Here is a 72,089-nt window from a genome sequence, read left to right on the forward strand (position 1 = left end):
CAACCATCACCGCCCGCCAGCCGGGCGCAACCAGGGTCGCCCGCCAGCCGGGCGCAGCCATCGCCGCCCGCCAGCCGGGCGCAGTCAGGGTCGCCCACCAGACCTTCGGCGCGGCCAGGTACGCCACCTAAGAGGGCGACGCCAAGGGTGGAGCAGAGGCCACGTCCCGCACCTGAGCCGCCACCGTAAGAAGGCCCACCCGGACCCTCCCCTTCAGAGTCAGGTTTTGCGGTCGGAGTCCGCACCTTTGGGGGGGTACTGTAACGCCCTGGCCATAGAGAGGGGTTTTTTGTTCTTTATTTTGGTTAGGCCAGGGTGTTACATTGGGTAGGCGTTCTATGTTCCTATTTCTATGTTTTTGTATTTCTTTGTTTTGGGCCATGTGTGGCTCCCAATCAGGCACAGCTGAAGCTCGTTGTTGCTGATTGGGAGTCACACATAAGGAGCATGTTTTTCCTTTGGGTTTTGTGGGTAATTGTTTCTGTTTAGTGTTTGCACCTGACAGGACTGTTTGGCTGTCGGTTTCTTGTTTTTGTCTAACGTGTTCTTTCTTTAATAAATTCCTGAAGATGAACACATCCTCCGCTGCACCTTGGTCTCATTTGAACGACGGCCGTTACACTGTGGTTTGTCATGTCAAAGGGGGGTGGATCTTTGCTATAAAAGATCTCAGTAGCCATTGTGTTGACACTCTCAACGGTTCATTAGAAATTGTGAATTGTTGAAAGTCAAGTGCTAATGCAAAACTCTTATTATTAAAGATGTAGTTTAAGTATAACTCTGACTGGTGTGTGAAGTTTGTCTCTCCTCATTTGGTAATACAGAAATTAGCAACCACAACTCACAAGTTTTATACCCTCGGGTCAGAAAGGGCCATTTCTTTCTTCATGGCAAGTTCTCTGGGGTGTATCTAGTTACGAGGCAAGGTATCACAATGTACTTTGATCTCAATAGACAACAAAATTTCACAGTTCACTTTTACAAAAACATTCTCTTTGATCTGGACATTTTCCACACAATGCACAGTATGCAAACGTCATGTATATATTATGAAAACTCTTCAAGTTACAATGTTTTCGTTATAACGTTGTCATTTAACATTTAATAACATAACAAAAATGACAAAAATGTTCATATTACATCTATCGTTATTACCACCATTTTGGCTAATGAAATATATTGTCCCAAAGTACATTTAGTGCATGTTACTGTTCTGAGGTAGATTCTCCATAGGCCCACACAAACATTCCAATCCTCCACACTGAGAGGACAAAGGATTTGTCTGCTGCCTTAAGATTTACACTGGGTGTGACCCCCCCCCCCACTACAATTTACAACTGCACATGGGGACAAAGAGTTGTGTGGTCAGTAGTTATGTGGTTGTGGTCTAGTTGTGTTATGGTTAGTAGCTGTGGTCAGTAGTTGTGTGCCATGGTCAGAAGTTGTGTAGTTGTGGTCAGAAGTTGTGTGGCTGAGGTCAGTAGTTGTGTGGTTTTGGTCAGTAGTCGTGTGGTTTTTGTCTGTAGTTGTGTGGTTGTGGTCAGTAGTCAACAGTGAAGAGGCGACGCCGTGATGCTGGCCTTCTAGGCAGAGTTCCTCTGTTCAGTGTCTGTGTTCTTTTGCCCATCTTAATATTTTATTTTTATTGGCCAGCATCCCGGAGTCGCCTCTTCACGGTTGACGTTGAGACTGGTGTTTTGCGGGTACTATTTAATGAAGCTGCCAGTTGAGGAATTGTGAGGCGTCCGTTTCTCAAACTAGACACTCTAATGTACTTGTCCTCTTGCTCAGTTGTGCACCGGGGCCTCCCACTCCTCTTTCTATTCTGGTTAAAGCCAGTTTGCGCTGTTCTGTGAAGGGAGTAGTACACAGCGTTGTACAATATCTTCAGTTTCTTGGAAATTTATCAGAACAAGAATAGACTGATGAGTTTCAGAAGAAAGTTCTTTGTTTCTGGCCATTTTGAACCTGTAATCGAACCCACAAATGCTGATGCTCCAGATACTCAACTAGTCTAAAGAAGGCCAGTTTTATTGCTTCTTTAATCAGAACAACAGTTTGTAGCTGTGCTAACATAATTGCAAAAGGGTTTTCTAATGATCAATTAGCCTTTTAAATTGATAAACTTGGATTAGCTAACACAACATGCCATTGGAACACAGGAGTGATGGTTGCTGATAATGGGCCTCCGTACGCATATGTAGATATTCCATTAAACAGCTAGAATAGTCATTTACAACATTAACAATGTCTACACTGTATTTCTGATCAATTACAATTTATTTGAAGGGACAAAAAACTTGCTTTTCTTTCAAAAACAAGGACATTTCTAAGTGACCCCAAACTTTTGAACGGTAGTGTAGTTGTGTGGTTGTGGTCAGTAGTTGTGGTCAGTAGTTGTGTGGTCACTAGTTGTGTCGTCAGAAGTTGTGTGGTTGTGGTCAGTAGTTGTGTTCAGTAGTTGTGTGGTCAGAAGTTGTGGTTGTGGTCAGTAATTGTGGTCAGTAGTTGTGTGGACAGAAGTTGTGTGGTTGTGTTCAGTAGTTGTGGTCAGTAGTTGTGTGGACAGAAGTTGTGTGGTTGTGTTCAGTCGTTGTGTGGTCAGAAGTTGTGTGGTTGTGGTCAGTAGTTGTGTTCAGTAGTTGTGTGGTCAGAAGTTGTGTGGTTGTGGTCAGTAGTTGTGTGGTCAGAAGTTGCGTGGTTGTGGTCAGTAGTTGTGTTCAGTAGTTGTGTGGTCAGAAGTTGTGTGGTTGTGGTCAGTAGTTGTGTGGTCAGAAGTTGTGTGGTTGTGGTCAGTAGTTGTGTGGTCAGTAGTTGTGTGGTCAGTAGTTGTGTGGTCAGAAGTTGTGTGGTTGTGGTCAGTAGTTGTGTGGTCAGAAGTTGTGTGGTTGTGGTCAGTAGTTGTGTGGTCAGAAGTTGTGTGGTTGTGGTCAGTAGTTGTCTTCAGAAGTTGTGTGGTCAGAAGTTGTGTGGTTGTGGTCAGTAGTTGTGTGGTCAGTAGTTGTGTGGTCAGAAGTTGTGTGGTTGTGGTCAGTAGTTATGGTGTCAGTAGTTTTTTTTATTATACGTAGTTCTGTCCTTTAGCTGTTCTTGTCTATTAATGTTCTGTATTATGTCATGTTTCATGTTTTGTGTGGACTACAGGAAGAGTAGCTGCTGCTTTTGCAACAGCTTACAGGGATCCAAATAAAATAAAATAAAAAATACCAAACAAAATCTAAAACAAGCGTGGCAGCTGAAACTGTACTATTTCCAGGTCTAAAACTGTATTGGTGCACATTAGGAACAGAGTGAGAAGTTAAACAGTTTTTAGCTGACAGTTGGCCAGGGATTCTAAAACTGGTTCCATTGTAACAGAAGGCTTTATTTTCTGCCCTGAGTGGGGATCAAACTAGCAACTTTCTACACAACACAAAGTCAATCGTCTTAGTCAACAGAGATAGAGTCTGTCACTGTGATTGTCACCAATCTACTCAGGGGTGGAAAAAATGAGACGTTCCCAAGTACAATCCTTGAATTCAGCACATTTGTACATGTCTCTAACAATTCCAATAATTCAAAAAACAACATGTAAGGGGAATGGGATTTCAATATACTGTAGATTGGTAGAGGTCACATCTTTTTCTTGAGGTGTGACAATTTAAAACTAGAGAGAAAACAATGGGAAACAACTGCTTACAGTTCACAGTTAACGTCTAACAATATGTTAGGTTACATCTATTTGTGGAAGTATTTTCAAGCGAACAATTTTGCATGACAAACTTCAGCCAAAGGTGTTTTTCCATCAGACTAGACTGTAAATGATGGTATATTTTGGTTGTAATCTTTTCATAATCTGATCTGGTTGCAAGCATAGCGATGCCTGTAGCACATTAACTACAGCCATCGTTTTTTTTCTCAATCCCCAGTATTCCACAAGGGAATGCAGGGAATTTCTTGCTTGAACTTTATCTTGCTTGCACAACAGTTGGCAGGACTAGCCCAGACATGAGTAATGTGGGGGCGAAGTGAAATTGCTCTGACCTTTTTGGAATCTTGAGGAAAGACTGTGGGATGTTTCTGATGAAAGAGTTTGAGTGAGAGGGATCCTCTCCAAGGTATGACACATGGTTCTGAAAAAGAAACCCATTGGTTTTGAGTGACGCAAAGAGAGGACACCTGACAGAAAAAAACAAGTTTCAACAGTATCAGCCAGTGATTTATGTTCATGATGAAAGAGTTTGAGTGACAGGGATTCTCTCCAGGGTATGACACGTGGTTCTGAAATAGAAATCCATTGGTTTTGAGTGACGCAAAGAGAGGAAACCTGACAGAAAAAAACTAGTTTTAACAGCATTCCTGCTGATATGTGGGTGTTGTTATGAGGGCTGATTATATTACATGAATATTAAAAAAATCTGACTGATACTTTACATGCTGGCAGTGGAGTGCAGATAAAAATGGAGTGATGTACTCGTGCCTTTTAGAGTTGGTTAAAATGTGGGCTGCAGTTGTAGGTTTTTAATAGTGGAGTATGTCTGTGCTTACGGATTACAGAACCAAGGCCAGGGTAGCATGTATAAGGAAAATAAAAGGGGTTCTACCACAGCACCGTGAGGAATGCCAAATTCAACCTTGGAACGTTCCGATGATTTGTTACCCAGCTGAACTAATTAATAGTGCTCATAGAGGTATGATTTAAACCAGTTAAGAACCTGTCTTCGCAGAACAACTAAGCCTTCTGGTCCCTTAATAAGAATAGTATGATCAATAGTGTAAAAGGGAGAACTTAGTTCTAAAAGAACGAGAATAGAGACATGACCACGGTCTTAGGACAGCAGTAGGCCATTTAATACCTTGACAAGTGCAGTGTCAGTGCTGTGACACGGTCTAAAACCATACTGGAATGTTTCAGAGATATTGTTTGAATTTTAAAATAATGGTATCTACTGGGCTACATTCTTCTCTAGTATGTTGGAAAGGGGATTGAGGTTAGGTTTCTTTAAACATGGTTTAATTACAGACAATTTAAAGAACTCAGGAACAACAGTTGAAGTTGGATGTTTACATACACCTTGGCCGAATGCACTTAAACTCAGTTTTTCACAATTCCTGACATGTAATCCCAGTAAAAATTCCCTGTCTTAGATCAGTTAGGATCACCACTTCATTTTAAGAATGTGAAATGTCAGAATAATAGTAGAGAGAATGATTTATTTCTGCTTTTATTTCTTTCATCACATTCCCAGTGGGTCAGAAGATTACTTACACTCAATTAGTATTTGGTAGCATTGCTTTTAAATTGTTTAACTTGGGTCAAACGTTTTGGGTAGCCTTCCACAAGCTTCCCACAATAGGTTGGGTGAAATTTGGCCCATTCCTCCTGACAGATCTGTTGTAACTGAGTCAGGTTTGTAGGCCTACTTGCTCATACACGCTTTTTCAGTTCTGCCCAAAAATGTTCTATAGGGTTGAAGTCAGGGTTTTGTGATGGCCAGTCCAATACCTTGACTTTGTTGTCCTTAAGCCATTTTGCCACAACTTTGGAAGTATGCTTGGGGTCATTGTCCATTTGGAATACCCATTTGCGATCAAGCTTTAACTTCCTGACTGATGTCTTGAGATGTTGCCTCAATATATCCACTATTTTCCTTACTCATGAGACCATCTTTTTTGTGAAGTTCACCAGTCCTTCCTGCAGCAAAGCACCCCCACAACATGATGCTGCCACCCCCGTGCTTCACGGCTGGGATGGTGTTCTTCAGCTTACAAGCGTCCCCCTTTTTCCTCTAAACATAACGATGGTCATTATGGCCAAGTTTTGTCAGACCATTGGTTAAGTAATAGTCGCATTGTATCACATGGTCTGAATCTTAGACTAACAGGACAGGTACTTGATATAATTATGCAAAACAGGCCTGTCACTTTAACAGAATGACAAGGTCCTGACTGGGGAGGACTTTGAACTTACTGTACTAAAAAGAGATAAGAACCACACACACAAGCTCAGACTCAGTTTACACATTAGGATTCATTCAAGTTCAATCAAACGGATTTCTTTTCAAACATTGGCGGACTTGTCTGTGAGTAAATCTGAAGTTTTCTTCTATGGACTGAAGTGTTTCTGTGACATTTAATGCCCGGTGACCCTCTATCCAAAATGATCAATATTCAACCACAATCCTATAGACCACTTCAGTCCCGGGATTCAATGCGATCAGTGGTAGATCAGCTTTATATGATATTTAAAGCTAATTTCAGATTGAGACAATATATACAGCATTTACCGTGAATACAGTCTCCACAAATGTGATTACATTGCCTTTAAAAAGGTGCATATCAGACAAAACGCGATCAGATTGAATCCGGGCCTAGGTCTTATCGTAAGGCCAAATAAGGGAAGCTTTTAATTATGTTGTCTTAAAGCAACAATCCACATTTGGTGAAATAGCACCACTGTTTTCCCCAGCTCCTTTGTTATTATTTTTAATGATGAAACAGAGGAGAAGCATCCGGCAGCGTGGTAAAACAAAATTGCAGTACATATTCTGCTGTTCTATCGGGCGTGCAATGATGTCCGAGGGGAAAAGAACAGTGATCCTAGTTTCAAGTAACTTCTTTGTTGTTGTAATATCCCAAACAATCATGTCGGTTTCACCAAATATGAAATAAACATTTGATAATGTTTTCCTTCTCCTTCAGAAGGATGGCGTACCATCTTTGGAGCATATTCTCATGTCTTCTTGTGACATGCTTCATGGTGTCTTTGCCAGCTTGCCACAGTGGGAAGGTGCTGGTATTTCCTCTGGAAGGAAGCCATTGGCTTCACATGGACATTCTGATCAAGGCCCTTCACGCTCAAGGACACTCCGTGACCGTGGTACGAACAAACAAAAGCTGGTACATTAAAGAAGAGTCTTCGTATTACAGCTCTATTACAGTACACGTCACTGATGGAGTAGACGAGGGCTTTGTGAAGCCAATTCTCAACAAAGTCCTCGATATAGAAAGAGGTAAAAGTTCAGCTTTAAATTTCTTCAGTTTGCAGGTGGAGGCCTTGTCATTCATGTCTAAAGTTCCTAAGATGATGGCTGAAATGGTGACCAATATAATTGAAGACAAGGAGTTAATGAAGGACATAAAGGAAACCCAGTATGACCTTGTCTTGACTGACCCGGCCTGGGGAGCAGGTGTTCTGATGGCCCACTATCTTCAGCTACCTCTCGTCTACAATGTCCGCTGGGTCACCTTTGGAGAGGGACATCAGGTCATCGCACCATCCCCCGTGTCTTACATTCCAATGACTGGATCTGGGCTGACGGACAAAATGACCTTCACAGAGAGAGTGAAGAATATGCTTATTAAATTGCTTGGACAAGTTCAGGACAGGTTCTTAGTGCGACCCTATTACCAAGCAGTTTGTGATGAGTATTTCCAACCGGGTGTGGACTTTAATGAGTTAATACAGGGGGCTGACTTATGGCTCATGAGAGTCGACTTTGTGTTTGAGTTCCCTCGTCCCACCATGCCTAATGTTATCTACATGGGAGGGTTTCAGTGCAAACCGGCCAAGCCCCTTCCCCAAGACCTGGAGGACTTTATTTAGAGTTCAGGAGAACACGGTGTCATTATCATGTCTTTGGGGACTTTTGTCAAGGAACTCCCGAGTGACATAACAGACGAGATAGCGACTGCTTTTGCCCAATTGCCTCAGAAGATCATCTGGAGGCACATTGGGGACAGGCCAGCGACTCTGGGCAACAACACTTTACTAGTTGACTGGATGCCGCAGAATGACCTACTAGGACATCCTAAGATGAGGCTGTTTGTAGCTCATGGAGGAACCAATGGAGTTCAAGAGGCCATCTACCATGGAGTCCCCGTTGTGGGCCTACCTCTGTTTTTCGACCAATATGACAACCTCCTTCGTCTGCAAGCAAGAGGAGGAGCAAAGATTGTGACCATAGCCACGTTAGACAATGACTTCCTCAAGGCCTTACAGGAAGTTCTTCAGGAGCCGTCCTAAAGGGGGAACATGCAGAGGCTCTCCAAGCTGCACAGGGATCAGCCAATGAACCCCCTGGACCTCGCCATGTTCTGGATCGAGTATGTCATGAGACACAAAGGTACTGCTCACCTGCGTACAGAGTCCTACAGAATACCCTGGTACTCCTACCACTCTCTGGATGTCATGACGTTCCTTCTAGCTTCTGTGCTACTGATTCTGCTGACTACTGTTGCTTTCATCAGGTGTTTATGCTTCAGAATGTGCTGTAGACGGAAAATGAAACACGAGTAACTGAAAATAGGTTTTGTGGAGAGGGGGGTGGGGGGGGGGGGTTAGAGCAGTGGGCTAGTACCCAAAGGTTTCTGGTTTGTATTTATCCAATGGATTAAAGTGAGCAAATAAGAAATTCATCACTTTTGTTGTGGGCTTCAAATCCTTACAGCCTCGAATTAGTAATTTGAAGTTTTTATTGTTAAACCCTTTTGTTTAATGAAATAAAACTGTTACACATGTAGGATGGAGTAACCAGCCAGCACGGCCCTGTTTCTCTAGCGGTATCAGGTCCCATTTTTAGAGTCTTTGGTACGACTCGACCGGGAATCTGACCCCCAACGTGCCAATCTCAGGGCAGACACTGTCTATCCCTATGTATTACCCTGTCTGTGTGTAACTCTGAGGCTGCATTAATTCCTCAATCCGGGTAAGGTTCCAGTGAGTCACAGATCATCCCACTCTGTCTTTTAAAAACATGTGACCTAGGTTGGTCTAGCAGTCTAAGCCCCTGCCTCCGCTGAAACATGGGTTTGAATCTGGTCCACTTCTATTTCAGTATACTCTTTCCTACATCTATCCAATAAACACAAAATATCAGAGGAGTGGGTCTGCCTCATCACAAAAAAAACTATGTTGAAATGTAACATTTTATTCAGTTGTACGATGTTATAAATAAAAAGATGTTTTGTTTTAATGAGTCAGATTATCCAGTGCTTATTTTTTTATCAGTTTAAACAAGCTGTCGTTTATTTTCTTCAAGTTCCATTCATACAATAATCATACAACAGCATATTGGTCACACTGACAGGAGGAAATGTTGAGGGGTTCAGGGAGAGATGGCGACCCACACAGGGGTAAAGGGAGATCAGGGAGGAAAGGAAACCACAGGTCTGAACTTATTACATACACCTACACCCATTTCAAAACATCTACAAATCCAAAAAGACAAACATTAAGACCTGATAGCTAGTAAAACACACCCGAAACTCGACAAACATCCTGGAGAAAAATACACATTTTTCAGCAACCAGAGTGGATAAACAAAAACAAAAATGACATGCAAACATCAACAACAGACCAACCCACTGAGAGAGCAACTCAATTCTTTGATTTGCATAAACCTTTGTTAGTTTAATAAAGTTACCATGGTTTTGTCCTTTTCCTCACAAATAGGGCAAAAGATGGGGGAAACACTCGCAAAAAAGTAAAACAGTGATACCTAAGAAATAAAAGCCACAGTATGTACATAAACAGAATGCAACCAGTCAGAAAACATAAGAACTGAAATTCAACTATTCCTCTAGTCTTTCATCACCCGTTTATGGCTCAGTCAATATGAGTCACCTTCTGTTAGCATACTGTACAGCGGTCTCTTTCTTTCAAGATTCATTTTTTATGTTGTGATAGCCAATGGCTAATAACACCTTGGAGAGATAAATATTTGAGTCAACCTGGATTATGTTTGCATTACAGGCCTACAGCTGGGGGATTTTATAGGCTGTTCAACTTCTTATTTTTATGGCTTTGAAATGTCAAAGTAATGGTGACTAACTATGACTAAATTAGCTTGGTTGAAAAACTAAATAAAACAAGAAGAACCTTTCCTCTATATATTGAGAGTCCAAACCCGGTCTATTATATACACTATATTCCCAGATATGCCACCTTATTCGAGCAGCTCCTGTCATTTCTCAATGAGAAAGATAGAGCATGCAAGGTGGATGGATTCCAAATAGCTAGTGGAAAAGAGCAACTATAGAGCTAGAATATAGACTATTCACTGTATTTTTACGACTGTTCCCCTTCTGATGCGCTATAGATCCATACTCATTTAGCTTTTGAATCCTTTTGCATATGCGTTTGAATTGGCCAGAGACCAAATAAGTGTGTTGCGCACCATGAGACAGCAGAGGCTGCTGAGGGGAAGACGGCTCATAATAATGGTTGGAATGGACTAAATGGAATGGCATCTTTCCATGTTTGATACCATTCTACTTACTCCACTCCAGCCATTACCACAAGCCCATCCTCCTCAGTTAAGGTGCCACCAACCTCCTGTGCCATGAGACCATAGAGTAGAGGCATGTGTGCGTGTGTGTGTGTGTGTGCGTGCGCGTTTGAGGACGTGTGTGTACATGTGTGTGTCCCTACATGGGTCCATCTAGCTCAGCAACTCCAGGTAGGTGACGGGCACCTTGCCCTTCTGGTTGCCCCGCTCTCCCACGAGCCAGTCTGGGTCCATGCCTGGCACTGTGTAGACAGTGATGAGCTGAAACAGAGCAGGCATCACATCAGAGGGGTAATACTACAAAGTAGGATCAAGTAGTTAGCCAGCTAACTTGCCTAAATATTCTGAAATAACTTTTTTATTACTTAGAAAGATACGCTTGAAAATGGCAAGGTCTAATGACTCAAACCAAAAACACCAGTTTAGACCTTTATTTTAATTTGATTATTTTATTATTTACTTTTTACCCCTTTTTTCTCCCCAATTTCATACCATTACCAATTGGCATTTTGTAGACAAAAGATTGCAATGTTTGTATTTTGTGGCACGGAATTGATATTTTTTACATAATACAGCATGTTCCAAATGGTTCCCCATAGCAGATGTGGTGAACCATGGCTGCTCCTACCTCATCGGCCAGTAGGGAGAGCTCACTAGTGTCGTGGGCGTCGTAGTCATACAGGACCTTGGCCTTGCGGTGGCCTGTGGAAGGCTGCTGCACATCCTGGATTTTCAGCTGGCCAGAAGGCTCCTGAGCAATGCCAGGGGTGGAGGAGGAGGCCAGGCATGGGGGTGAGACCCCTGGCAGGGTGGCAGAGGAGACGGGGGAGGGGCATGTGGCAGAGGTAGAGGGCTTGGCATTCGAGGCAAAAGAGTTTGGGTACCTGTGGTCGGGTTACAGGAGAGGGGAAGAAGAGGGGGTCATAAATGATAAATTAGGGTGCTAAGGTGATAAAATAATATTATTTCCCAAGCAAGTACATATTTAGAATGTACAATACCTCCAGAAAGTATTCATACCCCTTCACTTATTCCACAATTTGTTGTCTTACAGCCTGAATTCAAATTGGATTAAGGATGTTTTGTTTTACCCATCTATACACAATAGCCCATAATTGCAAAGTTATATTTTTTGTTGTTGAAATCTTAGCAAATGTTTTGAAAATGAAATACAGAAATATCTAATTTACCTAAGTATTCAACCCCCTGTGTAAATACTTTTTAGAAGCACCTTTGGCAGCGATTACAGCTGTGAGTCTTTCTGGGTAAGTCTCTAAGAGCTTTCCAAACCTGGATTGTGCAACATTTGCCATTATTCTTAAACAAATTATTCAAGCTTTGTCAAATTGGTTGTTGATTGTTGCTAGACAACCATTTTCAGGTATTGCCATAGATTTTCAAGTAGATTTAAGTCAAAACTGTAACTCAGCCACTCAGGAACATTCACTATCTTCTTAGTAAGAAACTCAAGTGTAGATTTGTCCTTGTGTTTTAGAATATTGTCCTACTGAAAGGTCAATTCATCTCCCAGTGTCTGGTGGAAAGCAGACTGATCCAGACTGACTTTTCCTCTAGGATTTTGCCTGTGCTTAGCTCTTAACTCCATTCAATTTATTTTTTATCCTGAAAAACTCCCCAGTCCTTAACGATTACAAGCATACCCATTACATGATGCAGCCACCACTATGCTTGAAAATAAGGAGAGTGGTACTCAGGAGTGGAGGTTCCTCCTCAGTGAATTTCAGAAAATTTAAAATAGTGAAACATAAAACAAAATTTGACAATTTTTCGGGCCTTCCTCTGACACCGCCTGGTGTAGAGGTCCTGGATGGCAGGCAGCTTAGCCCCAGTGATGTACTGGGCTGTACTCACTACCCTCTGTAGTGCCTTGCAGTCGGAGGCCAAGCAGTTGCCATTCCAGGCGGTGATGCAACCAGTCAGGATGCTCTCGATGTTGCAGCTGTAGAACCTTTTGAGGATCTAGAGGACCCATGCCAAATCTTTTTAGTTTCCTGAGGGGGAATAGGCTTTGTCGGGCCCTCTTCACGACTGTCTTGGACCATTCTAGTTTGTTGGTGATGTGGACATCAACCTGCTCCACTGCAGTCCCATCGATGAGAATGGGGGCGTGCTTGGTCCTCCTTTTCCTGTAGTCCACAATCATCTCCTTTGTCTTGATTACGTTGAGGGATAGGTTGTTATTCTGGCCCCACCCAGCCAGGTCTCGGACCTCCCTACATGCTGTCTCGTCTGCAAACTTAATGATGGTGTTGGAGTCGTGCCAGGCCATGCAGTCATGGGTGATCAGGGAGTACAGGAGGGGACTGAGCACGCACCCCTGAGGGGCTCCAGTGTTGACGATCTCCGTGGTGGATGTGTTGCTACCTACCCTTACCACCTGGGGGCGGTCCGTCAGGAAGTCCAGGATCCAGTTGCAGAGGGAGGTGTTTACTCCCAGGGTCCTTAGCTTAGTGATGAACTTTGATGGTACTATGGTGTTGAACGCTGAGCTGTAGTCATTGAATAGCATTCTCACGTAGGTGTTCTTTTTGTCCAGGTGGGAAAGGGCAGTGTGGAGTTCAATAGAGATTCCATCATCTGTGGATCTGTTTGGGCGGTATGCAAATTGGAGTGGCACTTCATGGCTACAAACGTGAGTGCCCCGGGTCGGTAGTCATTTAGACAGGTTACCTTAGTGTTCTTGTGCACAGGGACTATGGTGGTCTGCTTGAAACATGTTGGTATTACAGACTCAATCAGGGAACATGTTGAAAATGTCAGTGAAGACACCTGCCAGTTGGTCAGCACATGCCCGGAGCACACGTCCTGGTGATCCGTCTGGCCCTGCGGCCTTGTGATTGTTGACCAGTTTAAAGGTCTTACTCACATCAGCTACGGAGAGTGTGATCACACAGTCGTCCGGAACAGCTGATGCTCTCATGCATGTTTCAGTGTTACTTGCATCGAAGTGAGCATAAAAGTGATTTACCTCCTGTGGTAGGCTCGTGTCACTGGGCAGCTCACGGCTGTGCTTCCTTTTGTAGTCTGTAATAGTTTGCAAGCCCTGCCACATAAGACGAGCGTCGGAGCCGATGTAGTATGATTCAATCATAGCCCGGTATTGTCGCTTTGCCTGTTTGATGGTTTGTTGGAGGGCATAGCAGGATTTCTTATTAGCTTCCGGGTTAGAGTCCCGCACCTTGAAAGCAGCAGCTCTACCCTTTAGCTCAGTGCGAATGTTGCCTGTAATCCATGGTTTCTGGTTGGGGTATGTACGTACAGTCACTGTGGGAACGACGTCCTCGATGCACTTATTGATAAAGCCAGTGACTGATGTGGTGTACTTCTCAATGCCATGGGAAGAATCCCAGAACATGTTCCAGTCTGTGCTAGCAAAACAGTCCTGTAGTTTAGCATCTGCTTCATCTGACCACTTTCTTTTATAGACTGAGTCACTGGTGCTTCCTGCTTTCATTTTTGCTTGTAAGCAGGAATCAGGAGGATAGAATTGTGGTCAGATTTGCCAAATGGAGGGCGAGGGAGAGCTTTGTATGCGTCCCTGTGTGTGGATTACTGGTGATCTAGAATTTTTTCCCCTCTGGTTGCGCATTTAACATGTTGATAGAAGGTTAGGTAAAGCTGATTGAAGTTTCCCTGCAATAAAGTCCCCGGCCACTAGGAGCGCCGCCTCTGGGTAAGTGGTTTCCGGTTTGCTTATTTCCTTATACAGCTGAGTGAGGTCTTAGTGCCAGCATCCGTCTGTGGTGGTAAATAAACAGCCACAAAAAGTATAGATGAAAACTCTTGGCAAATAGTGTGGTCTACAACTTATCATAAATACTCTCTAGAGACTTCCTTAGATTTCATGCACCAGCTGTTGTTCATAAATATGCACAGACTGCCCCCCTCCTCTTGATGGAGTGTGCTGTTCCATCTTGCCGGTGCAGCATATATCCCACTAGCTGAATATCCATATCATAATTCAGTCACGATTCCATGAAACATGTTACAGTTTCTGATGTCCCATTGATAGGATATTCGTGATCGTACCTCGTCTAACTTATTGTCCAAGTAATACTGACGGTAATGGCAGCTTTCCCACTAGCCGTCTGCGGATCCTTACGAGGCACCCCACTCTGTGTCCTCTGTATCTGCATCTCTATCTCTTGCCAATGACAGGGATGTTGGACTTATCGGTTGTTTGAAGTACATCCTGTGTGTCCTGCTTGTTGAAGAAAAAAAATCTTTGTCTAATCCGAGGGAGTGATCGCTGTCCTGATATCCATTAGCTCTTTTCTGTCGTGAGATACGGTGGCAGAAACATTTTGTACAAAATAAGTTACAAATAACGCAAAAAAATACACATAATAGCACAATTGGTTAGGTGCCCGTAAAACTGCTGCCATTTCTTCCCGGCACCATTTTATACAGGTAGTAGCCTAAACCTATAGATGTTACATTGATCTGGGTGAATGGAATATGAATGACCATAATCCAATATGCTGTAATAGAAATAAGGCCATGCTCATTAAAAAAATGATTGTCCTCCCTCATCTTAAACGGCACCGACCGCCGCTGGTACTTAGTAAAGTGTTGTATTGGATTTGCCCGAAACATAACATTTTGTATTCAGGACAAAAAGTTAATTGATTTGCCAGATTTTTTGCATTATTACTTTAGTGCCTTGTTGCAAACAGGATGCATGTTTTGGAATATTTTTATTCTGAATAGGCTTCCTTCTTTTCCCTCTGTTAATTAGGTTAGTATTGTGGAGTAACTACAATGGTGTTGAGCCATCCTCAGTTTTCTCCTATCACAGCCATTGAACACTAACTGTTTTAAAGTCACCATGGCCTCATGGGGAATTCCTGAGCAGTTTCCTTCTTCTCAGGCAACGGAGATAGGAAAGACGCCTGTATCTTTGTAGTGACTGGGTGTGTTAATACACCAGCCAAAGTGTAATTAATAACTTACTTCACCATGCTCAAAGGGATATTCAATGACTCTTTTTTTTTTGTATTTTTTCCCCATCTACCAAAAAGTGCCCTTCATTGCGAGGCTTTGGAAAACCTCCCTGATCTTTGTGGCTAAATCTGTGTTTGAAATTCACTGCTTGACTTGGGGACCTTACAGACAATTGTATATGTGGTGTACAGACATGAGGTAGTCAAAATCATATTAAACACTATTATTGCACACAGAGTATGTCCATGCAATTTATTATGTGACATTTTTACTCCTGAACTTATTTACGCTTGCTATAACAAAGTGGTTGAATACTTAGACTAAAGACATTTCAGCTTTTCATTTTTAATTAATTTGTAAAAATGTTGAAAAATATAATTCCACTTTGACATTATGGGGGTATTGTATGTAGGCTAGTGACACATAAAAAAATACAAAAATGTAATCATTTTAAATTCAGGCTGTAACACAACAAATTTGTAGAAAAAAATCAAGGGGTGTGAATACTTTCTGAAGGCTCTGTATACACAAATACGCACAAATCACTCTTAAAACACAAACTCAACACTACAAACAACACTATCATCAACACTAGTTACTTACGTATCGCTGTTAGCACTGCCAGCAGAGAGAAAAAAGAGAAATGTTGAAGAATTTTCCCATGTATGTAAACAAAGCCACTTCAACACACTCATAAGGGTGACGATTCATCCAACTATACCTCCGTAGTAAAGTGCTCACCTGCTCAGTTCTTTCTGCAGCTCCTGCATGTACTGGTGGCACTGGGCATAGTATGTAGCCTGGGCCTCCACAAACTCATGCAGGCAGCGCAGGTGGTTGACCTACCAGGGAAAGGGGGGACAGGGTGAAAGACAAGAAACAAGTTGTACCTCCAAAAGCCTGGTTTCACACATTCAATGGTTTTCACAATGATTGTTACTAAACCGCAACGTTACAGTTTATATTTGTTGGAGCAAAATTGGCTGAATACTTCTCCCATCTGTTTAGGCTCTAAAGATCTAATCACTCACCCATCTTAGACACATAGGTTGTGAGAACTGGTTAGAACATGCTTTTTTGTTTGTTTGACTGCTTTAATGGAGTAGAGCTACCCCTGATCTCTACCCCTGATCCAGCATCCTCCCCAGACCTACTGCTGTTTCCCTAGGTCTGGGCTTTCCGTGGCTAGTGTGTGTGTGATGTCTCTGGACTCACGTGTGTACTGCTGATGCCCTCCAGTAGCAGTCGGGTGACCTCGGCCTGTCTGTCAAACTCTGTCTGAGCCACACGCAGCTCCTGCTCCGCCTATAAGAGAAGGGGGGAGAGACCACATGAACACCCACATACACTGAGTGTACAAAACATGAAACCTCTTTGGGCTAGGGGGCAGTATTTTCACATCCGGATGAAAAGTGTGCCCAAAGTAAACTGCCTGCTACTCAGGCCCAGAAGCTAGGATATCCATATTATTAGTAGATTTTGAAAGAGATAACACTGAAGTTTCTAAAATTGTTTGAATAATGTCTGTGAGTATAACAGAACTGATTTGGAAGGTGAAACCCCGAGCACAATCCATCCAGGGAAAATGTATTTTGAGCTCAATCTGTTTTCCATTAGTTTTCTATGGCAATCCCTTTTCAATAGAAATACGCTTGCATTTCCTATGGCTTCCACTAGATGTCAACAGTCTTTAGAAATTGGTTGATGTTTTTCCTTTGAGAAATGAAGAAGTAGCCCTGTTATTTTCATGTGTCACTCTAATGTTTTGGTGCTCGCGACCTGGAACGTGCTTCACTTTGTTTTCGTCCGGTATTGAGCACAGTATTTCCTGTCTTAAATTGTATCGATTATTTACGTTTTAGGATACATAAAATTGAACGTTGTTTGAAATGTTTGGACAAAGTTTACAGGTAACTTATTAGATACTTTGTAGGCATGTTGGGCGAGTTAGAACCGGTGTTTTTCTGAATCAAACGTGCCAAATAAATTGACATTTTGGGGATATAAAGAAGCAAATTATTGAACAAAAGGTCATTGATGTCAAATTCAATTGAGATATTGCACGAAGGTTAGTTGAGTAATCTCTCGTGGACAGATTAAACTGGAAGTGACAACTTTTTACAATCATTTTACTTCTGAGTAACCAAGATTAGTTGAAGAGACTTGTCTGCACGTCTCAAATCAGATATGGGACGGTAATGATTTAGGCAAGGTAAACTGGGGTAGGAGGGCTAATTGTGTTTAGTGCCCATCTGTGCAGAGGAGGGGGGACCCAAATGGCACCCTATTTCCTACGATGTGCACTACTTTTTACCGGAGTCCTACAGTAGACAGTGTACAAAACATTAGCAACACCTTCCTAATATTGTGTTGCACCCCCTTTTGACCTCAGAACAGCCTCAATTCGTCAGGGCGTGGACTCTACAAGGTGTCGAAAGTGTTCCACAGGGATGCTGGCCCATGTTAGCTCCAATGCATCCCACAGTTGTGTCAAGTTGGCTGGATTCTTGATACACACAGGAAACTACTGGCCCATGTTGACTCCACAGGGATGCTGGCCCATGTTGACTCCAATGCTTCCCACAGTTGTGTCAAGTTGGCTTGATGTTCATTGGGTGCTGGACCATTCTTGATACACATGGGAAACTGAGCGTGAAAAGCCCAGCAGCGTTGCAGTTCTTGACACAAACCGGTGCACCTGGCACCTACTGCACCAGGCAGCAGGCTGTTAACCAGCCTGCCAGCTTAGTGGAGTCTGCCACTAGCACAGTCAGTGTAGTCAGCTCAGCTATCCCCATTGAGACCGTGTCTGTGCCTCGACCTAGGTTTGGCAAAACTAAACATGGCGGTGTTCGCCTTAGTAATCTCACTGGAATAAAGACCTCCTCCATTCCTGCCATTATTGAAAGAGATTGTGATACCTCACATCTCAAAATAGGGCTACTTAATGTTAGATCCCTCACTTCCAAGGCAGTTATAGTCAATGAACTAATCACTGATCATATTCTTGATGTGATTGGCCTGACTGAAACATGGCTTAAGCCTGATGAATTTACTGTGTTAAATGAGGCCTCACCTCCTGGTTACACTAGTGATCATATCTCCCGCGCATCCCGCAAAGGCGGAGGTGTTGATAACAAATTTCAATTTACCAACAAAAAAAAAGACGTTTTCATCTTTTGAGCTTCTAGTCATGAAATCTATGCAGCCTACTCAATCACTTTTTATAGCTACTGTTTACAGGCCTCCTGGGCCATATACAGCGTTCCTCACTGAGTTCCTATCGGACCTTGTAGTCATGGCAGACAATATTCAAATTTTTGGTGACTTTAATATTCACATGGAAAAGTCCACAGACCCACTCCAAAAGGCTTTCGGAGCTATCATTGACTCAGTGGGTTTTGTCCAACATGTCTCCGGACCTACTCACTGCCACAGTCATACTCTGGACCTAGTTTTGTCCTGTGGAATAAATGTTGTGGATCTTAATGTTTTTCCTCATAATCCTGGACTATCGGACCACCATTTTATTACATTTGCAATCACAACAAATAATCTGCTCAGACCCCAACCAAGAATCATCAAAAGCCATGCTATAAATTCTCTGACAACCCAAAGATTCCTAGATGCCCTTCCAGACACCCTCCGCCTACCCAAGGACGTCAGAGTACAAAAATCAGTTAACCACCTAACTGAGGAAATCAATTTAACCTTGCGCAATACCCTAGATGCAGTCGCACCCCTAAAAACAAAAACATTTGTCATGAGAAACTAGCTCCCTGGTATACAGAAAATACCCGACCTCTGAAGCAAGCTTCCAGAAAATTGGAACGGCAATGGCGCCACACCAAACTGGAAATATTCTGACTAGCATGGAAAGACAATACCGTGCAGTATCAAAGAGCCCTCACTGCTGCTCGATCACCCTATTTTTCCAACTTAATTGAGGAAATTAAGAACAATCCAAAATTTATTTTTGATACTGTTGTAAAGCTAACTAAAAAGCAGCATTCCCCAAGAAAGGATGGCTTTCACTTCAGCAGTGATAAATTCATGAACTTCTTTGAGGAAAAGATCATGATCATTAGAAAGCAAATTACGGACTCCTCTTTAAATCTGCATATTCCTCCAAAGCTCAGTTGTCCTGAGTCTGCACAACTCTGCCAGGACCTAGGATCAAGGGAGACACTCAGGTGTTTTAGTACTATATCTCTTGACACAATGATGAAAATAATCATGGCCTTTAAACCTTCAAGCTGCATTCTGGACCCTATTCCAACTAAACTACCTGAAGAGCTGCTTCCTGTGCTTGGCCCTCCTATGTTGAACATAATAAACGGCTCTCTATCCACCGGATGTGTACCAAACTCACTAAAAGTGGAAGTAATAAAACCTCTCTTGAAAAAGCCAAACCTTGACCCAGAAAAGATCAAAAATACTATCAGCCTATATCGAATCTCCCATTCTTCTACAAAAATGTTAGAAAAAGCTGTTGCGCAGCAACTCACTGCCTTCCTGGAGACAAACAATGTATACGAAACGCTTCAGTCTGGTTTTAGACCCCATCATAGCACTGAGACTGCTCTTGTGAAGGTGGTAAATTACCTTTTGATGGCGTCAGACTGAGGCTCTGCATCTGTCCTCGTGCTCCTAGACCTTTGTGCTGCTTTTGATACCATCGATGACCACATTCTTTTGGAGAGATTGGAAACCCAAATTGGTCTATACGGACAAGTTCTGGCCTGGTTTAGATCTTATCTGTTGGAAAGATATCAGTTTGTCTCTGTGGATGGTTTGTCCTCTGACAAATCAACTGTACATTTCGGTGTTCCTCAAGGTTCCGTTTTAGGACCACTATTGTTTTCACTATATATTTTACCTCTTGGTGATGTCATTTGGGAACATAATGTTAACTTTCACTGCTATGCGGATGACACACAGCTGTACATTTCGATGAAACATAGTGAAGCCCCAAAATTGCCTTCCCTGTAAGTGTTTCAGACATAAGGAAGTGGATGGCTGCAAATGTTCTACTTTTAAACTCGGACAAAACAGAGATGCTTGTTCTAGGTCCCAAGAAACAAAGAGATCTTCTGTGCTTTGGCAAAGTGGGTGGGGTTATATCCTTCCTGTTTGGCCCTGTCCGGGGGTATCGTCGGACGGGGCCACAGTGTCTCCCGACCCCTCCTGGCTCAACCTCCAGTATTTATGCTGCAATAGTTTGTGCCGGAGGGCTAGGGTCAGTCTGTTATATCTGGAGTATTTCTCCTGTCTTATCCGATGTCCTGTGTGAATTTAACTATTTTCTCTACCTCTCGACCTCTACCTCTACCTCTCGACCTCTACCTCTCGACCTCTACCTCTCGACCTCTCTCTCGACCTCTCTCTCGACCTCTCTCTCGACCTCTCTCTCGACCTCTCTCTCGACCTCTCTCTCGACCTCTCTCTCGACCCCTTTCTCTCTCTCTCGACCCCTTTCTCTCTCTCTCGACCCCTTTCTCTCTCTCTCGACCCCTTTCTCTCTCTCTCGACCCCTCTCTCTCTCTCTCGACCCCTCTCTCTCTCTCGACCCCTCTCGACCTCTACCTCTCTCTCGACCTCTACCTCTCTCTCGACCTCTACCTCTCTCTCGACCTCTACCTCTCTCTCGACCTCTACCTCTCTCTCTCGACCTCTACCTCTCTCTCTCGACCTCTACCTCTCTCGACCTCTACCTCTCGACCTCTACCTCTCTCGACCTCTACCTCTCTCTCGACCTCTACCTCTCTCTCGACCTCTACCTCTCTCTCTCGACCTCTACCTCTCTCTCTCGACCTCTACCTCTCTCTCTCTCTCTCGACCTCTACCTCTCTCTCTCTCTCGACCTCTACCTCTCTCTCTCGACCTCTACCTCTCTCTCGACCTCTACCTCTCTCTCGACCTCTATCTCTCTCTCGACCTCTACCTCTACCTCTCTCTCTCTCTCGACCTCTACCTCTCTCTCTCTCTCGACCTCTCTACCTCTCTCTCTCTACCTCTCTCTCTCGACCTCTCTCTCTCGACCTCTCTCCCTCGACCTCTCTCCCTCGACCTCTCTCCCTCGACCTCTCTCTCTCGACCTCTCTCTCTCGACCTCTCTCCCTCGACCTCTCTCCCTCGACCTCTCTCCCTCGACCTCTCTCTCTCGACCTCTCTCTCGACCTCTCTCTCGACCTCTCTACCTCTCTCTCGACCTCTCTACCTCTCTACCTCTCTCTCGACCTCTCTACCTCTCTCGACCTCTCTACCTCTCTCTCGACCTCTCTACCTCTCTCTCGACCTCTCTACCTCTCTCTCGACCTCTCTACCTCTCTCTCTACCTCTCTCTCTCTACCTCTCTCTCGACCTCTCTCTCTCGACCTCTCTAACTCTCTCTCTCGACATCTCTACCTCTCTCTCTCGACCTCTCTCTCTCGACCTCTCTCTCTCGACCTCTCTCTCTCGACCTCTCTCTCTCGACCTCTCTCTCTCGACCTCTCTCTCTCGACCTCTCTACCTCGACCTCTCTACCTCGACCTCTCTACCTCTCTCTCGACCTCTCTCTCGACCTCTCTCTCGACCTCTCTCTCTACCTCTCGACCTCTCTCTCTACCTCTCTACCTCTCTCTCGACCTCTCTACCTCTCTCTCTACCTCTCTACCTCTCTCTCGACCTCTCTACCTCTCTCTCGACCTCTCTACCTCTCTCTCGACCTCTCTACCTCTCTCTCGACCTCTCTACCTCTCTCTCGACCTCTCTACCTCTCTCTCGACCTCTCGACCTCTCTCTCTCGACATCTCGACCTCTCTCTCTCGACCTCTCTCTCTCGACCTCTCTCTCTCGACCTCTCTCTCTCTACCTCTCTCTCGACCTCTCTACCTCTCTCTCGACCTCTCTACCTCTCTCTCGACCTCTCTACCTCTCTCTCGACCTCTCTACCTCTCTCTCGACCTCTCTCTCGACCTCTACCTCTCGACCTCTACCTCTCGACCTCTACCTCTCGACCTCTACCTCTCGACCTCTACCTCTCGACCTCTACCTCTCGACCTCTCGACCTCTACCTCTCGACCTCTACCTCTCGACCTCTACCTCTCGACCTCTACCTCCCTCTCGACCTCTCTACCTCCCTCTCGACCTCTCTACCTCCCTCTCGACCTCTCTACCTCCCTCTCGACCTCTCTCTCGACCTCCCTCTCGACCTCTCTCTCGACCTCTCTCTCGACCTCTCTCTCGACCTCTACCTCTCTCTCTCGACCTCTCTCTCGACCTCAACCTCTCTCTCTCTCTCTCGACCTCTCTCTCTCTCTCGACCCCTCTCTCTCTCGACCCCTCCCTCTCTCGACCCCTCCCTCTCTCTCTCGACCCCTCTCTCTCTCTCGACCCTCTCTCTCTCTCGACCCCTCTCTCTCGACCCCTCTCTCTCTCTCTCTCTCGACCCCCTCTCTCTCTCTCTCTCGACCCCTCTCTCTCTCTCTCGACCCCTCTCTCTCTCTCTCTCGACCCCTCTCTCTCTCTCGACCCCTCTCTCTCTCTCGACCCCTCTCTCTCTCTCGACCCCCTCTCTCTCTCTCGACCCCCTCTCTCTCTCTCTCGACCCCTCTCTCTCTCTCGACCCCTCTCTCTCTCGACCCCTCTCGACCTCCCTCGACCTGAGCCCTAGGACCATGCCTCAGGACTACCTGGCCTGATGACTCCTTGCTGTCCCCAGTCCACCTGGCCGTGCTGCTGCTCCAGTTTCAACTGTTCTGCCTGCGGCTATGGAACACTGACCTGTTCACCGGACGTGCTACCTGTCCCAGACCTGCTGTTTTCAACTCTCTAGAGACAGCAAGAGCGGTAGAGATACTCTGAATGATCAGCTATGAAAAGCCAACTGACATTTACTCCTGAGGTGCTGACCTGTTGCACCCTCGACAACTACTGTGATTATTATTATTTGACCTTGCTGGTCACCTGTGAACATTTGAACATCTTGGCCATTATCTGTTATAATCTCCACCCGGCACAGCCAGAAGAGGATTGGCCACCCCTCATAGCCTGGTTCCTCTCTAAGTTTCTTCCTAGGTTCTCGGCCTTTCTAGGGAGTTTTTCCTAGCCACCGTGCTTCTACACCTGCATTGCTTGCTGTTTGGGGTTTTAGGCTGGGTTTCTGTACAGCACTTTGTGACATCAGCTGATGTAAGAAGGGCTTTATAAATACATTTGATTGATTGAAATAAATTTGACCTACTATCATTACCCGTTCAAAGGAACCTACATATTTTGTCTTGCCCATTCACCCTCTGAATGGCACACATACACAATCCATATATCAATTGTCTCAAGGCTTAAAAATCCTTCTTTAACCTGCCTCCTCCTCTTCATCTACTGATTGAAGTGGATTTAACAAGATACTTCAATAAGGGACCATAGCTTTCACCTGGATTCACCTTGTCAGTCTACGACATGAAAAGGGCAGGTGTTCTTAATGTTTTGTACACTCAGTGTATATGCACACACATGCATGTACAGTGAGCTCCAAAAGTATTGGAACAATTACATTTATTTAGTTTTTGGGTCTGTACTCCAGCTTTAATTTGAGGGTATTTTCATCCATATCAGGTGAACCGTTTAGAAATTACAGCACTTTTTGTACATAGTCCCCCCATTTTAGGGGACCAAAAGCATTGGGACAAATTCACTAATGTGTATTAAAGTAGTAAAAAGTTATGTATTTGGTCCCATATTCCTAGCACGCAATGACTACATTAAGCTTGTGACTACACATTTGTTGGATGCATTTGCTGTTTGTTTTGGTTGCGTTTCAGATTTTGTGCCCAATATTAATTAATGGTAGATAATGCATTGGAGTCACTTTTATTGTAAATAAAAATAGAATATGTTTCTAAACACTCTATTCTGATTTACAATAAAAGTCACTCCAAAATGACCCAATACATTATTTAACATTCATTTAAACCTATATGGATGATAATACCCTCAAATGAAAGCTGACAGTCTGTACTTTAACCTCAGTCATTGTATTATTTCAAATCCAAAGTGTTTTAGTTGACAGAGCCAAAACAAACCAAAAAATGTTTCACTGTCCAAATACTTTGAGTTCACTGGACGGACACGGACACAGACACGGACACGGACACACACACACCTAAAGCAGTCTATGACATTTTTATGCTGTGTTATTAAACACCAATCTTACTAAGTGATACTTACTTTGTCTACTTCCTCACTCCACAGCTAGAATAAGCAGCATGACAACAAGGGAGATAAGAGCAATTCTCAGAACAACAATGACAGCACACAACAGACCTTGTGGGGTTCTACATCCACATCATCATTTCTCCCCAGAGCAGTCTCATGAGTCTGTCTCAGGGCCAATGGCCCCATTCCCTTTCTGACTCATTAATATGATGAAACACTAGCCATGTAGTAAGATGGGAGGAATCCCCCTATAACAATAAAAGTCTAGTCATGTCTGGAAGAGGCCAATGACTTAAAAACATGAGTAAGTAATCAGATTATTTTGTTGAAACCACTGTTAGGTAGGTGATGTGAGTCAAGAGTCACTTTTAAATGTAGCGCAGCAGTTCACACTGGACACAGGCATTAGTAACTAGCTATTCCCTAACTGCATGTACTTAACTGTAATAGTCCTGTTACAGGGTATTTATTACACATGTTATTAGACTGCTCCTTACTCTACGATAAGTATAGCCAAATGACATTTCTGTGGGACTGGCAGAATTAAAATGATAGGAGGACACATAGTCTGTGTGAACAGTACACAGACGGCATGACAAAGCCCTGGGAAGTGCTTGAGGGTTCAGCCAAACTGACGGGAAACATCATAGGAATATAATTCATTAGATTATATTTCTATGGGAAACATTCCCCTGGAATTCTAAGCAGCTAAGGAATTGATTCTCGAAGGAGAAATACAAACCTCAATAAGGGCAAACGTGGGAGGATGTGAACACACAGTGTTTAGGTCACGAAGAGAATTCACATTTTTTGCTTTTTCAACAACAACGGCCTACTATACACAACCATCTGTTTGACAATTACAACAACAGAATCTCTCATTATAGACAAAGACACACAACTGTGACACAACAACTGACAAAACAAATAATATAGTCCAACGTGTTGGACTGAAAAGAGCATGGCCAGGCATGTCTCGTCGCTTGCATTCAGCCTAAACACGACTACCACGAACAAACCCTTCTCCTCCAATACAGACTGATGAATGTGACAGAGTTACCTAACCAGTAGCGATAACAAAGACAGTGACAACGTCAGGAGCAAAACAGATCTATGAAAGTGGAACAAGGGACCATTTTTGTTTGGCTAACTGCATGGTGGCAAAAATGAGGTAGATAAGAGATCCTAACACCTGCCATCTTCTGGTCAGTTGTCCACCAAAGGGCTACTTGCTATCCCAATATCTGGCTCCGGGGGGCATCCCTCGGAGACGAGGCCATCCCCCAATTCTAATTAAATAAAACTTTGTATTTGCATTCAGTCTATTGTTCATTCAGTTAGGCCTCTCCATGATTGAACTAATTAATCAAGTCTCAAATCAGGTGCTGAAGTTTGGCTGGATTCCATCATAGCGTTGAGGTGATGGGGGGGGGGGGTCTGTCACATTGGGAGGGTGGGGGGGGGGGGCTCCAATACATACACACCCTGTAAGGGCCTCGAGAACAGGCGATGGGGCAAGTAACACCCTACTATACCACAGTACCATTGAGCTAGTACCTACACTGCTGAAAATAAAAGGTGCTTCCTTGAGTTTTATATAGCCATATATAATAATATAAGCCATTTAGCAGACGCTTTTATCCAAAGCGACTTACAGTCATGCGTGCATACATTTTATGTATGGGTGGCTCCAGCAGGGATTAAACCCAATACCCTTGGTGTTGCAAGTGCCAAGCTCTACCGACTGAACCACACTGATCTGTATGAAGCAAGCCATGAACGCTTTTTGGTTCTGTATAGCACCATTTCTTCTAGCAGTGTAGGGCGGGGGTTGTATCCCATCTAGTATTGTTGATATAGGCTATGAACAGTGTAAACCTATTTATATATACCTTCTTCTGATCCATCACATTGGCCGACTCTTTGGAATCTTCCAGATCCCAACTATCCCAGCCACCACTGCTTTGCTGTTTTTAAGTTAAATTTTAGGGTTTCATTTATTTGCACCAAAGAAAATAAGTGATAGACAACAATACAGATAAAACCAAATAAATAAAAAACGGTGTGCAGGTTGGAAGACCAAGGGCTTATATAAAAACAATACCACAACAAAAATATATACAAGTATAACAAATATTTTAAAAAGTTTGTTAAAACAGATAACAAAACCTAACCATAAAAGTACAAATTAACTGATCAGAAATCACAAAAAATAATAAACAGAATATGTTTTGTTTAAACATGTGTCTGGATGTGAGTGTGAGAGAGATGGGCTATATTTAAAAAAAAATATATATATACTGCTCAAAAAAATAAAGGGAACACTTAAACAACACAATGTAACTCCAAGTCAATCACACTTCTGTGAAATCAAACTGTCCACTTGGGAAGCAACACTGATTGACAATAAATGTCACATGCTGTTGTGCAAATGGAATAGACAACAGGTGGAAATTATAGGCAATTAGAAAGACACCCCCAATAAAGGAGTGGTTCGGCAGGTGGTGACCACAGACCACTTCTCAGTTCTTATGCTTCCTGGCTGATGTTTTGGTCACTTTTGAATGCTGGCGGTGCTTTCACTCTAGTGGTAGCATGAGACGGAGTCTACAACCCACACACGTGGCTCAGGTAGTGCAGCTCATCCAGGATGGCACATCAATGCGAGCTGTGGCAAGAAGATTTGCTGTGTCTGTCAGCGTAGTGTCCAGAGCATGGAGGCGCTACCAGGAGACAGGCCAGTACATCAGGAGATGTGGAGGAGGCCGTAGGAAGGCAACAACCCAGCAGCAGGACCGCTACCTCCGCCTTTGTGCAAGGAGGAGCAGGAGGAGCACTGCCAGAGCCCTGCAAAATGACCTCCAGCAGGCCACAAATGTGCATGTGTCTGCTTAAACGGTCAGAAACAGACTCCATGAGGGTGGTATGAGGGCCCGACGTCCACAGGTGGGGGTTGTGCTTACAGCCCAACACCGTGCAGGACGTTTGGCATTTGCCAGAGAACACCAAGATTGGCAAATTCGCCACTGGCGCCCTGTGCTCTTCACAGATGAAGCAGGTTCACACTGAGCACATGTGACAGACGTGACAGAGTCTGGAGATGCCGTGGAGAACGTTCTGCTGCCTGCAACGTCCTCCAGCATGACCGGTTTGGCGGTGGGTCAGTCATGGTGTGGGGTGGCATTTCTTTGGGGGGCCGCACAGCCCTCCTTGTGCTCGCCAGAGGTAGCCTGACTGACATTAGGTACCGAGATGAGATCCTCAGACCCCTTGTGAGACCATATGCTGGTGCGGTTGGCCCTGGGTTCCTCCTAATGCAAGACAATGCTAGACCTCATGTGGCTGGAGTGTGTCAGCAGTTCCTGCAAGAGGAAGGCATTGATGCTATGGACTGGCCCGCCCGTTCCCCAGACCTGAATCCAATTGAGTACATCTGGGACATCATGTCTCGCTCCATCCACCAACGCCACGTTGCACCACAGACTGTCCAGGAGTTGGCGGATGCTTTAGTCCAGGTCTGGGAGGAGATCCCTCAGGAGACCATCCGCCACCTCATCAGGAGTATGCCCAGGCGTTGTAGGGAGGTCATACAGGCACGTGGAGGCCACACACACTACTGAGCCTCATTTTGACTTGTTTTAAGGACATTACATCAAAGTTGGATCAGCCTGTAGTGTGGTTTTCCACTTTAATTTTGAGTGTGACTCCAAATCCAGACCTCCATGGGTTGATAAATTGGATTTCCATTGATTATTTTTGTGTGATTTTGTTGTCAGCACATTCAACAATGTAAAGAAAAAAGTATTTAATAAGATTATTTCTTTCATTCAGATCTTGGATGTGTTGTTTAAGTGTTCCCTTTATTTTTTTGAGCAGTGTATATATAACCATTATTTAACTATATGGAGGAGATTACTGAATAGTTTGGTTCATCAGGCTGACCCCCAGTCTTCGCTTGAAGTTATTGAGGGACGATGGAGTTTTGGCAATGTGAAGATAAGAATTCCAGAGTATGGTACCTCTGTATCTGATAGAGAATTAGTTTGAGGATACCTTCTACAAGTCTGTCTCTTCCTAACAGTCTCACCCAAGTTATTATCCACAAAGACTAGATATATTCAGAAAAGCTAACCTGTGACGTAGGCCATGAAGTGCACTAAACTTGTGTTGAAAGACTCAACTAAACCAGAATTTGTACATCTAATGCTGTGTGTTTTTGTGCGCGCGCCATTGTACATATTCTATGGAGTGTAGCCTGTGTGTTTTTGTGTGTATGCATCTCTCAACATGAGTCTCCTTCGTCTGTGGGCGTCTTACCGCAGATGCGCTCGCAGACAGAACATAATTTCGAGGCCTAGTCTCCTGAAAATCGGGCTCGGCCTACAGGCAGAGGAGGGGGTAACAAAGTCATACAGTCATGCATCGCATTAACACAAGCAGCTCCAACAAACAGCACACTGAGGAAGAAGAAGAATGAAAGGGAGAAGAAATGAGAAGAAGAAGCAAACGGTCAGTTCCCACAGGAGTCTGGGATGGAGAAGCAAAGCTGCAGTTCATGGAATATGGGGGGCTCCAATGTGTCCTCTATACAGACAGAAGCTGCCTTAGCATGCTAAGCTAATTATGGCTACATACAGCTGCTCCCAGAGTTCTACAGACCTGGCTCTGACAGTAGCATCCACTTGAGGGCATGAGCGTTCTCCCATACAGAAGGCCTCAGCTCAGGGCCTATATACATAAAGTGTCTCAGAGTAGGAGTGCTGATCTAGGATCAGTTTATCATTTTAGATCATAATGAATATGATTATATGGACAGATCCTAGATCAGCACTTCTACTCTGAGATGCTTTGTGGATATTGGCCCAGGACTGTGCAGTGCAAGTAGCAGTGCGGTGCGCAGCCTATTTGTGTTTTATGATGTTAAGAGGAACTTGGATGGTATGATTAACTTGTCTTTTGTCACGCAGAGCCAGTGATGAGAATAAAATACTACCTCCACACCATGAGGCATGAATGGATTAGAAGAGCTTAGACAAATATTTATTTGCATCAAGCGCCATGCACGTTTTCAAAGTCAAGGTCCAATATTCAGGTATCAGTATAATGGTGGCACACATCTTGGTTTTGCATTGTCTTCTATTCAAACCTGACCATTGAACCTGTGGAATGGACAGCAGACTGGCTGGATACCCCCCATCACTCTTCAGGATGTGTGAGTGTGGGAATGAGCAGGGCTTTCCAACTGAGGGGACAATGGAGTATTGTTCAAAGGGTCCAGAGGCCCCTGAATCAGCTTTCAGGGCCCCAGACAATGAGGCGGGTAGACCTTGGAGATGGTAGTGGAAACACCGAGGCCACTTAAAACAACAGTATAAAAATGCAGTCTCAGTTCCACATCATCAACTTTGTTGCACCAGTGTACCATCCAAAACATTTTGTTTGGTGAAGTCAACTGAAAAAAATAAATAAAAAAATGTTCCACCTCTCATATGACCATCTCTAGATGTCATTACTGAAACAATCCCATTCAACTTTTCTTTGGGACTACACAGTATATTATGGTGCATGGATGATCTGAAAGAAGAGAGGGAGGATGCCCCGAACAGCACTCAATGACAAAAATAAAATGGGAGAAAAAGAGGCACGCGAGATCGCTGAAAATACAACACTCGTCAATACTTACATCTCCCTCACACTGCGCAAATGATAACAGAGAAACATGTTAGTCCAAAGTTAGTCAACAGAGGGCACCGTTGGTCTCCAGGTGCAAAACTGAAGAGCATGAGAGAGGTTGGAGGGTGAAGGGGGATTCTAGTTTGGGGGAGACAATTGCCATGCCCCATGTAAGGTTTGCAGAGAAGGTGAGTCAAAGGTAGACCCCTAGACATTGATGAAAATCCTCCACCCCTGCCCACCCCTATGGCCATTTCTATTGGTGTAGCTGTCTTAATGGTCTATGGATTTCTGTTGATGTCCCAGTTGGAGTTGATCTAAGTTGACAGCACATTTAAGAAAGCTTGGGGGAAGGACAAACAGTGAGCTCGTATTATGTGAGTTAAACTGTGTTGTGTTCATTCTCCACTTATAGACCAGAGTATCTAATCAAAAGCATACAGTGATTGGAGGTAGTAGCTGTTGAATAACTAAACTGCTTTACAATCACCTTTGAGTAACCCCCCCCCCAGTAATACAGTCAATAGATAGACAGGGAAGTAAACAGAGCCAAGAGAACTCAAATCATTTTCATCAACTCTAGAACTGTATGTCAGGCCTGAAATCAATCAAACTGGGACCACCAGTCATAAGAGGAGGGGTGTCTGAGGATGAGGAAGACTCACCGCCGCTTTAGCCTCGGCCTGCTTGGCTTTCTTGACACGTGCTTTACAGATGTCCAGGTCCAACCGCCGGTTCTCCAGGAGACGTCTCTCTTTCTGCACAGGGGAGGAAGACAAGGAGGAAGTGAGTGACACAAAACCAGACCACCACCACTCTCCCAATACTTCTCCTCTGTGCTACCCCAGAGCCACTTGTATCCACTTGGTAACAGCTCCACTTTGCCCTCTGATATTGCTGGGTGACATTTTTGCCATGTTGCTTGTATTACGGACGTCATGTTGCTTGCTTAGCGAGTACCCCCCCACCAATTGGGCTCATGCTTGGCTTGAACTCAGCATGTGACCGCCCTCCTTGACAACGTTCCAACAGTTTGAGCCTATAAAATAACACATATGGAATCATATATTGACCAAAAAAAGTGTTAAATCAAAATATATTTAGTATCTTCAAAGTTGCCACCCTTCTTTGCCTTGATGACACCTTTGCACGCTCTTGGCATTCTCTCAACCAACTTCACCTGGAATGCTTTTCCAACAGTCTTGAAGGAGCACCCACACACCATCACACCTCCTCCTCCATGCTTCACAGTGGGAACCACACATGCAGAGATCATCCGTTCACTTACTTTGCGTCTCAAAGACGGTTGGAACCAACAACCTCAAATTTGGACTCATCAGACCAAAGAACAGATTTCCACCGGTCTAATGTCCATTGCTCGTGTTTCTTGGCCCAAGCAAGTCTCTTCTTCTTATTGGAGTCCTTTAGTAGTGGTTTCTTTGCAGCAATTCGACCATGAAGGCCTGATTCAAGCAGTCTCCTCTGAACAGTTGATGACGAGATGTGTCTGTTACTTGAACTCTGAAGCATTTAATTGTGCTGCAATTCCACAAATGAACTTTTAACAAGGCACACCTGTTAATTGAAATGCATTCCAGGTGACTACCTCATAAAGATGGTTTAGAGAATGCCAAGAGTGTGCAAAGCTGTCATCAAGGCAAAGGGTGGCTACTTTGAAGAATCTCAAATATATTTTGATTTGTTTGACACTTTGTTGGTTATTACATGATTCCATATGTGTTATTTCATAGTTTTGATGTCTTCACTATTATTCTACAATGTAGAAAATAGTAAAACATTAAGAAAAACCCTTGAATGAGTAGGTGTGTCCAAAACTTTGACTGGTACTGTACATTAAGGCCGTCACAACAAAAAGACAGTAACAGCGGCGGAATAAATTGAACTACACATACGTTTGTGTCATCACAAACCCAAGAGCAACATCTGTCCCGTGAAAACCTCAAAGCAAATAGTTATATGATCTGCAGCATGGTCAAGCAAGTTAATGTTTGCCAGTTTACTAAACATCTATTGATTTACACTGAACAAAAATATAAATGCAACATGTAAAGTGTTGGTCCCATGTTTTATGAGTTGAAATAAAAGATCCCAGAAATGTTCCATACGCACAAAAATCTTATTTCTCTCAAATGTTACATCCCTGTTAGTAAGCATTTCTCCTTTGCCAAGATAATCCATCCACCTGACAGGTGTGGCATATCAAGAAGCTGATTAAACAGCAGGATCATTACACAGGTGCACCTTGTGCTGGGGACAATAAAAGGCCACCCTAAAATGTACAGTTTTGTCACAAGACAATGACACAGATGTCTCAAGTTGAGACATCTTAATTTCTCTACCATAAGCCACCTCCCAACGTTGTTTTAGAGAATAACTGTAGACTAGTTGAACGCCAATGCCATCCTTCGCTCTTTCATGTTGGCAAAACAGTATGGTCCTGTCAAACAGTACGCTTTCAGTTTTTGTTTTCATTGGCTCCCTAGCTAAAATGCTTGCTAGCTTAACTTCCTCGTATGGGCAGCAATGAACCAGATAAGTTAGCTAGCTAGCTAACGTTAGTTAATGTGAGCTTACTAGGCTACATATTGAACTTCAATCGTCTGAGGCCAGTGGCACAACGTAACACTGTTTTGCTAGCACAGAATGGAATATGTTGCGGGATTCTTCCGATGGCATTGAGGAGTACATCACATCAGTCACTGGCTTCATCAATAAGTGCATCGATGACATCGTCCCCACAGTGACTGTACGTACATACCCCAACCAGAAGCCATGGATTACAGGCAATATTCGCACTGAGCTAAAGGGTAGAGCTGCCGCTTCAAGGAGCGGGACTCTAACCCAGAAGCTAATAAGAAATCCCGCTATGCCCTCCGACGAACCATCAAACAGGCAAAGCTTCAATACAGGACTAAGATCGAATCGTACTACACCGGCTCTGACGCTCGTCGGATGTGGCAGGGCTTGCAAACTATTACAGACTACAAAGGGAAAAACAGCCGAGAGCTGCCCAGTGACACGAGCCTACCAGACGAGCTAAATCCCTTCTATGCTCGCTTCAGGGCAAGTAACACTGAAACATGCATGAGAGCATCAGCTATTCAGGACGACTGTGTGATCACGCTCCCCGTGGAGGTAATTAGAGGAAAGTGCCAACCAGCCGTGGAGGCTAAATAAAAGGAGCACGATGGAACACCGCGGGAGAGAAGGGAGAGAGACGGACACCAGTTAACCTCTTACATCTAGATGTTCCGCTAGCAGAACGTCTGCTCCAATATCCAATGATGGGCGTGGCGCGAAATACAAATTCCTCTAAAATCCGAAAACTTCCATTTTTCAAACATATGACTATTTTACAGCTATTTAAAGACAAGACTTTCGTTAATCTAACCACACTGTCCGATTTCAAAAAGGCTTTACAGCAAAAGCAAAACATTAGATTATGTCAGCAGAGTACCCAGCCAGAAATAATCAGACACCCATTTTTCAAGCTAGCATATAATGTCACAAAAACCCAGAAGACAGCTAAATGCAGCACTAACCTTTGATGATCTTCATCAGATGACACACGTAGGACATTATGTTATACAATACATGCATGTCTGTTCAATCAAGTTCATATTTATATCAAAAAACAGCTTTTTACATTAGCATGTGACGTTCAGAACTAGCATACCCCCCGCAAACTTCCGGGGAATTTACTAACAATTTACTAAATTACTCACGATAAACGTTCACAAAAAGCATAACAATTATTTTAAGAATTATAGATACAGAACTCCTCTATGCACTCGATATGTCCGATTTTAAAATAGCTTTTCGGATGAAGCACATTTTGCAATATTCTAAGTACATAGCCCAGCCATCACGGGCTAGCTATTTAGACACCCACCCAGTTTAGCCTTCACCAAAATCATATTTCCTATAAGAAAAATGGTCTTACCTTTCCTGTTCTTCGTCAGAATGCACTCCCAGGACTTCTACTTCAATAACAAATGTAGGTTTGGTCCCAAATAATCCATCGTTATGTTCCATCAGCGACGTTTTGTTCGTGAGTTCTAGACACTATCAGAATGGTAAATCACGGTCGCGTACATGGCGCATAACGTGACAAAAAAATTCTAAATATTCCATTACCGTACTTCGAAGCATGTCAACCGCTGTTTAAAATCAATTTTTATGCAATTTATCTCGTAGAAAAGCGATAATATTCCGCCCGGGAATCTGCGTGTCTGTAAACAGAGGGAAAAACAGAAAGGCGGGGGCGGGCAGTGCCCGCGCCTAAGCCTTTTGTCTGCTGATAGACCACTTAGCAAAAACGCTTGTGTGTTTCAGCCAGGGCTTTGAATTACGTCATTCAGGTTTTTCCCGGGCTCTGAGAGCCCATTAGAGACGTGGGAAGTGTCACGTAACAGCAGAGATCCCTTGTAATAGATAGAGATGACAAAGAAGGGGAAGAAATGGTCAGACAGGGTACTTCCTGTACAGAATCTTCTCACGTTTTGGCCTGCCAAATGAGTTCTGTTATACTCACAGACATCATTCAAACAGTTTTAGAAACTTTGGGGTGTTTTCTATTCAAAGCTAATAATTATATGCATATTCTAGTTTCTGGGCAGGACTAATAATCAGATTAAATCGGGTACGTTTTTTATCCAGCCGTGAAAATACTGCCCCCTAGCCATAAGAGGTTAAATCTCTCTTGGGTAGGGGGCAGTATTTTCACATCCGGATGAAATGCATGCCCAAAGTAAACTGCCTGTTACTCAGGCCCAGAAGCTAGGATATGCATATAATTGGTAGATTTGGATAGACAACACTATATAGAAAAAACGGTTAAAATTATGTCTGTGAGTATAACAGAACTGATATGGCAGGCGAAACCCCGAGGAAAACCATCCCCCCCCAAAAAATGTCTGTCACTTTTATTATAAGTGCAAGAGTTTCATGCTGGTTTTTGTAAAAATTTGCCAGAAATTGTCGTTTTTCTTGGTGGCTCCCATTTTGGCTGTAGTGTTTCCAAGCGAGTGGAAGAGAGCGCGTTCTTTGGTATTTTTCTCCAGTAAAGACAATAACGATTCTCCGTCTTAAATTTCATTGTTTATTTAAGTATCAGGGTACCTAAGGTTTGATTATAAACGTTGTTTGACTTGTTTGGAAGAGTTTATTAGTAACGTTTGGGATTCATTTTGTATGCATTTTGATGGAGGGAAACTGGGTGGATTATTGACTGAAGCGCGCCAGCGAAACAGATTTTTTATGGATATAAAGGACATTATCGAACAAAAGGACCATTTGTGATGTATCTGGGACCTTTTGGAGTGCCAACAGAAGATCATCAAAGGTAAGGCATTTATTATATCGCTATTTCTGACTTTCGTGGCGCACCTGCCTGGTTGAAATATGTTTTCATGCTTTTGTATGCAGGGCGCTGTCCTCAGATAATCGCATGGTGTGCTTTCGCCGTAAAGGCTTTTTGAAATCTGACACAGCGGCTGGATTAACAAGAAGTTAAGCTTTATTTTGATGTATTACGCTTGTGATTTTATGAAAATGAAATATTTAGAATTCTGTAGTTTGAATTTCGCGCTCTGCAATTTCACCGGATGTTGGCCAGGTGGGACGCTACCGTCCCACCTGCCCATGAGAGAGAAGGAAGACCGAGCAAAACCTAAAAAGTTATTTCTTTGATATATTTATTTTCTGTCTTAAGTAAAGTTGTTTTTCAGACTAAAGCCTCCCTGTCTCTGTGTCAATCTCTGCACACTCAACCCAACACCCCACGGTTTACCACACCTGCCTAAATGACTACCGATCCATAGCACTCACGTCTGTAGCCATGAAATGCTTTGAAAGGCTGGTCATGGCTCACATTAACACAATTATCACAGAAACCCTAGACCCCCTCCAATTTGCATACCGCCCCAGCAGATCCACAGATGATGCACTCTCTTTTGCACTCCACACTGCCCTTTCCCACCTGGACAAAAGGAACACCTATGTGAGAATGCTATTCATTGACTACAGCTCAGCATTCAACACCTTAGTGCCATCAAAGGTCATCACTAAGCTAAGGACCCTGGGACTAAACACCTCCCTCTGCAACTGGATCCTGGAATTCCTGGTAGGCCACCCCCAGGTGGTAAGGGTAGGTAACAACACAGGGGCCCCTCAGGGGTGCGTTCTCAGTCCCCCCCTGTACTCCCTGATCACTCATGACTGCATGGCCAGGCACAACTCCAACACCGTCATTAAATTTGCCGATAACACAACAGTGGTATGTCTGATCACCGACAATGATGAGACAGCCTATAGGGAGAAAGTCAGAGACCTGGCAGTGTGGTGCAACGTGATAAAGACAAAGGAGATGATTGTGGACTACAGGAAAAGGAGAACCGAGCACGCCCCCATTCTCATCGACGGGCTGGAGTGGAGCAGGTTGAGAGCTTCAAGTTCCTTGGCGTCCACATCACCAACAAACTAACATGGTCCAAGCACACCAAGACAGTCGTGAAGAAGGCACAACAAAACCTATTCCCCCTCAGGAGACTGAAAAGATTTGGCATGGGTCCTCAGATCCTCAAAAGGTTTTACAGCTGCACCATCGAGAGCATCCTGACGGGTTGCATCACTGCCTGGTATGGCAACTGCTCGGCCTCCGACCGCAAGGCACTACAGAGGGTAACGCGTACGGCCCAGTACATCACTGGAGCCAAGCTTCCTGCCATCCAGGACCTCTATACCAGGCGGTGTCAGAGGAAGGCCCTAAACATTGTCAGAGACTCCAGCCACCCCAGTCATAGACTGTTCTCTCTAATCAAATGACTACCCAGACTATTTGCATTGCTGCCCCTTAACCCCCTCTTCGACGCTGCTACTACTCTGTTATTATCTATGTATTGTCACTTTAATAACTCTGCCTACATGTACATATTACCTCAATTACCTCGACACCGGTGCCCCCGCACATTGACTCTGTACAGGTGCCCCTTGTATACAGCCTCGCTATTGTTATTTGCTGCTGCTCATTAATTATTTGCTATTCTTATCGTTTACGTTTTGGGGGGTATTTTCTTAAAACTGCATTGTTGGTTAAGGGCTTGATAGTAAGCATTTCAATGTGTAATACCTGTTGAATTAGGCACATGTGACATAAAATCTGATTTGATTTGAAATGCTTGTTGGCATCAATCAATCAAATGCTACGGCCGCAACATGTAATACTCTTTTCTTCCAGACAGCATCAGATACATGGGCTCCACACACTGAGACAGAGGGGCGCTGTTTCTCTCGCTCGGATGATTTCTTTGGTGAGATTCAGCCCCTTGCGAATTGACAGAAAATTAAGAAAACACAGAGAGATGAAAGCAAAATGATTTTATATATTATAATTTTTTATTGGTCAAATATTTGGGGAAGCCTGGCTTCCATGAATACACGCCACTGTCCACCTCAATATTTCAAGCTAGCTGTGGAGTGAGCTTAACCATCTAAGCCAGGGGGTGGGCTAATGGGGGGGTTGCTAACATATGGAATTGTTTTAAGATGATCATACCAAGGATTATTTAGCTATTTGACTTTGAATTTTAAGACCCCTTACTGCTATTAGCCAACAGAAATGCATTGAATATCAGATTCTGTCCCCCAAAAAATCTAAAGAAAGTTCGTTCTGAAGTGTCTGTCCTATATCTGAGAGATATAAGAAAGATCATGTATTTATCCCCTTATTTTAGGCACTAAACTATCTCAATATATACTTCTATTCATTTTTAAAACTGGTACCGGGGACCCTCAGATGAGTCTTGTGAGCGTCCTAAAGCAAAACGTAAAACACCATCGTGTTCGTGAGTGACTCAGCTTTCCTCTTGGTTCATATTAGTGTGTAGCCCAAACCGTTCGGACGCTACAGACAGAAGTTGGCAGAAGAGGCTGTAGCAACTTCAGACGAGTCTTGTGAGCGTCCTAGAGCAAAACAGAGGCCAAACCGTTCGGACGCTACATACGATTTTGTGAGAAGACCAATTTTCGGGAAGTCTCATGGTCTGACAAACACCGCTCTAGCTCTGCCACCTTTCACCGCAAATGCGGAAGGGCGATATCAGCAGATGCGGTTGATTGAGACGCAGTCCATGCAAAAAACAAATATCTCTAGCTAAAACAGACAGATTTCGATGGAGATTTTTTTTAATGTTAATTAGATTTCCGCGGTGGATGACCACTGTAGGCTAAGGGTTAAGGTACGTTCTTAACTCCGCGAACACTTACACTTATCTTCAGCTTGAAGTGCCTAAGGGGTAGGGGCTAGGGATGAGGAGCTAGGAGTTGATTTAGGATTTCACAGTATACTCACAGATATGGTTCTCCAGTCTCCCTCCAGGAAGTTGCGGAGAGGAGTGAGGAAGTTGATAGCCGAGGTCTGGAGGAACTCCCGCTCCGCCCCACCCAGTCTACTCTGGTACTCCCCCACCGTGATCAGGGTACTGCCTGTCACACACACACACACACACACACACACACACACACACACACACACACACACACACACACACACACAGGTTGATGACAGAAGTGGATGATTAGGTTGATGACAGTGAATATGCATGACTGGGCATTAATAATATGGCCAATTCCTTTTTAGTTCCAGTCCATTCAGGAGACAAAAGGGACATACCGGACCGGGACATTTAATTCCATGACATTCGTTCAGTTTCCTAAATTACCAGGGAGTTAGAATGAAACTGAGCCCAACTCATCAGATCAGAACTGCCCAGCCATTGACCAAGTGGAAGGAGGAGGAGAGAGAGAGAGAGGGAGCCAGGTCAGAGACTCCGTCCCCTCCACTCCCAGTGAAAAAAACCTTCCAGTACAGTAATGAAATTCAACAATGCCAATAATAATGTTTTCAATTCAACTTTTGCTTTCAAAAGCAGCACAAACATAGAACATGTAAGAATGAACAACAGCCATTGAATTCTACCGTGCTGATTTACTGTACGTTATAGGGATATCATGTACACTCTAGAATGCCCTTCAAGCCAATCAGAAACAAGTACTCAACAATGGTATAAACATAACAATGGTATAAACATAAATCATTATAGCCATGCATTATATCAACCTTCCCCCTTGTTACGTTTTAAATAAACAGAGTAAAAAATACCAGACAACTAGGACAAGCTCAAACCAAGTTTATTCACCCAATGGGTCAGACAGCTGAACAGACAAAGACATGTTCCCACCATCACAAGTATATATACCCCACTTAAGAAGAAGTCTCCTCCTTTTCTCTAAACATTACATCTTTATTGCTAGGCAGGAAGTAGTAATAAATTGTTCCTTCTCCCTTAATGTGACCTGACCTCGGCCCCCATTCCTCACTAATCCACAGCTCTTCACCCTTATCAGTGACCTGACCTGACCTCGGCCCCCATTCCTCACTAATCCACAGCTCTCCACCCTTATCAGTGACCTGACCTTACCTCGGCCCCCATTCCTTACTAATCCACAGCTATCCACCCTTATCAGTGACCTGACCTGACCTTGGCCCCCATTCCTCACTAATCCACAGCTCTCCACCCTTATCAGTGACCTGACCTCGGCCCCCATTCCTCACTAATCCACAGCTCTCCACCCTTATCAGTGACCTGACCTCGGCCCACATTCCTCACTAATCCACAGCTCTCCACCCTTATCAGTGACCTGACCTCGGCCCCCATTCCTCACTAATCCACAGCTCTCCACCCTTATCAGTGACCTGACCTCGGCCCCCATTCCTCACTAATCCACAGCTCTCCACCCTTATCAGTGACCTGACCTGGGCTCCCATTCCTCACTAATCCACAGCTCTCCACCCTTATCAGTGACCTGACCTGACCTCGGCCCCCATTCCTCACTAATCCACAGCTCTCCACCCTTATCAGTGACCTGACCTCGGCCCCCATTCCTCACTAATCCACAGCTCTCCACACTTATCAGTGACCTGACCTGACCTCGGGCCCCCATTCCTCACTAATCCACAGCTCTCCACCCTTATCAGTGACCCGACCTGACCTCGGCCCCCATTCCTCACTAATCCACAGCTCTCCACCCTTATCAGTGACCTGACCTCGGCCCCCATTCCTCACTAATCCACAGCTCTCCACCCTTATCAGTGACCTGACCCGGGCTCCCATTCCTCACTAATCCACAGCTCTCCACCCTTATCAGTGACCTGACCTCGGCCCCCATTCCTCACTAATCCACAGCTCTCCACCCTTATCAGTGACCTGACCTCGGCCCACATTCCTCACTAATCCACAGCTCTCCACCCTTATCAGTGACCTGACCTGACCTCGGCCCCCATTCCTCACTAATCCACAGCTCTCCACCCTTATCAGTGACCTGACCTGACCTCGGCCCCCATTCCTCACTAATCCACAGCTCTCCACACTTATCAGTGACCTGACCTGACCTCGGCCCCCATTCCTCACTAATCCACAGCTCTCCACCCTTATCAGTGACCTGACCTCGGCCCCCATTCCTCACTAATTCACAGCTCTCCACCCTTATCAGTGACCTGACCTCGGCCCCCATTCCTCACTAATCCACAGCTCTCCACCCTTATCAGTGACCTGACCTGGGCTCCCATTCCTCACTAATCCACAGCTCTCCACCCTTATCAGTGACCTGACCTGACCTCGGCCCCCATTCCTCACTAATCCACAGCTCTCCACCCTTATCAGTGACCTGACCTGACCTCGGCCCCCATTCCTCACTAATCCACAGCTCTCCACCCTTATCAGTGACCTGACCTGACCTCGGCCCCCATTCCTCACTAATCCACAGCTCTCCACCCTTATCAGTGACCTGACCTGACCTCGGCCCCCATTCCTCACTAATCCACAGCTCTCCACCCTTATCAGTGACCTGACCTGACCTCGGCCCCCATTCCTCACTAATCCACAGCTCTCCACCCTTATCAGTGACCTGACCTCGGCCCCCATTCCTCACTAATCCACAGCTCTCCACCCTTATCAGTGACCGCAACCATCTGATTGCCTTTCCCTTACTCAGTAACATTCCGAGCCCCTGGCTCATATGCAACCTTAACTGACCCCACCATATACATTACTCCTACAGATAGCCATTAACTTCTGGTGGAGCAAGTATTTCAAATTACAACCCAACAACTGAAACCAGACTGTGGCCCTTCTCCTTTCCATAGGATACCTGATGTCTAACATGAACATGTTCTGACAGAATGTAAACGTTCTGCATTCCCCTCTCTCCCTCAGTGACTTGATTAAGGATATTTATAAGTCAGAACTCATCATCTCTCCATCTTTACTGCTGTTATAAAGGATGGATGGATGGATAGATAGACGGACATATAATCGTTTTGAGAGACTGGGGATTTTCAATAAGAAACTGCTGCTGGAGGGAATTTCTGGGGACCCCGCGCGCAGACGCGCGCACACACGCACACACAGCGTGCTAAGCCAAGCTGCTAAGTCATGAGGCATGGTATCATCAAACCGCTGTGTAAAGGGTCAGATTGGTTGTGAGAGGAGTGGGTATCCCACCAGCTTCCAAGGTAATCAAAGTCAGCATCAGAGCTATAAAACTCTGTCTAGGCCCCTGACACTGGCTCACAGTCACAAGCTGCATTTCCATTCAAGTTGGATTACTCCTGGGCTGCAGCACCCAAAGATCCTCATTGATATACTGACCCACAATGCTCTGTCAGGGGTTCTTAAACCTTTTCAGCTAAAGAAACAAATTACAAAATGAGCGTCCTCCTCCAAAGACCCAAATTAAGAAGAAATAGTGTGTGATTATATTGTATTCTCATAACTTGAGACCCACATCTCACATGCCTAGAGCAGAGTTTAAGAAACCCTACTCTAACATACAGTACAATGTGTCCAACCACTACTTAGATTGTTGAGAGAAAATCCCTTAAAAATGTGCCTAGAAAGAGAACCATTAAGAGATTCCACTTCACTGCAAGAATGCTCATATCGTGTTCAGGCTGAACACATTTTCTAATAGACTTGGGCATCCCCATTTAGACAACTTGAGTCACTTTGGCCATGGCCCACATCATACATTGCAGTTGGGCATCAGATTGCTATGTCATAGATGAGGATATCTGATATACTAAACACCTATTCAGGCGTTATGAGATCTGGCAAGCGACTGCAATATAGTCGGCCTGAAACGCGGCCATTATGTTCTGAATAAAATGGAGGCCTGGGCAGCTGATGGAGGCTGATGGCATTTAGAACACTGGGCACTGCCATGTTGTTTGTTTCTGTGCCAACCACACACAGACAGCTGAGCACCTGGTACAGTGTGGGCAGCATTGCCAGCCCGCCCAGACACATTGGCATCAATACATTATGTAGATTTCAATGAATACTAAGGTTCAGGAATAATGACTTTCAAAAACAAGAGAATGTTGCAGAACAAATAGCAGAATAGAGTGTTACGGCACCTCCTGCGGCCGTCAAATGCAAGTGACAAAATGGCAAAAGACCCAGACCTCCACTAGTTCCACCTACCATATGGGGTCCCTGGGCCAAAGTCTTTAGCAGCATCCAGCATATACTGTCCCAGCAGCTCTCCATTGGTTGTCCTGGATGGGATCTTCTTATCTAACTTCTCATAGAAAAACTCCTCTATACGCGCACCTGTGTAAAAGTAAAGAATAAGATAGTTCACACACGACAGCAATTAGGTACCGCAATCAGTAAATGTAGTGCTTTTCCTTTGTGCCAAAAACCCAATAAATAAAAAAAGATGCAGGAAAAAACTACCAATTACAAGGTACAAATAGGCACAAGTAATATGATGTAACACCTCAACCCAACCCCCTCGAAAAACATGAATCACCTGTCTTCTCAGCTTTTATCTATGCCCTTTCAACAGAGGCATTCAATAATTAGCCTACATAATTTATCAGTAGAGAAAAGCCCTTCAGGTACAATGAAATGACCTAAATGTCTCTTCCATTTTCAAAGCGATGAGTTTTAAAACCATACACCAAAACAACTACTGAGCAATAACAATTCCGAAATGTACGAGTTATTGATTATGAACGTAATAACGTACATATGGACAGACAATGAATAACAAGACTTAACAGTTGACAATTGCTATCTACAACGTTATACTGCTTGTCGTTGGGAAGTGAAAGGCAACATTGATCAATGCACTACAGAAGAAGACAGCACGGGGGTGAAATGGAGGGGGTAGCCGTTCTCTCTGGAACCTATCCAGCTTTCTACACACAACATTTAGCAGATAAACAAAGGCTTCTTTTTTACCCCATCCAAACACTTTTACAGGATACACAACGGGAAAAGCACATCAACAAGTACACACACACGATGACACACACTCCTTTGTGTATGTGCTTCTTGATGAGAATAAGGGTAGAGGAGAGGTTGGTGGTTCCTTCACAGATTTGTCCCAAATGGCACCCTATTCCCTATACACTGATTGTACAAAACACTAGGAACACCTGCTCTTCCATGACATGGACTGACCAGATCAATCCAGGTGAAAGCTATGATCCCTTATTGATGTCACTTGTTAAATCCATTTTTAAGCCTTGAGACAATTGAGACATGTATTTTGTATGTCTGCCATTCAGAGGGTTAATGGGCAAGACAAAATATTTAAGTACCTTTGAGCGGGGTATTGGCAGTAGGTGCCAGGCGCACCGGTTTGAGTGTGTCAAGAGCTGCAACGCTGCTGGGATTCACGCTCGCAACAGTTTCCTGTGTGTACCAGCCAACTTGACACAACTGTGGGAAGCATTGGAGTTGACGTGGGCCAGCATCCCTGTGGAAAGCTTTTGACACCTTGCAGAGGCCATGCCCTGAAGAATTGAGGCTGTTCTGAGGGCAACTCAATATTAGGAAGGTGTTCCTAATGTTTTGTACACTGTGTCTACTGTAGGACTCTGGTAAAAAAGTAGTGCACTTTGTAGGAAATAGGGTGCCATTTGGGCCCATCCTCCTCTGCACAGATGGGCACTAAACACAATTACCCTCCTACCCCAGTTTACCTTGCCTAAATCATTACCGTCGCAAATCTGATTTGAACACATAAGTCTCAACATCATCTTGGTTACCCAGAAGTAAAATTCTTGCAAAAGTTGTAACTTCCTGTTTAATCTGTCCACGAGAGATTACTCAACTAACTTTCATGCAACACCTCAACTGAATTTGACATCGATGACATGATTTATGCTGAAGTTTCCCTTGTGTATGCATATCTCAAGTCAGAGCAACCAAACAGGCCTTGGACTTGGCCTTGCATGGAAAGTCACCTTAAGAATGAAAGTCCCTTACGGAGTGAAATTTTGCAGAGAAAGAAGGACCAATTGGAGTTATTAGCTATCTTTAACCAGCCATCATGGGCAATCAAGTGAGTACAAGGGCCTAGTCCTATTTCAGCACCTAGCCCCTTCCTCTTCACAGTTCAAAGATGCTAAAGGACTAAGCAAAAGTTGTAAACCATATGATAAAGTAGAGCATGGCATTGACCTACCCAGCTCCTTCAGATCTGTGATCACTGGGGGGTGCAGTATGTTAAGGGTTTAGGTTCAAAATATTTATCATCCCACACGTTCCAACTGACCCCCATAGGAAGTCTTATGGGGGTGGGGAGCCTCAAGTACACTGCTACTAAGACTACTGCTGCTACTACTGCTACTACTGCTGTTGCTGCTACTGCTACTACTGCTGCTACTGCTACTACTGCTACTGCTGCTACTGCTGCTACTGCTGCTACTGCTGCTACTACTACTGCTACTGCTGCTACTGCTACTACTGCTACTGCTGCTACTGCTGCTACTGCTGCTACTGCTGCTACTACTGCTACTACTGCATACTGAGAGTGGAGACAGACTTACCAGTGTGGTCAACTGTAGCATGGAGGGTCAGAAAGTCAATGGTTAGTTTTCTAACATACTAGGTTTCTTTCTCTCAAAGGGACCAATGGCACAATGTACTGTATACTTCAATAGTACTTCTTTGGACATATGCATGTAGGCAAAACACAGCCAGAGAAAAACGCTAGGTAGGGCTCAGAACCCAAAACACAAACAGAATGGCATCACCATGAAGGCTCCTTTCAGCCTGGTCCCAGATCTGTTTGTGCTGTCTTGTTTGGCATTGGCAATGACCATGGGAGTTGACAGGACAGCACAAACAGGTTTGGGACCCAGCTATAGGTTGCTTTAGGACTGGCTCTTACTTGGATTGGGCTGCAACAAGACCTCTGTTTGCCTGAAGATCTTCTCAGTCCAGTTCTTGGTGCAGTCGGCCCGGGCGATCAGATTCTCCAAGTGGGCATCAAGCTCAGTCTTCTCCGCAGAGCCCAACTTCTCTTCTGTGAACTTGGAGACAAAAAGGAAGGAATAACATACACATAAATAATGTAGGCTAAGACAGCATACGTTATGACTGGCAAAAAACAACATTGTTCTGTAAGTCAGTGGCAGCTGGGCAAATTGTGACCAGCCGAAACGGTTCTGTCTGGCTCTGAAATGTTTCCGTGAAAGGCCCATTTTGAGCAGCTTGTGACTGCTAAGGCCCTCTAAGCCTAACCTCTCGAACTACAACACAAAGCTAAGCTACAAAATGAACCTAAGCTCAACCACCATGTCGTGTCTGTGTAGGGTGGAGGGAGGGAGGGAGGGAGGGAGGGGAGGGAGGGAGGGAGGGAGGGAGGGAGGGAGGGAGGGAGGGAGGGAGGGGGGGGGAGGGGAGGGGAGGGGAGGGGAGGGAAGGAGGAGCGGAACAGACAGACAGAGAACTGTGAGGATAGCAGAGCGCAGAAGCTCCCTGAGTGACTGCTGTATAATTGTGCAGCAGCCACACTGGTAGTCCATCCGGCATCACAACATGTCTTGAGCTCCCTCATTCCATCTGGCATCACAAGACGTCTTGAGCTCCCTCATTATGACTCATGATTAACCAATCACTTGAGGACTTTCCCTTCTGCTCCACTGCAAAATGGCAACAAGAAGAAGCCTATCATAAGGCTATAATAAATGTACCTTTGCTTGAAATACCACCTTATCTGGCGTGAATATAACACCCAATCCATTTCATACGCAGTACATTGAAATACATGCCATATCTACTCCTAAAAAGTACTACAACCACATCCCTAATAATGTGCTGACAATATCAAGCCATTTCAAAATCGATATTTTTTTGCCTACTAAGTGCCTAATGTGGTTTGCTATCAGCCACAGAGCTAGTCTCACAGCACAGTAAGACTACATCAGACTTTCTTTCTATGCAGTGATGTGGTAAGGTTTATTCTCACAGGGGGATTTTAGGATGTGAAGATAGGAGCTGGAAATGTTATAAAAGGGCTGTTAAAATGACTGTTACTGGTAACCCAAATCCAAACCATCCGAACACAGGAAAATGGTAATGGTAATATTTGGCCATATTTTCCTGTTCTTGGATCACATGTGGTCGTCAACAGAGGTCTGGTGGGAGCGAAACATCTGTTTCCTCTCGAGTGACCTTTAGGTTGAATCACAGTTACTGATTCGTGGAGAAAGCCTGCCCCTAGCATTTCACACAGTAAAAAGACGATACTACTACTAGCCATCTAAAGTGAGCTCTAAAAGTATTGTGACAGTGACATAGTTGTTTTGGCTCTGTACTCCAGCACTTTGGATTTGAAATGAAACAATGACTATGAAGTGCAGACTGTCAGCTTTAATTTGAGGGTTTTTTCATCCATATCGTGCAAAACGTTTAGAAATTACAGCCCTTTTCGTACATAGTCCCCTCATTTCATGGGACAAAAAGTTTTGGGACCAATTCACTTATATGTGTATTAAAGTAGTCCAAAGTTTAGTATTTAGTCCCATATTCCTAGCATGCAATGATTACATCAAGCTTGTGACTCTACAAACTTGTTGGATGCATTTGCTGTTTGTTTTTGTTGCGTTACAGATTAGTTTGTGTCCAACAGAAATTAATGGTAAATAATGTATTGTGTTATTTTGGAGTCACTTTTATTGTAAATAAGAATATAATATGTTTCTAAACACTTCTACATTCATGTGGATGCTACCATGATTATGGATAGTCCTGAGTGAATCGTGGATAATGATAAGAGAGAAAGTTACAGAAGCAGAAATATCATGCCACCATTACAATAACAGGGAGGTTAGCTTTTTTTGGGGGGGTAATAATATTTAAGCAATAAGGCATGGGGGAGGGGGGTGATATATGGCCAATATACCACAGCTAAGAGTACCTGGATACAGTTCTTAGCGTGGTATATTGGCCATATACCACAACCCTGAGGTGCCTTATTGCTATTATAAACTGGTTACCATTGTAATTAGAGCAGTAAAAATAAATGTTGTTTTCTCATACTTGTGGTATACGGTCACATGATGCTGTATTGTTCACTTGCTTTACCAAAACCTGTACAGTGTGGACTTGTTTGACCATTGAAGGCCTACATTGCAGGCTATTCAATCCATTGGCAGCCATGTAAGCCCTGTGAAAACATCTAATTCCTAGAAGCCAGAGAAACACTAAATTCCAAATAGGCCTACTTTATACCACTCCAAGTTGAAAAAGTACTGAGAGTGGTAGAATACTAGTCCCGTTGTTGATAGGGCTAATGATAATATATTTTACATTTTTTGTCATTTAACAGACAGACATTTTTTGGACTTTTTTATAATCTAACTCACAACCCTGGCGCTGCAATAGCCATGCTCTACCAACTGAGCTACACAGTGGGATTGGTTTAATGGTCAATTGCACACAAGGTCCAACTGAAATTTGACTTAACCCAACCCCTCTGAAAGACACACATACACAGTGTACTAAACATTAGGAACACCTTCCTAATGTTGAGTTGTACCCCCTCCCCCTTTTGCCCCCAGAACAGCCTCAATTCGTCAGGACATGGACTAAACAAAGTCATGTGCTGAAAACATTCCACACAGGGATGCTGGCACACACATGGAAAACTGTTGAGCGTGAGTCGCTCTGGATAAGAGCGTCTGCTAAATGACTTAAATGTAACAACGCTCAAGCCTAAAAAAAAAGTTTTTTTAACCCGTCTCCTCCCCTTCACATAGACTGATTGAAGTGGATTTAACAATTGACATCAATAAGGGATCATTGATTTCACATGGTCAGTCTATGTCATGGAAAGAGCAGGCTTCCTTAATGTTTTGTACACTCAGTGTATATATATACACAGTGCATTCAGAAAGTATTCAGACACCTTGACTTTTCCACATTTTGTTATGTTACAGCCTTACTCTAAAATGGATTAAATTGTTGCTTTTCATCATCATTCTACACACAATACCCCATAATGACAAAGCAAAAACATGTTTTTAGAAATTTGGCAAATGGAATAAAAAATACAAAAATATCACATTTACATAAGTATTCAGACCCTTTACTAAGTACTTTGATGAAGCACCTTTGGCAGCGATTACAGCCTTGAGTATAATGCTACAAGCTTGGCACACCTATATTTGGGGGAGTTTATCACATTATTTTCTGCAGATCCTCTCAAGCTGTTGGATGGGGAGCGTCGCTGCACAGCTATTTTCAGGTCTCTCCAGAGATGTTTGATCGGGTTCAAGTCCGGGCTCTGGCTAGGCCACTCAAGGACATTCAGAGACTTGTCCCGAAGCCACTCCTTCATCGTCTTGGCTGTGTGCTTAGGGTCTTTGTCCTGTTGGAAGGTGAACCGTTACCCCAGTCTGAGATCCTGAGCGCTCTGGAGCAAGTTTTCATTAAGGATCTCTCTGTACTTTAATCCTTTTATCTTTCCCTCGATCCTGACTAGTCTCCAAGTCCCTGCCGCTGAAAAACATCTCCACAGCATGATGCTGCCAACACACTTCACCGTAGAGATGGTGCCAGGTTCTCCAGGTGTGACACTTGGCACTCAGGCCAAAGAGTTCAATCTTGGTTTTATCAGATCAGAGAATCTTGTTTCTCATTGTCTTAGTCCTTTAGGTGCCAAAAGGCTTTTGGCAAACTCCAAGCGGGCGGTCATTTGCCTTTTACTGAGGAGTGGTTTCAGTCTCTACCATAAAAGGCCTGATTGGTGGAGTACTGCACAGATGGTTATCCTTCTGGAAGGTTCTGCCATCTCCGCAGAGGAACTCTGGAGCTTTATCAGAGTGACTATCAGGTTCTTGGTCACCCTTCTCCCCCCGATTGCTCAGTTTGGCCGGGCGGCCAGCTCTAGGAAGAGTCTTGGTGGTTCCAAACTTCTACCATTTAAGAATGATGGAGGTCTCTGTGTTCTTGGGGACCTTCAATGCTGCATAAATATTTTGTTACCCTTCCCCAGATCTGTGCCGACACAATTCTGTCTCGGCGCTCTACGGACAATTCCTTCGACCTCATGGCTTGGTGTTTGCTCTGACATGCACTGTCAACTGTGGGACCTTATATAGACAGGTATGTGCCTTTTCAAATCATGTCCAATCAATTGAATTTACCACATGTGGACTCCAAAAAAGTTGTAGAAACATCTCAAGGATGATCATTGGAAACAGGATGCAGCTGAGCTCAATTTCGAGTCTCATAGCAAAGGGTCTGAATACTTATGTAAATAAGGTATTTCTGTGTTCTTTTTAATAAATTTGCAACAACAAAAAAACAATGTTTTGCTTTGTCATTATGTGGTACTATGTGTAGATTGGTGAGGGAAATCCATTTAGAATAAGGCTGTAATGTAACAAAATGAGGAAAAATGGAAAGGGTCTGAATAACTACCGAATGCACACACATTCATACAGGTTTTGGAGAGGGGCTGTTGTTGTGGGGGGGTTAAGTGCCTTGGTCAAGGGCACAATTGCAGGCAATTGCATCTAGGATTTGATACCAGCAACCCTCCGGTTGCCAGCTCACTTCCCAACAGATTTTTCCCGTCGGTCCTGGGATTCAAACTGGCAAGCCTCCGGGCTCGCGCCTCTAATCGCTAAGCTACTGTACCTGCCGGCTGACAGGGAAACAGGTCAATCCTATGATTAGAATAGGACCAATGACTGAGAAATAAGACATAGGCTGCTACACACACCATTATTAGTCCCCACTCAATACAGCATAATACAAAAATGTCGCCTTTTTTCAGTGAGGACTGCAATGACAATCAGTGGCATGATGCATAGAAATGTATAGCAGACAGGTCTAGTAACCTAGCCCTACAATCCTCTGACAGGAGTGGAAAGTAGCGGTTAGAGGAGTCGCCGCCCCGTATCCTGGTGACCGTCACATGCACCCCTCGGCGCTACGGTCGAAAACAGACATAAATAATGGAGAAGGGCTTAACCAGAATTATCGGTTTACAATGACGTTAACGGTGAGGAAAACCTAAACGAAAAACATTCCCTATTCTTAAATATTTTTGAAGTAACCGTTTATATTTGGTGTTTGCAGCGTTATATGAGAAAGACGACCCATTACAATCCGCCTCGGAATAAGATAATTACAGACTACGCACCTCGGTCAGAGCACGACAAAAACTATTATTCATGGGATTTCAAATAACACATTTACTAAATACCTGGACTGCACGGGTGAAGAAGACTCCTGCATCAGAAGTAAGCTTTTTGAGATTGAAATCCATCGTATCAGTGTATGCACCGCTTCTTCGGCTTGTTACTGTCCCCTGCAAAGGGAGTCCTGTCGCGCAGATGCGATGATGTAGTACACAAACGCACAGCCTGGTCTCAGACCAGATGTAACATAGTAAATGTAAATCCGGGATGATGCAGTACACAAACCCACAGCCTGGTCTCAAATTAGTATGATATGTTACGTTTGGTATGGTTACAGAAGACAGAAGGTTACTTAAGAAATCTTGAGTCTATTGACCGTGAATCTGACTAACAATTTTTAAAATCCCCATCAAAATCTGTCAGTTTAAACTAGAGATATCAAGTTTTTTTATATGGGCTGCAGCTCAATCCATTGCATCCACTTATGTCGGCCTTCTGCATCTACTGTACGGTGGGAGGTGGCTGAGCTACAGTGGTGTTTGTCAGAACATGAGACATCCCGCAAATCGGTGTTCTCACGAAAACGTCTGTAGCATCCGAGCGGCCAACAAATGACTCAATAACAAGATGGTGTTCTCCGTTTTATTCTACGACCCCCACAAGTGTCACAGGACTTGTCTGAAGGTAGCCCATACAAACAAATGGAAGTATGGAGGTACAGTAGTTTTGTGCCAACAAAAATAAAGGGTTAAATATGTGTCCCCCCAAAAAATATAAGAAAATATATATATATTTCCTGAGCTTTCTTATATCTCCTAGATATAGACCTCTTTCTGTGTTTGCAAACATTGCCGCATGAGGGGGATGCACGCAAGTTGGTGGAAGAACACAGGGGAGTTCTTATAAAACGGCAGCAGAAAAAGCCTCTATTTACATGTTGCTTATGAGTGCATTTCACACTACTTTTGGATTATAATTGGATTTTAAGGCTCATATGAATGTTCTGCTTAATATAATGTTTGTGTCATCATCGCAAATCAACTGCATTATACTTAGAAAACACTTCAACTTCAACCAGTAAAATGTCTCTTGGCTAGCTTTTGCTACATCTATGTCAATGAGTGTTAGCATTCTAGCTAACAACTGCTGCATCCAAAATAGTTATTTTGCAAAGATCACAACCAAATATAATCTTAGCGACTGTTCATGCAATAATCAGAACATCATTGTAAGCGTATGAGAACACCAAAAAGTTATTTTGTTTACAAGTAATAAAAACTTAAATCTAGGCTATGTTGAATGGGTGCAGATGGCAATGGCTTTCTTACTGTAGCCTAGAGTCTCGCCTAACGCCAGTGTGTCATGTACTGGAAAGGGACAGACACTTCAAAACCATAATCCTTATGATGATGTATTTTTTACTGTATTTTTTGCCATTTATGAATGTATTATACAATGTGTTTCTATGGGCTATAGTAGTAAAGGCTAAACTCAATATTTTTATCAAATCATTTTTGTGATTTTTGGGGCGGATACCTAAAGGGGTCATAAAATCTAAATCAAAAAACTAAATGATCCACAGTAGGACCATCTTAAAACAATTCCATATGTTAGCTTAGTACCCCCCCCCCCCCCCCCCCCCCCCCCCCCCCCCAATGGCTTAGACTTGGTTTAAGGTATTGTGTGGTTGGATGGGTGGGTGGCCATACAACACGAATGTCTAGCTACCTATCTTGCATTTTTGAATCTCATCACGGACAACGTTAGTATTTTAGCTAGTTAGCAACTTTAACCCTAACCTTAACCCCTAACCTGTAACCTAGCTAATGTTAACCACCTAGTTAACGTTAGCATTAGCCACCTAGCCACCTAGCTAACACTAGCCACAACAAATTGGAATTCGTAACCAGTGCTTGACTTGGGCCGGAGCTGTCTGGAGCGTCAGACCGGCATCTCAAATGTTTTGAGGTGCATGCCGGCTCCTCTATAAAACAAAGTAGCCTATTGCCGGCCCAGGTTCACACACCGAGGCAAAAAAGGTTGATCAAAGTGGAATGAAGGTGGGATCTGCATTGAATAGCAATGGAGAGTGGGCATTCGTTTCCTGATTCTGCTTTGTTCAAGTTTATTTGCCGCTAGTCTGTGAATCTATGCGTGACAGTAGGCTGTTCAAGATTGCACACATTGAAAACGTTCCAGCCTGAATGCGCATGATGCGCTGTTCCAAATGGTCAAATTCGGGTTTGTAAGGTCATGAAAAGTTATGGAAATGAGTTTAATGAGTTTGTTAATGTAATTCATGATCATTTACATATTATCAACCACTTAAAATCTATGTCAGCCATTATCAGAATGACCCTTCAGTGCATGTCTGTGTGTGTTGCATGTGTGTCTGTAGGAGTGGGCCATTGCCCGAGGAGAGAGAGAACACTACATTTCAGCAGCAGGTATAAAATAAGTACAGACAACAGACTAACTAGCAGTTATCTAACTATAGTTAACTAGATACGTATCCATTTGATCCCTGATTCATTGAATGACGGAATAATTTTATAAAGACAAAAGTATTTGGTTGTAATGTTGCAATATTTTACTGTATATCAAGAGTGGCAACCATCCTCCAGGGTAGCTACTTGGTATGCAGGCTTTTGTTCAAGCCCTGGACTAACCACATTTGTATTTTGTATTTATTAAAGATCCCCATTGGCTTGGGTTCCAGCAACATTAAGGCAGTTATATACATTTGAAAACATTACATGACATTACATTTCATAGCATTTTACCCAATACATTTAGTGTATTCCCTCAGGCCACTACTCCGCTATCACATATTTACAATACAACATCCATGTGTACGTGTGTGTAGAGTGCGTGTCTTATCATGTGTATATGTGTCTGTGCCTGTGTGTGTGTCTCTTCACAGTCCCTGCTGTTCCATAAGGTGTATTTGTATCTGTTTTTTTAATCTGATTCTACTGCTAGCATCAGTTACCTGATGTAGAATAGAGTTCCATGTAGTCATGGCTCTATGTAGTACTGTGCGCCTCTCATAGTCTGTTCTTGACTTAAAGATTGTGAAGAGACCTCTGGTGGCATGTCTTGTGTGGTATGCATGGGTGTCTGAGCTGTGATAATATTTTAAACAGACACATCGGTGCATTCAGCATGTCAACACTTCTTACAAAAACAAGTAGTGATGAAGTCAATCTCTCCTCCACTTTGAGCCATGAGAGATTTACATGCATATTATTAATGTTAGCTCTTCGTGTAAGGACCAGTAGTGCTGCCCTGTTCTGAGCCAATTGAAATGTTCTAAGGTCCGTCTTTGTGGCACCTGACCACAAGACTGAGCAGTAGTCCAGGTGCTACAAAACTAGAGCCTGTAGGACCTGTTTTGTTGATAGTGTTGTTAAAAAGGCAGAGCAACGCTTTATTATGGACAGACTTTTCCCCATCTTAGCTACTGTAGTATCAACATGTTTTGAACATGACAGTTTACAATCCAGGTTTACTCCAAGCAGTTTAGTCACCTCAACTTGCTCAATTTCTACATTATTTATTACAAGATTTAGTTGAGGTTTAGGATTTAGTGAATGATTAGTCCCAAATACAATGCTTTTAGTTTTTGAAATATTTAGGACTAACTTATTCCTTTCCACCCACTCTGAAACTAACTGCAACTCTTTATTATGTACAGCTGACGTGCATAGTGTTGAGTCATCCGCATACATAGACACATTGGCTTTACTCAAGGCCAGTGGCATGTCATTAGTGAAGATTTTAAAAAGTAAGGGGCCTAGACAGCTGCCCTGGGGAATTCCTGACTCTACCTGGATTATGTTGAAGAGGCTTCCATTAAAGAACGCCCTCTGTGTTCTGTTAGACAGGTACCTCTTTATCCACAATATAGCAGAGTGTGTAAAGCCATAACCCATTTTTCCATCAGTAGACCATGATCGATAATGTCAAAAGCCGCACTTAGGTCTAATAAAACAACTCCCACAGTCTTTTTGTCATACATTTTTCTCAGGCAATCATCAGTCATTTTGTGTAAGTGTCGTGCTTGTTGAATGTCCTTCCCTATAAGTGTGCTGACAGTGTGTTGTCATTTTGTTTACAGTAAAATAGCATTGTATTTGGTCAAACACATTTTTTTCCAAAAGTTTACTAATGGATGGTAACAGGCTGATTGGTTGGCTATTTGAGCCAGTAAAAGGGGCTTTAATATTCTTGGGTAGCGGAACTGTTTTTGCTTCCCTCCAGGCCTGAGGGCACACACATTCTAGTAGGCTTAGATTGATTATGGCAAATCAATCTTGAACGTGCCGTCCTTGGCCAGCTCTCCTGCTATCTCTCTCAGAATGACCTTCTTGATCCTAATCAGTCAGGTTTCAAGACTGGGCATTCAACTGAGACTGCTCTTCTCTGTGTCACGGAGGCTCTCCGCACTGCTAAAGATAACTCTCTCTCCTCTGCGCTCATCCTTCTAGACCTATCTGCTGCCTTTGATACCGTGAACCATCAGATCCTCCTCTCCACCCTCTCCGAGCTGGGCATCTCCGGCGCGGCCCACGCTTGGATTGCGTCCTACCTGACAGGTCGCTCCTACCAGGTGGCGTGGCGAGAATCTGTCTCCGCACCACGTGCTCTCACCACTGGTGTCCCCCAGGGCTCTGTTCTAGGCCCTCTCCTATTCTCACTATACACCAAGTCACTTGGCTCGGTCATATCCTCACATGGTCTCTCCTATCATTGCTACGCAGACGACACACAATTAATCTTCTCCTTTCCCCCTTCTGATAACCAGGTGGCGAATCGCATCTCTGCATGTCTGGCAGACATATCAGTGTGGATGACGGCTCACCACCTCAAGCTGAACCTCGGCAAGACGGAGCTGCTCCTCCTCCCAGGGAAGGACTGCCCGTTCCATGATCTCGCCATCACGGTTGACAACTCCCTTGTGTCCTCCTCCCAGAGTGCTAAGAACCTTGGCGTGACCCTGGACAACACCCTGTCGTTCTCCACTAACATCAAGGCGGTGACCCGATCCTGTAGGTTCATGCTCTACAACATTCGCAGAGTACGACCCTGCCTCACACAGGAAGCGGCGCAGGTCCTAGTCCAGGCACTTGTCATCTCCCGCCTGGATTACTGCAACTCGCTGTTGGCTGGGCTCCCTGCCTGTGCCATTAAACCCCTACAACTCATCCAGAACGCCGCAGCCCGTCTGGTGTTCAACCTTCCCAAGTTCTCTCACGTCACCCCGCTCCTCCGCTCTCTCCACTGGCTTCCAGTTGAAGCTCGCATCCGCTACAAGTCCATGGTGCTTGCCTACGGAGCTGTGAGGGGAACGGCACCTCCGTACCTTCAGGCTCTGATCAGGCCCTACACCCAAACAAGGGCACTGCGTTCATCCACCTCTGGCCTGCTCGCGTCCCTACCTCTGAGGAAGCACAGCTCCCGCTCAGCCCAGTCAAAACTGTTCGCTGCTCTGGCACCCCAATGGTGGAACAAGCTCCCTCACGACGCCAGGACAGCGGAGTCAATCACCACCTTCCGGAGACACCTGAAACCCCACCTCTTTAAGGAATACCTGGGATAGGATAAAGTATGCTTCTACCCCCCCCCCCCAAAAAAGATTTAGATGCACTATTGTAAAGTGGTTTTTCCACTGGATATCTTAAGGTGAATGCACCAATTTGTAAGTCGCTCTGGATAAGAGCGTCTGCTAAATGACTTAAATGTAAATAGAAGTGGCAATATCATCCGCTATTATCCTCAGTAATTTTCCATCGAAGTTGTCAGACCCTGGTGGCTTGTCATTGTTGATAGACAAAAAAAAGAATCACTTCTTCCACACTCACTACGGAATTCAAAATTACAGTGCTTGTCTTTCATAATTTGAGCAGTTATACTTGGATGTGTAGTGTCAGCATTTGTTGCTGGCATGTCATGCCTGTTTGCTAATCTTGCCAATGAAAAAAATCATTAAAGTAATTGGCTATATCAGTAGGTTTTGTGATGAATGAGCCATCTAATTCAATGGGTTTGCCTTTTTGCCCATAAAATTTCATTTAAGATGCTCCAAAGCTTTTTACTATCATTCTTTGTCATTTATCTTTGTTTCATAGTGTAGTTTCTTCTTCGTTTTATTCAGTTTAGTCACGTTTTCTCAATTTGCGGTACATTTGTGCAGCCAGACTTATTTGCCATTCCTTTTGCCTCATCCCTCTCAACCATACCATTTTTAAATTCCACATCAATCCAAGGGAATGTAACAGTTTTTTACAGTCATTTTCTTAATGGGTGAATGCTTATTAGTAACTGGAATAAGCAATTTCATAAATGTATCAAGTGCAGTGTCTGGTTGCTACTCATAGTGCCCGCGATATGCACATTTTCAGGGAAGTCAGGAACCAATATACACAGTCAGTTAGGAAAGCAAAGGCTAGCTTTTTCAAACAGAAATGTGCATCCTTCAGCACTAATTCCAAAACGTTTTGGGACACTGTAAAGTCAGTGGAGAATAAGAGCACCGCCTCCCAGCTGCCCACTGCACTGTGACTAGGAAACAATGTGACCACTGATAAATCCACAATAATCGAGAATTTCAATAAGCATTTCTCTCCAGACAGCTGATGTTCTGAAAGAGCTGCAAAATCTGGATCCCTACAAATCAGCTGGGCTAGACAATCTGGACCATCTCTTCCTAAAATGATCTGCCGCCATTGTCCTATTACTAGTCTGTTCAACCTCTCTTTTGTATTGTCTGAGATTCCTAAAGATTGGAAAGCGGCCGCAGTCATCCCCCTCTTCACTCTAGACCCAAACTGTTACAGACCTATAACCATTCTGCCCTGCCGTTCTAAAGTCTTCTAAAGCCAAGTGAACAAACAGATCACCGACCATTTCGAATCCCCCCGTACCTTCTCCGCTATGTAATCCGGTTTACGAGCTGGTCATGGGTGCACCTCAGCCACGCTCAAGGTCTTAAACGATATCATAATCGCCATCGATAAAAGACAGTACTGTGCAGCTGTATTCATCGACCTGGCCAAGGCTTTTGACTCTGTCAATCACCGTATTCTTATCGGCAGACTCAACAGCCTTGGCTTCTCTAATGACTGCCTCGCCTGGTTCACTAACTACTTCTCAGATAGAGTTCAGTATGTCAAATCAGAGGGCCTGTTGTCCGGACCTCTGGCAGTCTCTATGGGGTGCCACAGGGTTCAATTCTCGGGCCGACTCTTTTCTCTGGTAATGTCAATGATGTCATTCTTGCTGCGCGTGATTCTTTGATCCACCTCTACGCAGATGACACCATTCTCTACATCTGGCCTTTCTTTGGACACTGTGTTAACAAATCTCCAAACGAGCATCGACGCCATACAACTCTCCTTCCATGGCCTCCAACTGCTCTTAAACACTAGTAAAACAAAAGGCATGCTCTTCAACCAATTGATGCCCGCACCAGCCCGCCCGACTAGCATCACTACTCTGGACGGTTCTGACTTACAATATGTGGACAACTATAAATACCTAGGTGTCTGGCTAGACTGTAAACTCTCCTTCCAGACTTAAATTAAGCATCTCCAATCCCAAATTAAATCTAGAATCGGCTTCCTATTTCGCAACAAAGCATCCTTCACTCATGCTGCCAAACATACCCTCGTAAAACTGACTATCCTACCGATCCTTGACTTCAGCAATGTCATTTACAAAATAGCCTCCAACACTCTACTCTTCAAACTGGATACAGTCTATCACAGTACCATCCGTTTTGTCACCAAAGCCCCATATATTACCAATCACTGCGACCTGTATACTCTCGATGGCTGGTCCTCGCAGCATATTCGTCGCCAAACCCACTGGCTCCAGGTCATCTATAAGTCTTTGCTAGGTAAACCCTCGCCTTATCCTCCTAGTAAGACTTATGTGGAATTTGCTAGAGACAAGGGAAATCTGTTTGATAAATGGCATGCTGCTAGTAAGGTAACTGATTTCAACTCTCTCCGGGAGTTAATCTTGTTGGAAGAGTTTAAAAATTGCTTACCCAAACGCATTGTAGTTTACCTAAATGAACAGAAGGTATCCTCCCTGACAGAGGCGTCTGTGTTGGCAGACGAGTTTGTGTTGACGCACAAGAGCGTGTTTTCAGCTCATACTGAGAGTAGAGCCACTGAGTTGCCTACTTTTAGTCCTAGTCGGCCAGTAGTATATCAAGCACGCCAGAAAAATGAGCGTTCCTGTTTCTATTGTCATAAAGTGGGACATATGATTAATGATTGCTTCCTACTAAAATGCAAACAAGGGATGCCTATTTGTGCCAAGCCGCCAACAGGTGTTGGGCTAATTCGTACGGTTGTGAGGTCTGAAACGAAACAAGTGCCTCAGGGTAAATGTAGTTTGAAAGTCTCAGTACCCGACCGCAGTTACGAACCGTTCATTTGAGGGGTTTGTGTCCATAGCGAATGACGAAGCATCTCAGCGCCCGGTTAAAATCCTTAGAGATACTGGTGCGGCGCAGTCGTTTATATTGTCTGATGTGTTGCCCTTATCCGAAAATACATACTGTGGTTCCAGTGTGTTAGTTCAGGGTATTGAAATGGGTTTTGTCCCAGTGCCGTTGCACTTTGTGAATGTACACTCTGAGTTAATTTTACATCTACACGTTCCGCTAGCGGAACGATTGCTCCAATATCCAATGATGGGCGGGGCGCGAAATTCAAACTCCTCTAAATCCGAAAACTTACACTTTTCAAACATATGACTATTTTACAGCTATTTAAAGACAAGACTCTCCTTTATCTAACCAAACTGTCCGATTTCAAAAAGGCTTTACAGCGAAAGCAAAACATTAGATTATGTCAGCAGAGTACCCAGCCAGAAATAATCACACAGCCATTTTTCAAGCTAGCATATCATGTCACATAAACCCAAACCATAGCTAAATGCAGCACTAACCTTTGATGATCTTCATCAGATGACACACCTAGGACATTGTGTTATACAATACATGCATGTCTGTTCAATCAAGTTCATATTTATATCAAAAACCAGCTTTTTACATTAGCATGTGACGTTCAGAACTAGCATTCCCACCGAACACTTCCGGTGATTTTACTAAATTACTCACGATAAACGTTCACAAAAAGCATAACAATTATTTTAAGAATTATAGATACAGAACTCCTCTATGCACTCAATATGTCCGATTTTAAAATAGCTTTTCGGATGAAGCACATTTTGCAATAATGTAAGTACATAGCCCGGCGTTACAGGGCTAGCTATTTAGACACCCTGCAAGTTTAGCCTTCACCAAAATCACATTTTGAACAAAAATGTTCTTACCTTGCTTGTTCTTCATCAGAATACACTGCCAGGACTTCTACTTCAATAACAAATGTAGGTTTGGTCCCAAATAATCCATCGTTATATCCAAACAGCGACGTTTTGTTCGTGCGTTCTAGACACTATCCCACGCTAAATCTCGGCCACGAGCATGACGCAAAATATGACAAAAAATTTCTAAATATTCCATTACCGTACTTCGAAGCATGTCAACCGCTGTTTAAAACCAATATTTATGCAATTTATCTCGTAGAGAAGCGATAATATTCCGACCGGGAATCTGCCTGTCTGTAAACTGAGGAAAAAACCGAAAGCCGGGGGCGGGGCGTGTCACGCGCCTAAGGCTTAGTCCATTGAGTGACCACTTAGCTTTTGCTCTCCTTTGTTTCAGCCAGGGCTTTGAATTACGTCATTCCTGTTTTTCCCGGGCTATGAGACCTCATTGGAGACGTGTGAAGTGTCACGTAAGAGCAGAGATCCTTTGTAAACGATAGAGATAATAAAGAAGGGCAAGAAATGTTCAGACAGGGTACTTCCTGAACAGAAGCATCTCAGGTTTTTGCCTGCCATAGGAGTTCTGTTATACTCACAGACACCATTCAAACAGTTTCAGAAACTTTGGAGTGTTTTCTCTCCAAAGCTAATAATTATATGCATATTCCAGTTTCTGGGCAGGACTAATAATCAGATTAAATCGGGTACGTTTTTTATCCAGCCGTGAAAATACTGCCCCCTAGCCATAACAGGTTAATCAGTGGAATATTCAGAGTGGGGTACGTCCTATGTTGCCAGTAAAAGGTGTGACCTTTATAATGGGTAACGATATTGCCGGAGGAAAGGTAGTACCCTTATTGGAAGTGTTGGATAAAAGTGACCACTCTCTCTCCAATGAGTTGGCACAGAGTTATCCCCATGTGTTCCCCGCTTGTGCTGTCACTCGTGCTCAGGCAAGACAAGTGGGTGATGTGATAGATTTGTCGAACACGGTTCTGTTCAAAGAAGATGATCAAGAGGATGGGTTGTGTGCTACCTCTGAGAAGCTGATCACCTCTGACAAACAGTCCAGGGAAGAATCAAAGTATGTTGAACTTATTGCTGAGGCAATCATACAGTTACCGGTCACTCGTGAGCAGCTGATTGCTAACCAGAAGGTTGACAACAAGCTTGCTAAATGTTTTTCTAGTGTTGTCTCATTGGAAGAGGTAAAGAAGGTGGCTTACTTCCTTGATGGTAATCTCCTCATGCGTAAATGGACATCTCATGTAGACGCGGACGCAGATTGGAATGCTGTTTACCAAATAGTGATTCCTACAGCCTTTCGACACAATGTGTTATCCCTTGCTCATGATCACCAGTGGTCTGGTCATTTAGGAATCACAAAGACTTATGATCGGATCCTTCGACATTTCTTTTGGCCAGGTTTGAAACAAGATGTGGCTCAGTTCTGTCGGACATGCCACACATGTCAGATAACAGAAAAACCAAATCAGGTTATTCCTCCAGCTCCTCTTTGTCCTATACCTGTCATAGGTGAACCATTTGAACATGTGGTGGTTGATTGTGTTGGACCGTTACCGAAGACAAAATCGGGTAACCAGTTTCTGTTAACCTGTTAGGGCTAGGGGGCAGTATTTACACGGCCGGATAAAAAACGTACCGATTTAATCTGGTTACTACTCCTGCCCAGTAACTAGAATATGCATATAATTATTGGCTTTGGATAGAAAACACCCTAAAGTTTCTAAAACTGTTTGAATGGTGTCTGTGAGTATAACAGAACTCATATGGCAGGCAAAAACCTGAGAAGATTTCATGCAGGAAGTGGCCTGTCTGACAAGGGGTTGTTCTTCTTGCCTCTGTTTATTGAAGACTGAGGATCTTTGCTGTAACGTGACACTTCCTACGGCTCCCATAGGCTTTCAGAGCCCGGGAAAAAGCTGAACGATATCGAGGCAGCCTCTGGCTGAAACACATTATCGCCTTTGACAAGTGGCCGATCAGAGGACAAAGGGCTTAGGCGCGTGCCCGAGTCGACCCCGTGATTTATTTTCTTTCGTCTGGTTACCTAATTGCAGATTCCCGGTCGGAATATTATCGCTTTTTTACGAGAAAAATGGCATAAAAATTGATTTTAAACAGCGGTTGACATGCTTCGAAGTACGGTAATGAAATATTTAGAAATCTTTTGTCACGAAATGCGCCATGCGCGTGACCCTTATTTACCATTCAGATAGTGTCTTGAACGCACGAACAAAACGCCACTGTTGGAACATAACTATGGATTATTTGGGACCAAACCAACATTTGTTATTGAAGTAGAAGTCCTGGGAGTGCATTCTGACGAAGAACACCAAAGGTAATCAAACTTTTCTAATAGTAAATCGGAGTTTGGTGAAGGCTAAACTTGCTGGGTGTCTAAATAGCTAGCCCTGTGATGCCGGGCTATCTACTTAGAATATTGCAAAATGTGCTTTCACCAAAAAGCTATTTTAAAATCGGACATATCGAGTGCATAGAGGAGTTCTGTATCTATAATTCTTAAAATAATTGTTATGCTTTTTGTGAACGTTTATCGTGAGTAATTTAGTAAATTGTTAGTAAATTCGCCGGAAGTTTGCGGGGGGTATGCTAGTTCTGAACGTCACATGCTAATGTAAAAAGCTGGTTTTTGATATAAATATGAACTTGATTGAACAAAACATGCATGTATTGTATAACATAATGTCCTAGGGTTGTCATCTGATGAAGATCATCAAAGGTTAGTGCTGCATTTAGCTGTCTTCTGGGTTTATGTGACATTATATGCTAGCTTGAAAAATGGGTGTCTGATTATTTCTGGCTGGGTACTCTGCTGACATAATCTAATGTTTTGCTTTCGTTGTAAAGCCTTTTTGAAATCGGACAGTGTGGTTAGATTAACGAGAGTCTTGTCTTTAAAATGGTGTAAAATAGTCATATGTTTGAGAAATTGAAGTAATAGCATTTCTAAGGTATTTGAATAACGCGCCACATGATTCCACTGGCTGTTACGTAGGTGGGACGATTTTGTCCCGCCGGCCCTAGAGAGGTTAACGATAATGTGTATGGTAACAAGATACCCCGAAGCCATTCCTCTGAGAAGGATTACAGCTTCGGTGGTGAGTAAAGCCTTAATTAAGTTCTTCACGACATTTGGGTTACCTAAGGTGGTACAAACTGATCAAGGTACAAATTTCCTGTCAAAGCTCTTCAAGCAGGTGTTAAAATCCTTGTCAGTTATGAACCGCGTGTCAAGCGCATATCACCCAGAGTGTCAGGGTGCGCTTGAACGTTGGCATCAGACACTGAAGTCTATGCTACGTAAATATTGTTTGGAATCTGAGAAAGATTGGGATGAGGGAGTTCCTCTAGTTTTGTTTGCTGCTCGTGAAACTGTACAGCAGTCCCTAGGATTCAGCCCGGCTGAACTAGTGTTTGGTCACACAGTGAGAGGACCAATGAAAGTCCTTAAAGAACAATTTTTGTCCCAAGAGTTGTGTACGGGAGAAGAGAATGTGTTGGACTATGTTAGTCGCTTTCGTGAGCGCCTACACCAAGCCTGTGCTCTCGCTAAGGAAGCTCTGTCTTCCTCACAGAGGAGTATGAAAAGACATTATGATAAACAGGCTGTTTCTCGTCCACTACAGCCAGGTGACCAAGTACTGGTGTTATTGCCTGTTCCAGGATCTTCACTGTCAGCTCGTTTTTCTGGTCCTTATTTGATTGAAAATAAGTTAAGTGAAACTGACTATGTGCTTCAAACTCCTGATAGAAAACGCCAATCTCGCGTTTTCAGCACACCCCTATTATAGACAGAAGGCACAAACATGACTTTACCAGGGGTCAACAAGTTGAGCCAAGAGAGAGTATAGATGGTGGATTAGAGTTAGCCATCCACACGTTACGAAGTTGCTTACATTAGTGAATATGTTGTGAAAATGACCACATAACTTAGACCTCCAATCAGGGTATTTTATTTCTCCAACTTTGTGTGGATGTTTTTTATGCTACATCTTACATTCAAATAGGATGTAAAGTCAATTCTATTCATGGATAGAATAGATTTCTGTTTCTAGACAACGTAAACCATGTAAATACAGTGCCTTACTTTCAAACATTCAGACCCAGACAGCGTTGTGAAAAACCCCTAAAATCAATCCTCATATTTCCCTGACTGACACAGGGTGTCGAGGGTGAGGGACAGAATGGAGCACCTCAAGAGGTTTAAAGCACATGTGTGTTATATTTTCTAACAGCAAGACTAAGCCTACATTTCACCATAAAAACTGGACAGTGTGAGTAATATCTCTTCTGAGGCAACATGGCATTAAAGGGATAGTTCACCATTTTTTGTGTATTTTCAACTTCCCTACGGTGTTACCTAGGGTGTCCAGGTTCTTCCCTAGGTAAGTCAAAAATAAGATACAATTTCCAGAAGTGAACTTTTCCTTTAAAGAATGTGTTGGTCATCTTAAGAACCAGGCAGTCTTATAAAAGTTGTGTTACCCTGTTCAGACATTGCATGCATCAACCAATGATTGCATGCCACGTCACCGACTGTGCAGTCGGGCACCAGATTGCTATGACATATGATGTGGTTAGCTGATATGTAAAATACTTATCCAGGCATTGTAACATCTGACATGCGTCAGCAATGTCTGAGCAGGGGAACAGAACCTTTATGACTGCCGTTAGTCATCACTTTTAAACATTAATCCTTTATACTGACCTTGCCATGACTGCACAAAGAGTACAAACAAAATAATTATATATATATATATATATAAAACACACTGCACAGTCATATCGGGAGAATATATTCACTTGGTCAGCTGAACAGTGAAAACACAGCTTTTAAAAATACAACAAAATTGCACAGGTATAAACACTTCAAAAATGAATTGTAAAAAAAAAAAAATCCATATGAGGTGGCAAATTTGTACAATTATTTTGGTTTTCAGCATTCACTTGCTAATTGAACTTCAACAATTAAAAAACTATTATACTTTCGAAAATCAGCTAATTAATTCATAGCACTTGATTATAAATGTCGCACCTTTTTCTTTGTTTACTTAACAAAGAATATGAAAAAGAAACCCATGAATTCGCGATGGTGAATATTATATTTGTATATAATGGTTTATATTTGTTTTAGCTTTGGTCTGGAGATGTGGAAACATGAAAGTAACTGCTCCTTGATCAATCTGAAATTACAGCACTTTAAAAGTATAGCTTCATGTCTCTGGTCAGTGTCCAAGTTGCGTGCATGCAAACGGGTGTTCCTGGGCAGACAGCCTGCTACTGTGTGTGTGCAAACGTTTGTTCTTGGGCAGACAGCCTGCTACTGGGACTAACCATCCTCGTCCTCCCCTTTTTCTGAGTCTACTTGGTGTGGTCCTGTACCCACTGGCAGAGCCTAAGGCAGTAAGAGGTGGGGCTGACGGTGGAGAAGGCCTGCCCTGGGTGCCGCAGTCTCTTCCACCAATGCTCCAGCCTCTTCTTGAAGCTGTAGACAGTGAAGATGTCAATGATGCCCACAAAGTAGCGATGCTCCGGTCCGTCAATGACGTGTAGTGGGTTCTTGAAGTTGGGCAGCAGCCGTCGGTTCTGGGCCTGGAAGTCCCTGAGCACCATCGAATCTGTGACCGACCCGGCCGGCTGCTCAGTAAAGGTTCTCCCGGAAAGGGCACTGCCCGGGTCACTTCCTCCCCGTGACTCGGCAACGCTGCAACTTCCTGTCCCGCCATCCATCTCTGACACCGACAGGGTGGAGTCTTCCTCTGGGACCACCCCTGGAACAGTGGGCATGCCCGCATGGGTGGGGCTTGAGCCAGTGATCACTGACCTGAGAGGTTAAAGAGGAGAGGGGGTAACCAGAGTTATTAGAAACCAACATGGTCATCTGAAAAGGTTAAAGCGGAGAGGGGGTAACCAGAGTTAATAGAAACCAATAGCCATCTGAAAAGGTTAAAGAGGAGAGGGGTTAACCAGAGTTAATAGAAACCAACAGCCATCTGAAAAGGTTAAAGAGAAGAGGGGTTAACCAGAGTTAATAGAAACCAACAGCCATCTGAAAAGGTTAAAGAGGAGAGGGGTTAACCAGAGTTATTAGAAACCAACATGGTCATCTGAAAAGGTTAAAGCGGACAGGGGGTAACCAGAGTTAATAGAAACCAACAGCCATCTGAAAAGGTTAAAGCGGAGAGGGGTTAACCAGAGTTAATAGAAACCAACAGCCATCTGAAAAAGTTAAAGAGGAGAGGGGGTAAACATCAAGAAAGAATGAAAGAAAAATACAATTTCCACCCACTTTTTTGTGCGCATGATAAGGGTGGCAAAGGAGAGGCCCTGGTGGCGTTCGTCCTGGTGCAGGGGCTGATGGCCCACCAGGAGGCTGTAGTCCAGCACGTTGAGTCTCTGCAAGAACGACGTGTCAATCTCCACCTGCCGGAGCAGCCACGGCCGCTGCTGGTCTATCAGCACAAGCATATATATGAAATAACTGCATGTACCACTTACTACCCTGTTACGGTGTAATAATATGGGTTATTAAAATGGATGTTACTCTGCTATAAGCATGACCAGACTGGCCTCTCTCAATTACTACAATATACCTGTAAAGTATTTTTTGTCATTGTAGTCAGTCATCTGGTACACATATGTGACATAACGCTTGCTGTAACATACTATGACAGGGTTCGTTCCTCTTACCCAGAGTGATATACTGGCCCTTGAAATTCAAGTCCTTGAGGACAACAATAACCTGGCTACCCTCAGGGGCAGGGTCTGTCCACCGGCTCACCTCACAACCCTTGATGTCATACCTGCAACAAAAGACAACAGAGAACAAAGTCAATATAACAGTATTGCTACCAGAGCCTGTAATATAGTCCCTACTCCAGACTTTTTGGTTTAACTCTGAAACAGGCTTACCTGGCATTGATTCGATCGTCAGGGTAAAAAACACTCTGCATCACAATAAAGTACTTCTGTGAAAAGGGTAAGACAAGGCATGAACAAAGTTGTAGATAATAAATAATGATCATTACACACAGTGTGGACTCTATGAATAATGAATAACAATCTATAATCAGTCTGTACCTTCCTCCTATGGGAAATGTTTATCCTGTGGACACCTTGAAAACAAACCGAAAGTCAGCCAAATGCAAAGCTATGGTAGCTAAGAGGACTAAAAACAGATACAAAGATTTTCCATGAGATGAGAGTCCATCCTGTTAGTCTTACCTAAGAACTTGACCAGCAGTGAATGGGGATACTTCTCTAGGTGCTCCATGTAGATTCTCAGATTGGACAAGAGGAATTTCACCTCTCTCTTATTCTGGGTCTTCAAGAAAAAACACTTATCGTTCCTGGAAGAGGAAGACAGATGCAGAGATCAGCACAAGGAGTGAGTTATAATATATTTGTGTGTGTGTGTGTGTGTGTGTGCTTGTGTGTGTACATATGACCTTAATGTGCTTAGTGTCTAGTGTGTTCTGTGTGTATTGTGTTTGGGTATAAACTTTGGCTTCAGCTGGCCCAGAACAGAGCGGCACATTTTGCTCTTCATTGTAATCAGAGGGCTGATATAAATACTATGCATACCAGTCTCTCTTGGCTAAGAGGTGAGGAGAGACTGACAGCATCACTTCTTTTTATAAGAAACGTTAATGTGTTGAAAATCCCAAATTGTTTGCATAGTCCACTTACACAGAGCTCTGACACACACACTTATCCCACCAGACATGCCACCAGGGGTCTTTTCACAGTCCCCAAATCCAGAACAAATTAAAGAAAGCCCTTATTGCATGGAACTTCCTTCCATCTCATATTGCTCAAATAAACAGCAAACCTGATTAAAAAAAACAAAACAGATAAAGCAACACCTCACGGCACAACCCCTCTCCCCTATTTGACCTAGATAGTTTGTGTGTTTGCATTGATATGTAGCCTACGTGTGCCTTTTCAAAAAATGTATATAGTTCGGTCCTTGAGCTGTTCTTGTCTATTGATCTGTATTATGTCATGTTTTGTGTGGACCCCAGGAAGAGTAGCTGCTGCTTTTGCAACAGCTAATGGGGATCCTAATAAAATACCAAAATAGGAGTAACAAAGGAACTTTTCTATATTTTCACTATTGCTTTATGTCTATGTGTGGTGAGAGAGATATACATTAGCAGGAAAGTGAGAGATGACGAGAGGAGTAGAATATGCTTACGCACGTCAGAAAGAAGTCAGCCTTGCTTTTGGAGTTGCTGATGAACTGCAGGTATGAGCCATCGGAGGAGAGAGAGTGCTGATACTCCTTTTCTGTCATCCCCAGGGAGCGACGCAAGCTGGAAAACACTGGCCCTGCAAATGTCTCCATTTTAAAGTCCTAGAGAGTGAGAGAGAGAGAGAGTTATTTTGAGTTCAGATCTGATTGGTATCATCTGCAAACAGTAATGGAAATAAGGTGATAGATACAGCAGCAAGGTCATGGATGTAGGTCAGAAACAACCAGCCCAAGAATAGATCCTTGAGGAACTCCACAAGATATCTTGGCTCTATTAGATACCTGCTGTTTCCACAGACAAACTCCTCTGTATCAGTAAGAGATAGAGAGAGATTTTTGGAAATCAGCATACCTTATGTATTTGAGTGACTTCCAATCTGTAATCATCTTCTGACAATTCATCCTATGATTAAAAAGAAGATGAAACCGGAATAATGGTTACCTGTAACATATACCAATTATGCAAATCAATAAACATTTCCGAGTGGTCTATAATCACTGTGGGTCAGATATATCTAACATTTTGCATTCTAAAAAGAAGGCATTTGTTTTATGTTTTCACTATTTTAAATGTTGTATTCACAACTAACATTCTGTGGATGTTCTACACAGATACATTTTTAAATATGAAAAAAATACAATTAACAGCAATGACAGTCCACCAACAACAAAAAATTACAGATACCTTTCATTTACATTTACGTCATTTAGCAGACGCTCTTATCCAGAGCGACTTGGTGCATTCACCTTATGATATCCAGTGGAACAACCACTTTACAATAGTACATCGTTATCTTTTGGGGGGGGGGGGGGGGGGGGGGGGGTTGGGGGTTAGAAGGATTACTATATCCTATCCCAGCTATCCCTTTCCTGTTGAACTCCTCTCAGCTTTTCATGAAATCTAAACATTGCGACACACAATTAGCTAACACGCTACAAGAGGTGGATCAACAGGGTGTGTGTGTGTGTGTGTGTGTGTGTGTGTGTGTGTGTGTGTAAAAAGAATACTCTTATTCAGCACCATAGGATCCGGCACAGCAACCAATTGCCAATGTAAAATGGTTTCTGCAAATTAGATCTCATGATTACACCCAAATCAAAGTCCCACTTGGCTCTAATATCAGCCTGGTCGCAGAGCATTTCGTATTATTCTGTATGTAAATCCAAGACAGTCCATGTTTTTTAACCTTTATTTAACTAGACAAGTCAGTTAAGAACAAATTCTTATTTACAATGACGGCCTACTTGTAAAGCCCCTCCGGCCAAACCGTCCCCTAGCCCGGACGACGCTGGGCCAATTGTGCAATGTCATATGGGACTCCCAATCACGGCCGGTTGTGATACATCCCGGGATTGAACCGGGTCTGTAGTGACGCCTCTAGCACTGCGATGCAGTGCCTTAGACACCTGCGCCACTCGGGTGGCCATAATATTATATGTTATGATATGTTATGTTTGGTATGGTTACATTAAACAGATGATTACTTAAGCCAAAGGTTGAGAATTCTAATCTCATCACAGACAACTTTAAAATTGTAACTAATTAGCAACTTTTCAACTACTTACTACTTTTTGGCTACTTTGCATGTTAGCTAACCCTTCCCCTAACCTTAACCCTTTAACCTCACTCCTACATTTTTATTTAACCCTAATTCCTAGCCTAGTTAACGTTAGCCACCTATCTAGAATTCATGACATATTGTATGTTTTGCATATTCGTAACATATAATACGAATTGAATTGGTAACATATCATACCACATGGGTGATGGGCATCCACAAATTAATACATACCATACAAAAAGTAACATATCATACTAAATGGGGTGTCTCGGTTTTACTTACAGAATAATACAAAATGCTTTGAGATCAGGTTGCTAATATAATCCTGGTTCTGTCCCCCTTTTCCATTGTAGGGACAACAACAGTGTTTGTCAGTTAAACAAAGCAAATGCACAAGCTACTAATAGCCACCTCCCCTAGCTCAGCCAAATACTCTGTTCCAAACCGGATACTTACCAACTTTCCATCTGACCTTGGTGCTGATGACTTTTGGTCGATCTGAGGGCACCGGATGGGTGTAAGCAATATGGTAAAGCCTCAACGCCTTCTCAGATCCGCAAGGGCAAGTCATCAGAGCAAATAGTAGGGAGCAGGTTTTCAGTTTGGAATCGAAAGACGCCTCAATGATGTAAAGTCAAAATTGGGCATACGTCTTAAACAAAACAATTGTTGCAGAGAAGGTGCCATTGTAGCTAGTAGTAAGCTAACAAGCGGCTAACAAACTATGAGAACCATAACAATTTGAGCCTTTCTTATTGGAAAAGTCCAGGTAATCACTCCCTGTTCCAGTCCATTTTCTTCCGTTTGCTCTATCTGATGAGCTCCTTTTGTACATCCCTACCCCAGTTGACCTTCTCATGGTCCTCTGGGCGAACTTGATGGGTGATGGAGGTGGAGTGAGTCAACAATTACCCACTACCAGGAAATCAAAATGTATCCAGTTTATAACCAAACATGAAAATGTTGACAATGGCATATGACAGGTGTATGTATGTATATTGTTGTTTGTTTGGACCATTTAAAACTTGTTTTTGACTAGTTTCAGACCACTGTACATGTTTATGCATGCTGACAACACGATGCCCAGATCAAACTGTCTATCCCTTGTGAGCCTTGTAAAACATCTTAATCTACCACGTGTTTACACTGGGTGTGACGTTTGTAAAATACCTGTACACAGGGCATTAAACACAAAGGGTTAAAAACAAGGTGTAAGTGAAGACAGTCTCGTGTTCTAACTTTGTTTTCAGTGTTTTATCCTCCACTGAAATAAACAGGTCTGATTTTTAACATGGTGCAAACATGCTTAGTAAAATTTACTTAGAATACTTGCACCACACCTAATGTGACCGACCCATGGTTGGTGCTCACCGGTGGTGGGTTGTCGATGGTGGTCTGCACGGCTGCAGAGAGGCCTTCCTTCATCATAGAGGTGAGGCTGTAGAACTCGTGCTGCTGGTCAATCTCAAACAGGCCCAGTAGCTTCCACTGCTGCCTCAGGCCCCCCCACATCGTCCTCTTCAATGTCCCAGTCCTCCGCGTCACCCCCGCCGGACCCACAGACATCTCCATCTGGGGTGGGGATGACACACACCCACCAGAATGAGTGCTCAAGCACCAGCACTTGCAACCATCTCTACAAAATGCCACATCACTAAAAGGGCTGTTTGTCTCCATTAAAATGTAATGCCATTTACAAAAAAAGACAAGTACGCAGGTAAGACCAGTTGGACCACGCAAGTTGGTCTTCCTATCGATTGACGTGTGGTAACTCATTGCTGGGCAAACCAGAGGTTGAAAATAACAGTCGTGTCGTAGAGAGACCTGGGCTGCCTGTGGCATGCAGAAAGTGACCACGGCAACAAAAGTGCAATGGCTCGATAGGCCTCAGAGAATGGAGAGTTTTTATTGGCCTGATATTGACTGACAGGGAAATCAAACAGGCCACATACATTTGACCACAGAAGCCTTTCCTGTTAGGAACAAGCGAGTAGAGGGTAACTAAGGACTGTGAATATAGGCTAGTGTAGAGGGGAGGACTGGGACCAGAAATAAGCCCTGGCATTTCTAACACAGCGCCCCCATTTTTTTCCTCGAGGCCCCTACACCAGGCCATTTATTCCTTGAGGCCCCCATTATTAGCCAAATAATTAAGGACTGTGAATATAGGCTAGTGTACAGGGGCGGACTGAGACCAGAAATCACTAAGGACTGTGAATATAGGCTAGTGTACAGGGACAGACTGGGAC

At 43.7% G+C, this 72,089-nt stretch overlaps 2 protein-coding genes and 1 pseudogene across 17 annotated transcripts in view; 1 reads left to right on the forward strand and 2 right to left on the reverse strand.

Moving 5' to 3' along the window:
* Positions 1–5,948: 5,948 nt before the first annotated feature.
* On the forward strand, positions 5,949–8,957 carry LOC115159969 (UDP-glucuronosyltransferase 2B17 pseudogene; annotated as a pseudogene).
* A 20-nt stretch (positions 8,958–8,977) lies between these two features.
* On the reverse strand, positions 8,978–50,828 carry sh3glb2b (SH3-domain GRB2-like endophilin B2b). Of its 13 annotated transcripts, XM_029710122.1 has the most exons (14): positions 50,700–50,828; positions 45,372–45,513; positions 45,028–45,039; positions 42,668–42,796; positions 38,476–38,609; positions 30,770–30,862; positions 28,749–28,811; positions 26,324–26,398; positions 24,444–24,467; positions 16,449–16,538; positions 15,975–16,075; positions 15,837–15,851; positions 10,897–11,152; positions 8,978–10,529 (listed from the first exon to the last, which is right to left on the reverse strand). In XM_029710122.1, the coding sequence occupies exons 1-14, from the start codon at positions 50,760–50,762 to the stop codon at positions 10,422–10,424; spliced, it is 1,305 nt and encodes a 434-aa protein (XP_029565982.1). In that variant the 5' UTR covers positions 50,763–50,828; the 3' UTR covers positions 8,978–10,421. The 13 variants fall into 13 exon arrangements, with proteins under 13 accessions (XP_029565982.1, XP_029565983.1, XP_029565985.1 ...); XM_029710123.1 differs by lacking the exon at positions 45,028–45,039; XM_029710125.1 differs by lacking the exon at positions 26,324–26,398.
* Positions 50,829–63,973: 13,145 nt separating this feature from the next.
* pip5kl1 (phosphatidylinositol-4-phosphate 5-kinase-like 1) overlaps positions 63,974–72,089 on the reverse strand; it is a 9,704-nt gene continuing 1,588 nt past the window's right edge. The window contains exons 2-10 of one of the 4 annotated variants that reach the window (XM_029710138.1): positions 71,212–71,412; positions 68,631–68,681; positions 68,226–68,380; positions 67,249–67,373; positions 67,105–67,139; positions 66,937–66,992; positions 66,715–66,827; positions 66,314–66,476; positions 63,974–65,848 (exon numbers count right to left, since the gene is read on the reverse strand). In XM_029710138.1, the coding sequence (XP_029565998.1) occupies positions 65,386–65,848; positions 66,314–66,476; positions 66,715–66,827; positions 66,937–66,992; positions 67,105–67,139; positions 67,249–67,373; positions 68,226–68,380; positions 68,631–68,681; positions 71,212–71,412 (1,362 nt within the window). In that variant the 3' untranslated portion in view covers positions 63,974–65,385. Of the gene's footprint in view, positions 65,849–66,313; positions 66,477–66,714; positions 66,828–66,936; positions 66,993–67,104; positions 67,140–67,248; positions 67,374–68,221; positions 68,381–68,630; positions 68,682–71,211 lie in introns of those variants that run through there. The other 3 variants (XM_029710137.1, XM_029710139.1, XM_029710140.1) reach the window with 3 other exon arrangements.

Source organism: Salmo trutta, chromosome 23, assembly GCF_901001165.1.
Source record: "Salmo trutta chromosome 23, fSalTru1.1, whole genome shotgun sequence".
NCBI classification, from domain to species: Eukaryota; Metazoa; Chordata; class Actinopteri; order Salmoniformes; family Salmonidae; genus Salmo; species Salmo trutta.

Bases quoted from the DNA above. Each gene is read 5' to 3' on its own strand.
- sh3glb2b (XM_029710122.1), bottom strand. From the start codon at position 50,762: ATGGATTTCAATCTCAAAAAGCTTACTTCTGATGCAGGAGTCTTCTTC. The intron at 16,539-24,443 runs GTAAGTATCACT...CTTCTCTTATAG, and splicing joins GGAGTGAGGAAGTAGACAAA to GCGGAGCAGGAGCTGCGTGT. The intron at 10,530-10,896 runs GTAGGAGCAGCC...GCTCTGTTTCAG, and splicing joins TCTCCCTACTGGCCGATGAG to CTCATCACTGTCTACACAGT.